General features: G+C 41.4%; 1 protein-coding gene across 3 annotated transcripts; it reads left to right on the forward strand.

Annotated features, from left to right (window-relative positions):
* Window positions 1-24,776: 24,776 nt before the first annotated feature.
* Window positions 24,777-53,615, forward strand: GNB1L (G protein subunit beta 1 like). Of its 3 annotated transcripts, none has more exons than XM_066603481.1 (7): window positions 24,777-24,797; window positions 27,201-27,325; window positions 29,597-29,722; window positions 31,280-31,436; window positions 39,315-39,413; window positions 51,676-51,891; window positions 53,161-53,615. In XM_066603481.1, the coding sequence occupies exons 2-7, from the start codon at window positions 27,210-27,212 to the stop codon at window positions 53,425-53,427; spliced, it is 981 nt and encodes a 326-aa protein (XP_066459578.1). In that variant the 5' UTR covers window positions 24,777-24,797; window positions 27,201-27,209; the 3' UTR covers window positions 53,428-53,615. The 3 variants fall into 3 exon arrangements, with proteins under 3 accessions (XP_066459578.1, XP_066459579.1, XP_066459580.1); XM_066603482.1 differs by having other exon boundaries at window positions 24,784-24,801; XM_066603483.1 differs by lacking the exon at window positions 24,777-24,797 and adding an exon at window positions 24,894-24,913.
* Window positions 53,616-72,089: the final 18,474 nt, after the last annotated feature.

Below are 72,089 nucleotides of genomic sequence, written 5' to 3' on the forward strand. Positions count from 1 at the left end.
AAATGTTTTTGGTGGGATAACCAATTTAACAGCTTAGATGAGCTCCTGTAATGCAATGGTAAAATTAGTATATCCTAAATCAGAGGTACAGTGCTAGATGTGAACACTGCACTGAAATTACAATACTAATATCTATATAATTGAATATATTTCATTATAGTCTGACAGCTATCAACTCATTTAGGCTGGGTTCACACAGGGCGGATTTGCCGCGGTTTTGCCGCATCAGATCCGCCCGCAGCTGCTAATCTCGGGATTAGCCAGCCATGTGGACAAGGTTTCTCAGAAATCTCGTCCACACGGGACGGCCAATCCGCTGCGGTAAGTTCGGTTGAAACCGCGGTAAGTCCGGTTGAAACCGCGGCTGCGGCCGCAGCAGCCGCGGTTTCCAAAGATTGAGCATGTCTGTTTACTTTCATTTTTTTGTTTATTTATGTCACGGCCGCGCTCTCCTCTATGGCAGAGCCGGCTGCAACGGAAAAGCAAGCGGCCAGGCCGCTTCAAAGCCGCCGCGGCTTAAACCGCAGCAGTTCTCCTGGCGGAAATCTCGCGGTTTTTGCTGCGGCCAAACCGCGAGATTTCCGACGGGAATACGCCCTGTGTGAACCCTGCCCTAAAGTGATAGATCATACACGAATAATAATCCTTTATTGGACTGACAACTGTCAACCTATAATTTAGACATATAATCTCCTTTTCCCATTTAGGAATTATTTATTGTATTGTCAAGCAATGTTCAGAAAATCTGCTCAGCTAGGAAGTCAAACAGATCTAGACCATAATAGAGTCTGTAACACAATCCGAGAGTAGTCTGCATTTAGTGGTATCTGATAGCAATACAGCAACAGGCAGAGATCAGCAAACAGAGGCAACCCCCCCCCCCCCCCCCCCCAAAAAAAACCCAAAAAAACGAGAGCTGGAGTCGGAACCAGGGATCAGAGCAACATCAGTGAATAGAAGCGGAATTGCAAGACAAAGTGAGAACAAAGCCAGTGTTTGCAATTGGACAGGAACTGGGCAACAAACTGTAGCTAAAGGCCCTTTTATATGGACCCACTGGTGTAACAATAGGTGATGCAGGGGTTGCGGTTGCACCCGGGACCGGGAGCCTTAGGGGACCCATAAGGCCTCTCCTCTCTATATACGGTGCCCAGTACTATGAGTAAACCATTATAGTTGGGGGCCCCATTACAGATTTTGCATTGGGGTCCAGAAGTTTCAAGTTACGCCTCTGTATGGACCGATGATCAGACAAATGAATGTTCATATGAATGTTCCTTCCTTACCAATCACGGACTAAAGAAAATGTGCCAGTGATCAGCTAACAAATGAGCAAATACTTGTTTGTTGCCAGAACATAGTTTATGCAGGCAAAAAAGCGTTCGCTCACAGCATCCCATCTCCCGATGTAAACAGGGCATGTGATGCTAGCAGATACAAACAGTAAGTAGATGAACAATCGTATTGACAATCATTCATCCCCAATGATATCCTGTATGTAAGGAGCAATAATGAATGCCAATAGACATGTTACATTGGTAACTTGTGGTTTTTGAGCCAAAACCGGAGTGGATATAAATAAGAGGAGTTTCAGCATTTACTGTATATCCACTTCAGAATTTAACTCAGAAAACTACCAAAAAGCTGCATGTGTGATTCCAGTCTTAAAGGGGTTTTGTCGTTACAATAAAAAAAATCTAATACTCAACTATTCCTCCACAGGCAGTCTACTTGCCAGATCTTCTGATCGCTGAGCTTCTCCAGTTCCCTGGATCAGCTCACGGCATGCCGGCAAGCTTGTTATGAAGGCTGCGTTCCTCACATTATCTTCCAGCAGGTTAGTGAATGTCAGATCCCTGTGCTGTAGCATTCACTGGCTAGGAAGGAATGCTGATCTATTGCTGAGACAGCGTTTATGAGCAGTCTCTACAGTAGATCAGCACTCCCCATGGTGAACCGTGAACTGTGACGTAACGTACATTGGCTGGCAGGAAGAAGAATGCATGTGAATGTACGTAACCTCACAGGAAGAAGAGGAATGAGACAGCTGGAGGTGAAGTGACCCCCTTCTGAACTGCAGGAGACTGGAGAAGATCAGTGAGGTGAAGATCTGGTAAGCAGAGGAATAGGTAAGTATAGATTTATTTTTTTTAATGACAGAACCCCTTTAATGATATCTTTCAGAGGATGGTTGTTGGTCATTTCTGTATGTTCTGAGAACCAATTATTTTGTCAATACTGGCAACTAGAAGCCATGCTTTTGGAGAGAGTTGCCTAGATGAATGTGCTCCTACTCTGAATAATGGATGAAAATTATGAAATGTGCACTTATATATTCATTTTGTTTTCCTATAGCTAAAATACTGATTGCATGAATCAATTTCACCCTAATCACTTAAGGAATTACCCTCATATTATATTCATGGGATTTCCTGAGTTGCCCAGCAAGTTGAAAAAAATTGTGGCTATAGATAGGTTATATAATTTCTAGAACATCAACAACCACTTACCCAATTACTAAATAAACAGTATTTAATATACATATCTGTCACTTTTCTGTCCCATAATGTTTTGCTCTGAAACAATCTTTATGTAGTTAAGTAAGAAAACAAACATGCTTTTTTCAGTTTGAAACCTTTTTTTCTACATCAAAACCCACGGGATGCTGTGGAAGGGATGAAGCTTGGGCCAGAAAAGAGAAGAAATAAAAAGAAAACTTGTAATTGACAAGTGTATAAACATGGCCTTATAAATGGAAATCCAGATTCTGCTCTTACTCAGAATGACTGCAGGCAAGTCACAGGCTTGACTGGACAAATGTCAGAAAGATATATATCACAGAATTATCCAAGACTAAATGAATAATGGGGTCATTAGAAATGCATAAATTAGCTTAACAGTAATAAACCAAGAGAAGCATCATGGTTCAACTATGTGCTCGGCTCGGCATCACCGCATTTGTAAATACCATTGTTTATAGTAATTGCTTGGTTATATTAAATTGCTGACAAAAAATGTCATCTTTGGCTATAAAAAGCCCTTAGCACTTCTTTACTTTTACTGCTTATATTTTATAGGCATATATACAATATACGTGCAGTGAAACTCCACACTGTCGCCTTGCCCTGATTACATGACATTTTATGGCAGTTTTTTAACCAGAAAACCACATCTGCTTACGTTAGTGGTTGAATCATCAGTGGTTTGAGAGCTCACTCTCACGACTTCCAAACAAACAATTCTACCAGGGCAAGCTGTAGCTAGCCAGACACTTCCCCTGTATTAGCCTCTGCAAGTGAGACATAGGATCCAATCACAGCAATTAGAAGGGTTGGCTGTCTATGCAATATATGTCCTAATAGGGTATATGGAAGGAGGTTGTCCTGGTGGCACAACCCCTTCAAGCAGCGACTACCTTATCTCAAAAACATTATTTTACTGATAAAAGGAGACATTATGCCACTCACCAGAATTATTACGATTTTACTATTGACAAATAATGATTATTACAGCTATAAATTAAACACTTGTATTATAAGCAGTTTTTGCCATTAAAGACATCTGGTCAGCAAGGTCTATCTCTGAATGATTCTGCATAGTCATACATTATATGGACAGCGTGTTAATTTGAACAGGCATGGTACATGGACAGGGGAATTGAGTACTTGCTTACAGATTGCCCCACAGTTGTTTTTCCAGTGGGTAACAGAATCCAGGAACATTCTACACCAAGGGGATTCTTCAAAACTGACAACTCCTTTTATCTGTACATTACCATGTCACATGATGTCAATATAAATATACCTGTTCTGAAGGGCTCCTGAGTATGCAACCCAACTAAGCAAGCAACCTGGAGACCAAGGAGATCAGACACAAAGTTGTGTAGAAATATAGATAAGGGACATCCTACAGAATGCCATTAAACCCATTATAACAGAAGAGAAAGAATATGACAACTGTGAGTATGACATGAGAAGGCTGCCCACCAAAACTCACAGACCAGGCAAAAGGGGGCATTAGTTTGAGATAAAATAGTAATCAATATAAAGTCTGAAAGAGCTCCAGAGATCCACAGTGGAGATGGAAGTATCTGTCCACAGGACCACTACAATCCATACACTCAACAGAGTGGGGCTTAAAGAAAAACATAAGAAAACGCGCTTGGAGTTCGCCAAACAGCATGTGGCAGACTTCCCAAACACATGGAAGAAGGCACTCTGGCAGATGAGACAAAATAGAACTTTTTGTCCATCATGGGAAACTCTGTGTGTGGCTTAAACCCAACATTTCCCATCACCCAAAGAACAATATTCACACAGCGATGGCAACATCATGCTGTAGGGATGCTTTTATTGCGCACTGACTAGAAACTGGTTAAGATTGAAGGAAAGATGGATGGCAGTATATACAGGGCCATTCCTGAGGAAAACCCGATTCAGTTTGCCAGAGATTTGAGACAGAAACTGAGTTTTACTTTCCAGCATGACAATGACTCTAAACATACTGCTAAAGCTACATTGGCATAGTTGAAAGGGAAACAGTTATACAGTAATACAGAATGTCTTGGAATGGCCTAGTCAAAGCGAGAATCTGTGGCATGACTTGAAGATTGCTCTACACCAACACAACCAAACTAATCTGAATGAGTGTTTTGCCTGGAAGAATAGGCAAAAATCCCAGTTCCTAAATGTGTTAAACTAATAGAGGCAACCCCCCCTTCCCCCCCTGAGAGCCTTTAACCAGCAATAGGTGGTTCCACATAGTAATGACTTTCTGGACATGAATACATAAATATATTACAGTTCTCTAATTTTTTAGTTTAATTATTATTTGTGTCACAGTAAAAAATATTTCCACTTCAAAGTAGTAAGGATGTTGTGTAAAACAAATAGTATAAACCCATCAAAAATCTTAATTCCAGGTTGTAGTGCAACAAAACAGGGAAAACACCAAGCCGGGTCAATACTTTTGCAAGGCACGGTATATAAACATGGTTTAATATGAAACTCTCCAGTAGCTTTAAATAGTCACCAACTTTTCAAACAACTTGTGCTTATGTGATAGCCAATGTGATAGCTCCCAAAAGTGCAATTCAACTGATGACAATTCTGACAAGCACTAAGTATGGCTATTAACCCCTCAACATAGCCCGGAAAAAAAGAGGCTTCATTATCCTTTTCTATAACTTGGGCGCACCCACGCAGCGGCCTACTGTGGCTTTGTAGCCGCAAAGTTGCGTAGCTCCACACAATCACATTGACAACAGCAGATACAAACATGCAGAGCATTAAGGCCCCTATTGCAATGCCTGGCAAACAAAGACAAATGTTACCATTGGTCTTTTTCATTACGTCTATGTTTCTTATATAACAAGTAACACATTTAACTCCTCTGCTGAATACGACTCTCTCCTCCTTCAACTTGGCCTCCACTCCAGTGAGCTTTTCCCGTCGACCAGCTCTACGGACGACCCTTGATCACTCTTGCCACTTTGGAAGTCCACAACCAAGAGGAAGGCAGGGCCCACAACATGATTCACAGTCGGCAGGTCACCTTATGAGGGGTCCTTTCCCCATGGCCTTACCCATGTAGAGCCTTTACTCGTGGACTGTATGTCATTCGGTAAATTTGAAGAGTAATGAACCTTTCGTGGTCATGCACGCCTCACAGGGGTCCCACCAGTTATAACCTTGGTTAGATTTTAACTATTGAATTGTTCTTACTCTTAGCTTGAAGTTGATTTAATCGCACTCCGAATGTGATGTGTGCTTCCGGAGTTTCTGCTCCCTACCATGATGGACTGGCGGTTGATAGTTATATCCATCGTCCCTCTATTCCTTGTCACACTTGTGACACAACATAGGGGAATCTATTCCACAACACTTATAGTTAATTTGTTAGTGTTTTTGTATTTCTCTCTGTCTGTCTCCTTTCCTTTTATCTCTATGACATCCCCTCCCTTACAGGGCTTTATACAATCTCCCCCATAGAAGGGTAACCTAGATGAATTCTTTCAGGGTCGCTCCAGCCTCCTGCTCATGACAATGTACATTAACAGGCAGTTCTTCAAATCACTTAAATATGTCTACTAAGCCAATTTCCTTTGTTTCACACAAAGTCAAGAGGCTTAACTCTCCCATCAAGAGACACAAAGCCTTTGACTATTACCAAAGAATTCAGGCAGACAGTGTTTTCCTCCAGGAGACGCATTTTGCCCCTGACTTCACTCCAACCTTCTTCGACTGCAACTACCCAACACACTATAAGGCCTCTGCATGGGAGAAGAAGAGAGGTGTGGGGATATGGATATCTAGGCGTACATCCTTCGCTCTACAGAAGATCCACCGGGACCCCGAGGATAGGTTCCTAATAATTTTCGCTACACTTAATGTTTTGCAAGTCACACATGTTAAATATTATGCTCCCAACACAAAACTCCTCCCATTCTTGCATAACCTTCTATCCACTTAGCTCCCCCACATCAAAGGCCCAATTATCGTGGGTGGAGATTCTAATTTGGCTCCAGATATTTCCCTCAAAAAATCTAATTAAGACAGGTTAAAACTCACCCCCCCCCCCAACAACTTCTGCCCATCGATTCGCTAAGCTTCTGCATACCTTCGACCTCGTGGACACATGGCGTAACTCTCACCCATGGATAGAGACTATACATATTACCCAGTTGTGCTCATAATATATACACAAGAATAGACCACATTTTCACCCAAACTAGATTTATTCCAAAAATTGCCCATGCAAAAATTTTGACATGCCCTTGGTTAGACCACTTCTCATACTTAATCTCCTTCACAGAACTTGCCAGCTACAAAACCACCGGGCAGTGGTGACTGAATGAATCTCTCCTTAATAACGAATCTGGACAAAAGTAGATCCGAGATACTATTGAGGACTTCTTCACGGACAACCACCCTGCAGACACCTCATATGCTACCAACTGGGAAGCCCACAAGGCAGTGGTCAAAGGGATATTCATTCAACTAGCTTTCAAAATGAAGGCACAACTGGCAGGGGAGCTACAGCAAAAAGAGCCTACTATCCTTCCTTTCTAGGACATAACAAAATTAACCCCTCTCTTGATCGCTTGTCTGAGATCTCTAAAGCATGCACAGAACTAAATTTATGACTGACTACTATAGCAGAAAAATAATTGAGATGGTCCAGATCTAAATTTTTTCCCAAGGGGATCGACAGGGCAGACTATTGGCCCAGCGTCTTGCGCCCAGGTCCTTCCTCTCAGCACTCCCTAAATTATGTCTTCATAATGGTAACTTGAGCCAAAACCCAGTAGAGATTGGAAGAGCATTTGGTCATTTCTACAACAGCCAATATACTAAAGAACGCTTCCCAGACTAAATGTGTAAGAAAATACTCAATAAGGCCCTTCCTAGGTTAGCACCAGCACACAGAGACATTTTCAAAGGGGAAGTGACGGTGGAGGAGGCATGGATAGCAATAAAATCACTTAAACCTTCTTGAGGTCCTGGTCCAGATGGTTTCTCCAATATTTAGTATAAGAGATTTCACGCATCCCTAGGCAGCCCCCTTGTAGGGTTTTTCAACTCCCTCCTACAAACGCCATGTCTATTCCCCACAGCCAATAAAGCCTTCATTTAGGTAATTCTCAAACCAAATAAGGACCACACAACTTGCGAAAATTATTGGCCTATTTCTCTAATTAACAATGACCTAAAGATTCTCTCTAAAATCATGACCATTAGACTCAATTCATTCATAGGCTATTATATTCATCCATACCAGATCGTATTTATTCCTGGTCATCAAGCCACTGATCAAACAAGAAGGGCAATCGACAGAATTTCAGTTGTGCGATCCGGACGGGATGAGGAGGGGAATAGGCAAGGACTTCTCCTCAGCCTAGATTTATGCAAAGCTTTTGACTCAGTTTTATGGCAATATTAATTTTTTTATTCTTAGGGCTGCCCCCCATCGCTTCTCCTATTTGCGTTAGCAATTGAACTTTTAGCAACTATGGTGAGAGCAAATGAGTATCCACATTGGGGGATAGGAACATAAATGTGCCCTTTACACAGATGATGTTTTGTTGTCCATCTCCTCCCCTTTTACTTCTCTTCCCAACATATATCATATTCTGGACAAATTTGGAGCAATCTCAGGCCTCAGAGTCAATGACACTAAATCGTTGGCCTGAAACCTAAACTTACCTCCCCCTATGCTTAAACTCTTTAAACTTAATTTTAAGTGGGTTAGTAAGAGTCTTCCAGCCTTGGGAATAGAGCTCACAAACTCTTTTGAGACCATATAGCAACCTAACTTTCCCCTACCTGTTTAAAAACCTGCAGCAAGATCTGAATACTTGGGCATCCTATTATCTCTCTTGGCTAGGCAGAATCCACTCCATCAAAATGTCATAGCTTCTAAAAATTCTATATCCCTTTCATGCCTTGCCCATTCCAATCCCAGCAGTAGATTTAAGGCATTCAACAATCCAAACTGTTGACTTTTACCTGGTCTAACAAGTCCAGATGCATTCAACAATCCACACTATATGTACATTGTAGCGTAGAGAACCTTGAAGTTTCTAACATCCTAAAGTACTACCACACATCCCAGTTAGCACAATTAACCTTTATATTGTCCTGCCATGATAAGCCCCAATGGGTATCAATCGAGGTACAGGCAATTACCACCCAATCACTCGAAAGGGTCTTTTGGCACGGAACAGAACACAAAAGAGCAATTACGAGTCCTAACCTGTCTTTCTCCCTGGCGTTATGGGACAGACTATCCAAGAGATATAGCGTGATATCTAGACACTTCCCTGGTTCTAGTATATTCTGTAATCCTGCCTTCCCCCTGGTATGAACAAAACTGACTTTGGTGGATAGCCAGGGAACTCACCAGAATAATTGATTTTGTTTATAGACTAGGCTTTAGACACTTTGAAAATTTCCAAGCTGTCCACTCAATTCCAGCTCAGAGATTTTTTACCCTTCAACAAATCAAGCATTACGTATTAGCTCTCTCCAAAAACAGGTGAAATTTGCCTGATTGGATGATTTCGAAAGCCTTTGCAACACAAATACCAGTGACCCTGGAATAATTTCTAAACTATACTCTAATTTTACAACACCCATGGATAAACATCCCTACATGAGGAAGTGGGAAAGGAAGTTGGGCGAAGAATCGATTTCGGATTGGCATAAAATTGCCTTACCAACTGCAAAACTTTCCAGTAACGTATCAATCACTGAGGCTGGCTACAAACTCCAAATGCGATGGTACATGATTCCTAGGAGAATCTCCAATATGTTCCCAGGGATGTCAGGCCTATGTTTAAGAGGATGTGGAAGCAAGGGCACCTTTCTACACACTTGGTGAAACTGCCCAGGACTTCACCGTTTTTGGACTCAGTTATACACCCTAATATTTACCGTCACAAACATATCGCTAAACAAATCGCCCTAAGAAGCCCTATTAGGCAAACAGATTCCTAACAACCCCAGACACATACACACATGGGTATCTTATTGCTTTCTATCTGTACATATAGCAATCACTCGCTCCTGGAGAAAAACGTCAGTTAGTATCCACTTTGTGAAAACCATATATTTTTTGGATCATGGTCAATGCGAAGTTGGCAACCATGCTTATGGACCATGAAATGTTATATGAAAAAACATGGACGTCTTGGTATCAATATTCTCTTACCATGTGCCTGTGGAATACAACAGTTGTATCACAGACAACCAATGGCCCCTAGCCCACCTTCACCCCCCAAAAAAACTTATGAAGGAACATACCCTCTGACTTGGAAAATAGAAGGGCCCTTCCTAAAATTCCAACCTAGAGAGAAGTATACAATAAGTGATAAATAAAGCCTTACTCCCACCCCCCCCTACTCCTATTTTTGTTTCTGGTCCTCTCCTTTTATCACTATTTTATTAGGGGGTTAATGTTATTGAAGAGATAGGAATTTGAACTGTATTTTAAAAATTGGTTACATAACTTTGTCATCTTGAATGATTCTGTAACCCCGATTTAAAACATGACTAATGTTGAAATTTTAAATCACATTACTGTCTCAAAATTAATAATAAAAATCTTTGTTAATCAAAAGATACACACTTACATGTCTCCTAACCATCCTGGATTCACCAGGAAAGACCTGACAGCACAGCTCCCCTTCAGGCTCCCACCCCTGAAGCTTGAATCAATTAGTAGCATCAATAATGATCAGCTTGCTTTGTTACAGACAGAACTGCCACACAATATGCTTTGTTCACAGCTTCATCACCTGATTCTTTCCCCTCTCCAGCTCTGAGGACGGTGTGTTCAGATCTAGAGAGGAGTCAAATGATAATGCTGTGACCAGAGCACACTTTGCAGCAGTCCTGTCATTAAGGAAGAAAGAAATGTATTAATTCTCATGACAGAGGCTCCTCTTCTTTCCCCTCCTGCCTCTCTTTTCTTCCCTCTTTACCCGATACATAATTTACTGACTGTATAATACATCCTACATACTTGCATAGGGTGGTCAAGTGTGGTTAGTTATGGTATTCCTGTAATATTCCTTGGAGTCTAGACTGGCCTAGTGGTTAATATCTAATATATCAGGTGATAAAGAGATTAATATTGATATAAATTACACATAGTAACATAGTATGTTAGGCTGAATGAAGACAATGTCCATCTAGTTCAGCTTGTTTCAGCCTCCTTGTTGATCCAGAGGAAAGCAAAAAACACCAGAGGCAGGAGCCAATTAGCCCTTTCGGGAAAAAAATTCCTTCCTGACTCCATGATGGTCTAGGTTAATATCTAATATCACTTATAGGGTGGTTTTGTGTTTAACAGTTACTATACATTTAACTCAATGTCTTCTACTACATTTCTCAAAAAGGGGTTTCTACATACTAGGAAACCATAATGTGACAGGTTGACCACCCCCACAGGAAAACATACGGGATTTCCTAGTACCCAAAACCAGGGGCGAAAGCGGCAGAGGGGCAGAAAGGCACATCCTTCATCTGGCTAAACGTTCCTGTCCCCTATGTTGGTAAGATGACACAACAATTCAGAAGATGTATCCTCGCCCATATTGGGAACATTAGGCATGGTAATGAAACACCGCTCGCATCACATATGCGGCAACATCAGGGAGGCAATTTGGCTCAGCTGCGCTTTGAAGGCATAGAGGTGGCGTGCTCAAATGGTAGAAGTGGGGACAGACAATAAACTCCTATAAAAAGAAGCTCCCTTGATTTATCACATGAATTCAGTGTCTCCGGAGGGTCTAAATGAGAGACTGCTCCTTGTAGTATATCCATTTCTTTTTACATTTTTCCCTGTTCTGACCATTCTTCACTCATGTCCCTTGTTTATTATTCAGTAATTCCGCCTGGCTGTGCTTTTGAATACACTTGTGGTGTAGGTGATGGTGTCCCCAGTGGAATGTTATTTCCAAATATCTATCCATCAATGAATTGCAATCTTCATTCTCATTTTCCATTCTGATCTTTTATTTGTTGCATTATTATCTAGAAGTAACAGCAGGCATCTTACCATTATTGTTGTGGGCATTTTGCCCTGTGCACTATGTCACTTTGGCTTCTGAGAGGCACTATCATATTTCCATGGAGTTTCCGTGGTGAGCACTAAGCATCTCGGTGAGCATAAATGTTTGGCTCAGATGCTACATTTACTCTGTCAGTCTACCATCAAGGCTGACAGCTATATCATGTTATTTTTTTCTCTCTCGTTAGTCTACCATCAGGGCTGACATTTGCACCATTTGCTATTACATTAGGGTTGCTATTTCTACTGCTGCTTTCATAGTTCTGCAGGATCATTAGTACTATTTTTTTATCAATAATTCAGGTAGGACATTTTGGTCCTTTGTAGCCCTGTGACTTCATCGTACTAGGGCTAGTACTCTGATTTATAGTTACAATTGCTGGTGAGTTTAGCCATTGACCTAGCTGTATACATTTCTGTACAGGCTGTGGCTTTCTACCACAGTCATAGTCGATTTTCAGTTGATTTCCTTTTAAATCCATTGGGTTTCTAATGAATTGAGGTCCTCCCGATGAAACGCGTTGAACCGAACCTGAACCTATCATTTTTTCTGATTTACTTTTCAAGCTCTGCCTTTTCAGTCAAGCTTTGAACCAAACCAAATTGAACCTAATCTATCTTTTATCATATTTATTATCAAATTCTGAGTTCTGATCTTTGAACCTAACCTGAAGTTTTCTTTAACCCCTTAAGGACATGGCCTATATTAGGCAAAAGGATCTAACGATTTTTGGTGGATTTTAATCTCCATTTTTCAAAAGCCATGTCTTTTTTATTTTTCCGTTGACGCGACCGTATAAGGGCTTGTTTTTTGTGTGGCGAACTGTAGTTTTTATTGGTGCCATTTTTTTGGATACATAAGACTATATTGTAAAACTTTTTTAATTTTTTTTATGATCTCAGGGAGATAAAACACATCAATTCTGCCATAGATTTTTGTAGTTATTTTTTTACAGCGTTAATCATGCAGCATTAAATGACTCAATACATTTTTTCCCATTGGTCGGTACAATTACAATGATACCAAAACTCTTAGATTTTCTTTAGGTTTTTCCACTTTTCTGCAATAAAACCCCTTTTTTTAAAAACTTTTTTTTTTAATCGCTGCATTCAAAGTCCAGTGGCGGGAATGGGTTAATAATTGCATTTCTAATTGAGCTCTAAATCCTCAACTGTGCTCTATATGTATAATCGTACAATTTTTTCAAATAGTCAGTTCTAGACATGTGACTCTGAACGGTTTTTAGTGTGCACAGTCGACCTTCCTGTACCATTTTTAGCTCACCAAATAATCTTGGAGATGGCATCCTTTAGTGGATATCGGTTTTCTGAGTGTAGATGTTCTTCTTGGATCCGCTACGCTTTTTTAGGGATCAGTCACATGGGCGCATCCAGACGTCGATGCGCTGGTGTTCCTGCACAAAGAAGACGGCCGCACTCCATTGCCAGTCATGTGTTCTTTCTTCCGGCGGTGCGGAGAGTCGTCCACACCTGCAGTGCGGCCGTCTTATCCTGCAGGAACACGGGTGCATTGGCGCCCGGATGCGCCCGTGTGACTGAGCCCTTAGGCATCACACTCTCTGTGTTTGTACGCCCAAGGAGACTGGCTGATCTGACCTTACATCCCATCCTGTATATCTGTATATGGGTTGCTCCTCTAACAGTTTATTCTGCCCGTTGCTGCTTAGGCCGTATCAGTGTTAAGACAGTCAAGGATGTGGAGCAAGTACAAGGTACTTTAATGAGTAATAACTGTAATAAACCCAACTGCTGGTGAAGTATTTGTCCTGTCTCGAGCTAATTATTGTAGCCAGACATTAAAACTGTTGTCTACCAGTTACGTTATTGAATATTACAGTTTGTACCCTTGTATGTTTGTGTGTTGTCAGTTTCGTAGCCCAAAATTTGAATTTCTATATCAATTTTTAGAAGTTATACTTTCCATTAATTTTCAGACTTCACTGCCCCAGTGACTTTTATTGTAATCACTTATATGGTCCTCAGAGCACCAGTTTCAAGCTGCTATCTATTTCTTTATGGTCACTGTATGGCAAGAATATTGGTCTTTATGTAACCACTATTATTAGGATGCGCCTCTATGATGTTGTATGTTAGGGTCAGTTGACTTGCGGCCAGGCCATGAAACTCATCTGTATTATGAGCACAAAATGTGCATGTAATACACTTGTCTGAAACTGGCCTGAGAAGGAACATAGCTCTTGGTTTTGGTGCTGTATGTGTTACGGGCTTGGTTCTTGTGCCATATTTATATTATGATCTTGGTTCTGGTGCTGTATTTATATAATGATTTTGGCTAGGATACTGTATTCATATTATGAAGTTGGTTCTGGCTCTGTATTTATGTTATGAGCATGGTTCTGGTGCTGTATTGATGTTAGATAACTAGATAAACTGGTGTAAAATGTTTTATGAATGTCCCACATGGTGCGGCTGCCTGTATGCTTCCAAACTACTCCCTCTTGTGGAAAGTGCTGGCCTAACAATTTGACCATAATTGCCATTGACTACAGTGGGTGGGTATGGTTTGGCTGCACTGCTTATAGGTCAGTGCTGAATGCTCACACCCCAGGCTAAAACTTGCCAGCCAGCCACTTACCTTAAGCCACCTCTAAGTATGTCAATGAATTGTGTGCATGAGTTGTAATGATGTAATATAGTTCGTCTCTCCATTTATATAGAAAAAGAATGCTCTTTAGATCAGTAAATGTCACATGAGCACATGGGTGCAAAATTACCCCCTGCATATGATAACCAGCAGGCAATTTGAACACCAGTTTGACTTAGGTTGAAGGTCCCCTACATTTCTCGGTGTGTTCTGTTGAACTGACTAGATAACTTATAGCTTTCATTTTGCATACAATAAAGTAGACAAATAATACATATTATCCACATAGCAACTTTCTATTGCATTGTTCTGGCATGACATTCGGGTGTACTGTAGATCCTCAAGGAAGTCTATGGTGCTGTACTACAGTATGTACATTTCAGAGGTTGAATGGATTATACAGCTATGTACAGAATCACTTGGGGTAATTAGTTGCTATTCCTTTTATCACTAAATGGAAATAGAATAAAGTGGCATACAGTTAATTGTGCATTACATGGCCTTTATTAATGAAACATAGGGCTGACAAGCATGTAATAAGGTTCTAACTAGATGCCAATTTTGTAGAGCCGTCATCTGTTTGACTGTTATGGGCAACGCCTTCAATTTTTTCTTTCCCCACCCTTAGTGACATATCTCGAGTGGCATAATCTTTTTGCCAATTGGTAAGATCTGCATCTTGGAGTCTCCTTGTCCTGAATAATGTGCTATGAATTGGTTAATAATTACCTCTGAAGCCAGTAAGAAACTACATAGTCCCCTCCAAAATACCTGAATGAAGTTTTCACAGTAAAGAATGTTTTGCAAAGTGAGAAACAGTCCGTTAACTGGAAGTCGGGAGGTAGAAATGACAGACAAAAGCACTGATTAATAAAAAGGATTGCAGCCTGACACATATGGGCTAAGAATGATGAATGTTTATGTTAATGCATGGCTTTTACATATTAGAATGATTAATGCTTATGTTAATTTATGACTTTTACATATTGATTAATTGCATTTGTTTTACTGGCTGAAGCAGTACAAGTGGCAATGAGATCCATATGTTTTGCTGGCAAACTCTCTTGAAAAATCATTATAATTGCTTTTCATTTTGATTCTGACTAGATCAGTGGCCGCGATGTTCTCAGTATACCCAGACTGGAAAAAGGAAAGAATAACAAGCTTCCCAAGTATTTGTATGGAAACTGCTATTGTTCTGGGGCCTTGTGAAACAAAAGTCTTTCATGTATTGGCGCTCCTTCCTATCTGCGGCCATTGACTTGTTACTCTTTCTCCATCTCATTAACCATACTAACATTACTATGCCAGACAAAGCAAACAAATGGCTTCTTTCCTCTGGGGTTTCTACAAGTTTCATAGGTTCTTTAGTTTCATACACATGCAGTTTTAGATGTTAGCAGAAATGTCTAATTATAGGGAAAGGAAGGAAAGGAATTGTTCCTGTGGTCACCATTGCACCTCGCTGGAGTCTTCTACCTTTCAAGATATTGTAACTTGGGAGTAACATGTTGTTGGTCCTGTGGTTGTCACTGTTATGGCGGTCCATTCGCCATGATTGTTATGGCAGTCCCACAGCTGTTGCTGTCATGGCTGTAGTTTGGCTCTCAATAGAACTGAAAGATGATTGTGAATTTGGGCAGACTGTAAAAAAGGGAAGCCATCCTGTGTAATCTATCTGCTGCCTGTCAGAACTCACCTATGGATAGATGTAGCTAGTGTCATATACTGTAAGTTTAGAACAGGGACAGATTTGATTAGGCAGGTGTAGTGGCCCAGAGGGTCCTACAGAACAGTTACACTAACAATTGGTCCTGTCACACCTGTCTATGCACTTCTCTTAAGCATGGAAGGTGCTGTGCATCAGAGAAACCCTGTTTCTTCCCTTTCCTAAGCTGAGAGAGTAGTGCAGGCAATAGCTGGTTGCTTGTTGGCTATATGTCACGCCTCCACTCATTGGTGGGAGAGTCCAGAGCAGGAAAACACTACATGATTCCCTATGCAGAAGGGGTGGAGTTTTGGAGAAAGTGCAGGAAGGAGAGAAGAAGTGGAGGAGGAGTTAGTCAGTCGGTTGCAGTCAGAAGAGAGGCAGCAGGACGTGATTGGAGAAAGGAGGTGTCAGCAGTTCAGCAAAACAGCAGTCCAGCAAGGGTAGCGAGGTCCATTTCCACTGCCTTGTTTTTCCAACAGTCAAGAGGAAAGAGTTGGAGGTCATCGTTCTCACCTAACAGTGAGTCAAAATACCCGGTGAACTCAAAGCCAGAATTAGTCCAGTGGCCATTACAACTCTCATTACATTCTTGCATACTACACTTGTAACAATTGGGGAGACTAATACTGAGTTACCTCTAGAAATAGAGAGAGAGTGTTGAAGAAAAGTGGAAATTCAATTGTCAATCTACTGTTTTCATCATATCACTTCACTGCATTGTTGTGAACCCTGCTGTATCTGCAAATCGTTGCCTATGTATGTGTCATTGCAACTGAGCTTCAGTAAAACTGAATGCTCGCAGTTTACTAATACAAGCTACTGGAGTCATCTCAAGTTATTCTGCCGTCATTAGACTTGTGAGTTCAGGTTGGAGTACTGGCGTCACCAGTGACAAAACAGTTACTCATTTCGGACGTATCCATATACGTTATTTGTGTCATTGTGCGTCAGCTGAGCAGAGCCCCGTTATCACCACTGTTGGGAGGGATTACAGAGCCACCCATAATAACCAACTTTAAATCCCCATGGTCTCCCCCACTTTGGCGTGCTCAGCTTGGCTGCTGTACAGGGACTAACAGATTTAATTAGAATTGGGAAAAATTTGGTTAGACAGACTTCGGTCTCATTGACATCTCTATCGGAGATTCCATTCAGAGTCTCCATCACAGATTCTGTTACCAGAAAAAATTGTGTAGTATGCAGTGCTATTTTTTTTCCAGGAAATGATGAACCCCATTACAGTCGAGGGGGTTTGTAAGGTGGTGTGGTTTGTGTCTGGCATATAAGGGATCTGGCACTGACAAAACTTTCATTCCTCTGATTCTGCAAGATCCTAGTGTTTTCTGAGTACAGAACCAGTTTCGTTTAGATGTAAAAATAGTTGTCAATTTTTTTTGTGGTTTTGAATGCTGGAGGCCCTCAGTGGATTCTGACTGTGAGCCCGGCCGGTGACCCTGCGTTCTGCAAGTAGCTGTATTGCGGATGACTGCGGAGGCTCGCAGGCGGTAATGCGCAGTTAGGGAGCTTTTGTTTTTATTTGTTTATATATCCTGCACCGTCGCTTAGCGATGACGTGGGTACCTACAGCCCATATGCAATGTACATTGCAGTTGGGCTGGGCATTGATGGCCTCAAATTTTCACCGGGGCAAATAAAGTCCAAAATGTTTTGCGCAACTCTTCACTGTTGGGACTCTAAAACGTAACCTTTAATTAACCAATTAAAATTTAAAATAGTGCTGACACAGACTGACACACAAAGTATATAAAAAAGAAGATTATCTCTGAAGCTATATCTCAGAGAGTTTTTGAGTATGTAGATGCCACTATCTTTCTTTCGTGATATAGTGAAATATCAAAACAGATATCTCTCAGAGGCAACAAATGACTGTTTTTAAATGATGATACACCCCTCTCGTCGGGGTATCAGTTATCGGGGGAAACTGATGGTCCCCAAGACAAAAGCTGTTTATACTATGGTATTGTCACCAAGAAAACTCAGTCTATATTTGGTCCTTTGGTCCGACGCGTTTCGCTCAACTCTTGAGCTCCTCAGGGACCTCTTATAAGTTTTAGGATATGCCTCTCGGGGTGTAATCCTAAGTGTTTGATGGCGAGATGGTAAGTATAGAGTTAGTCACAGGTGAGTATGCATTTCGCGGATCAGATGTCTGCGAAAATGCATAATACCTATTAGTATAGCAGCCAAACCTGGACTATTCAATGTTTGCCATGCAAAGTAGTCTCATATAGTTAGTGAGACAGTGTTACATGGAGTTTACACACCCATCCCTTTCATCTACCTTAATAGCTTGCTGGTCCCTCTATATAATTACTACTTTCTATCTTCCAGTGGTAAAGTTCATAGATATATTGCCTGATGAATTTAGGCCTCACACTGGAGAGTTTCTATGTGCTATCTACCTCCACTGATTAGATTCTATTAGTGCATATTCCTAATGGAGTTTTAATTGCAGGATAGATATCCTAAAAGATCGCACTAAGTAGCAAGTAGATCCAAAATAATAAAAGGAGAGAGCAACAGCAGGCCAACCACCCTGATGGTAGGTGATTGGTATCAATGAGCAAAGTGAAAGGAGCTCTCTTAAATAGGAGCTAAAGTGCCCGCCTAAGAAGGGGGGTGTGTATACAAACTCCAATCAGTATGCAGGGCTTGACTGCTGTAGGAAGTGTTACCATGGCAACCTACAATGCTATCCTACGCTGATGATTAACTCACGACAGTCATGATTGTTTTAAAGTGGATCAATCATTCCCTTAGTCATAGAGAATGTACTGTTTAGTCATACCTCATCCGAATGCATCATAATAGATGCCTTGTACTCGTAAATCCGTTGTTCAGTAGAGCCTATAGGGGCCGCCGCCCCCAAAGGAGGACGTCATTGGTGACGCGTTCAGTTCCGCCCATACGTGGTGGCGTCAATAGGATACAGCACTGTTGCGTCTGCCAATATCTGCGCAGGCGTACTGATGTATTAGTTTGGAACGCAGCGTCAGCCCGTTTACGCCGTCGCTGCGTCCTCACGTTGGTCGACGTCATCAGCGTACCCGAGCATACGCTGCGGAGCCGATTCACTCTGTAGAGGGACCTCTCCACACGCAGGCGCACTGGTGTGTACTTTGGAACGCAGCGTCAGCACGTTCCCATCGTCACTGCGTCATCTCGTTATACTCGTTATCGGCACATCTTGGGCATGCGTGATAGATCACAGATCCAATCCAGCAGGGACGCATGCGTCTGGGCATGTAACCCGGGCTCAATAGAGGCATAGTATTACCCCATGTATCAGTGGCGTATTAAGCCCACATAGTATACATTGGTGGCAACGCACTATCAGTATTTAATACTCTATTACTAAAAGTTTCCTGTACATGTTAATACATCAGAATTCTCCTCACATATGTAGTAAGTGAATATTAGTAGGATGGAGAATACTTGATAAGGTTTATGCATAAGAAAGAGATGATGATCCACATAGTTGGAACAGTGGTGTATCAGATCAAAGTGTAAGGATAATTTGGATGATGATGATGATGGTACCCAATTTATATTGGAAGAAGAACAGTCCTTTATGAGTGGTCTCTTCAAATAAAGCAGTTGAATGACAAGTTTTCATTGAGTCCAGTCGGATGAGTTGAATTAAATCTGTAGATCCACCTAGCTTCTTTTTGGAGGAGTCTTCTATCAATATTGACCAAAGGTGCGGATAGTTTCAATTCCTTGGAATTTTAGTTGAGTCTCATCCCCCTGATGTTTATCCCACATGTGGTTTGCGACCGGAGTTTTCTCTTTTCTTCTTATCGTGCCAATGTGTCCCAAAATATGTCCGCGAAATTGTTGTACCATCTTACCGACGTAATTTAGTGAGCAACTGCAGGTTGCTAAGTATACGACATTTGTACTTCTGCAATTGATGAACTCACGATTTGTGTATATTTTAGATGTTGATACACATCTAAAAGAGGAGCTCTTCGATATAAAAGGGCAAGCCATGCAGTTGGAGCACGGGTACGTACCAGTGAAGTTATGTCGCCCTAACCACATTGTGTCTGGGATTACTGGTTGAAGGTGACTTTTTACTAGTCTGTCACGTAAATTACGTCCACGTCTGAATGTAAAAGTAGGATATTCTGATAGATATCGCTTAACATCAGTAAGAAGATCCCAATATTGTCCAACAATTTTTCGAATTTCACTGGCACCTGAATCGTATGTACCAATAATTCTCGTTTTTTCTGTTTCTGTTCCTCAATGGAGGCCATTCACGCAGATTCCACGGAAAAATAGAGTATGCTGTGATTTTTCTTCTGCTTGAAGAATACACAATTTGTATCTGTGAGTGTGAAAGAAAAATCGAATGCACCTGGCTCTCAATACCCGCTATGGCAGAGTTTGAATGGTTTGATGAAAAAAAAAACCCTGGTTAATGCACAACTATGCTCCATAGTGGCGAGCGTAGTTGCGCATATGCCTGTTTTTTTGTCCTATAGGTGAGGTAGATTCTCCTTAGTATATATGCATAGCGGGGAGGTAGATTCTCCTCAGTATATACACATAGGTGAGGTAGAATCTCCTCAGTATATATACAGAGATGAGATAGATAAACAAGTTGCGACCCCTTTACTTTCCCTGTTTACATACTAAACTTCCAAGATTTGCATTTTGATTGCAAATTATCATGGCTAGACAATGAATTTCTCAAAAAGGCCCGCTTAGTACGCCTCCACAACCTGAATGAAGTGTGGTTGCAAATAATGATTTCCATAGGCTTTATGGGTTTTGAGAAAAGAACTTTCTTATGTATCGCAGATTTTCATGCTTCGAATTGAATAATCAAATTGTGCCCCCTTTACTTTTCCTATTTAGGACCAAAAGAATGTTCTTACCAAATTTCATGCTTGTACGACACCAGGAAGTTAGAGAATTAGTGGCGAGTCAGTCAATAAGTGAGTAGTTGATATGCCCGACTTCGCCCGAGTTAATTTAGTACAGCTGTTTACCTGTTGTTCACATTGAAAATTTTATGGAGTCATGGTTACTTCAGAGGAACCAAGGAATAAAATATGTATACACATAGAGGAGCATTAAATTCTCTTCAGACTGCATTTACCGATGTCCCTCTGCAGAATGTGCTACCCCTCCTACTCTCCTCACTTTGTACCCTTAAACGTAACGCCCCTGTTTATTCAAATTTAACCCCAGACTGCAGGTTGCAACTCTTTGTTAGCCTTAAAGGCATGCTCCATCTTTGTAGTCCATGGCACTTCCTTATGTACTTTACAGCCTTTCATTATATACACAAAGAGATCAGTTATATTCTCCTCAGTATATACACACACAGAGGTGAGGTAGATTCTCCTCAGTATATACACACATAGAGGTGAGGTAGATTCTCCTCAGTATATACACACAGAGGTCAGTTAGATTCTCCCCAGTATATACGCACAGAGGTCAGTTAGATTCTCTTCAGTATATACACACAGAGGTGAGGCAGATTCTCCTCAGTATATACACACAGAGGTCAGTTAGATTCTCTTCAGTATTTACACACAGAGGTCAGTTAGATTCTCTTCAGTATTTACACACAGAGGTGAGGCAAATTCTCCTCAGTATATGCACATAGAGATGAGGTAGATAATCCTCGGTATATACACATAGAGGTGAGGTAGATTCTCCTCAGTATATACACACACAGAGGTCAGTTAGATTATCTTCAGTATTTACACACAGAGGTGAGGCAGATTCTCCTCAGTATATGCACGTAGAGATGAGGTAGATAATCCTCGGTATATACACATAGAGGTGAGGTAGATTCTCCTCAGTATATACACACACAGAGGTCAGTTAGATTCTCCTCAGTATACACACACAGAGGTGAGGTAGATTCTCCTCAGTATATACACACAGAGGTGAGGTAGATTCTCCTCAGTATATACACACAGAGGTGAGGTAGATTCTCCTCAGTATATGCACATAGAGATGAGGTAGATAATCCTCGGTATATACACATAGAGGTGAGGTAGATTCTCCTCAGTATATACACATAGAGATGAGGTAGATAATCCTCGGTATATACACATAGAGGTGAGGTAGATTCTCCTCAGTATATACACACACAGAGGTCAGTTAGATTCTCTTCAGTATTTACACACAGAGGTGAGGCAGATTCTCCTCAGTATATGCACATAGAGATGAGGTAGATAATCCTTGGTATATACACATAGAGATGAGGTAGATTCTCCTCAGTACATACAAACACAGAGGTCAGTTAGATTCTCCTCAGTATATACACACATAGGTGAGGTAGATTCTCCTCAGTATATACACACAGAGGTGAGGTAGATTCTCCTCAGTATATACACACACAGAGGTCAGTTAGATTCTCTTCAGTATATACACACAGAGGTGAGGCAGATTCTCCTCAGTATATGCACATAGAGATGAGGTAGATAATCCTCGGTATATACACATAGAGGTGAGGTAGATTCTCCTCAGTATATACACATAGAGGTGAGGTAGATAATCCTCGGTATATACACATAGAGGTCAGTTAGATTCTCCTCAGTATATACACACACAGAGGTCAGTTAGATTCTCTTCAGTATATACACACAGAGGTGAGGTAGATTCTCTTCAGTATATACACACAGAGGTGAGGTAGATTCTCCTCAGTATATACACACAGAGGTGAGGTAGATTCTCCTCAGTATATGCACATAGAGATTAGGTAGATAATCCTCGGTATATACACAGAGGTGAGGTAGATTCTCCTCAGTATATACACATAGAGGTGAGGTAGATTCTCCTCAGTATATACACACACAGAGGTCAGTTAGATTCTCTTCAGTATTTACACACAGAGGTGAGGCAGATTCTCCTCAGTATATGCACATAGAGATGAGATAGATAATCCTCGGTATATACACATAGACGTGAGGTAGATTCTCCTCAGTATATACACATAGAGGTGAGGTAGATTCTCCTTAGTATATACACACACAGAGGTCAGTTAGATTCTCCTCAGTATATACACACAGAGGTGAGGTAGATTCTCCTCAGTATATACACACATAGGTGAGTTAGATTCTCCTCAGTATATACACACAGAGGTGAGGTAGATTCTCCTCAGTATATACACACAGAGGTGAGGTAGATTCTCCTCAGTATATGCACATAGAGATTAGGTAGATAATCCTCGGTATATACACATAGACGTGAGGTAGATTCTCCTCAGTATATACACATAGAGGTGAGGTAGATTCTCCTTAGTATATACACACACAGAGGTCAGTTAGATTCTCCTCAGTATATACACACAGAGGTGAGGTAGATTCTCCTCAGTATATACACACAGAGGTGAGGTAGATTCTCCTCAGTATATACACACAGAGGTGAGGTAGATTCTCCTCAGTATATACACACAGAGGTGAGGTAGATTCTCCTCAGTATATACACATAGAGGTGAGGTAGATTATCCTCAGTATATACATATAGAGATGATGTAGATATTCCTCAGTATATACTCAGAGATGATGTAGATAATCCTCAGTATATACACATAGAGGTGAGGTAGATTATCCTCAGTATATACACAGAGATGTGGTAGATTATCTTCAGTATATACACATAGAGATGAGGTAGATTCTCCTCAGTATATACACATAGAGGTGAGGTAGATAATGAAGTTGCGACCCCTTTACTTTCCCCGTTTACATACCAAACTTCCAAGATTCGCGTTTTGATTGCGACTAATCGCGTTTAGACAATGAATTTCTTAAAAAGGCCTGCTTAGTACGCCTCCAAGACCTGAAGGAAGTGTGTGTGCAAAAAATCATTTCCTATGCTTTATGGTTTCTGAAAAAAGAACTCTCTCAAGGATCGTGGATTTTCACACTTCAGATTGAATAATCGAGTTGTGAGTGACCCCTTTATTACTTTTCCTATTTAGGACCAAAAGAATGCTCGTGCCAAATTTCATGATTGTACGACAGCGGGAAGTTAGAGAATTAGTCGCGAGTCAGTTAGTCAGTCAGTCAGTCAGGGCTTTCGCTTTTACATCTATAGATAGATAAGATACTAATATGATCTCATCAGCTATTATTATTAATAATCATCTTTATTTGTATAGCGCCAACTTATCCCGCAGCATTTACTGTAAAATGATGACGGTGGTAACGACCTCCTCAAGCACCAACAGCCTAAAAATATCGTAGACACATTTATTTTTTTCACGGATGCTATAAAAACGTCCAGCACGTTCCGGACAGTTGCCAACCATGACTGTAGGGGTGCCGGATCACTCAGGAGAACTGATACCATGTCTGAAATCAAAAACATTACACACAGAAGTTTTTCTTTTTTTGGCTTATCGGTTTTCGTTAGTTCTTGTATGTGGCCCAAGGCTACTGTTCAGTCTGGCCCAGGGACCCCAAAAGCTTGGACTTCCCTGATGTACACCAGTCTGTGAAGGGAATAGGAGGTATGAGGGGTCCTTCATCACTGCAAGGGTCTCACATCACATATAACTGCTGTGTACACAGTTGCACATATGTGCATGCACACACACTGCTACAAGATGACATGGCTAGTACATGCATGCACAAAGCTCTTCCATACACAGCTCTGCATGCTCGTTACATGGTACACACAGTCCCACTCCCTCAGGCTGTATTTGGGCTGCACACCATATACGAGCTCCATACTGCAGAGCTTAGTAATGAGTATCACCGGCAACACAGCGCCAAGGACTAAATTTATGCCCTCTGCTCACGTGAGCTGCAGACGAACCCCGCCCACACACTGTTCCCTCTGTCATGTGACCGATCACGTGGTGATGACATCACGGCAGGTCCTTTTTTTCCTGTAGTAGGTACACGCTGTGCTGTTATTGTGGGGTCTGCCGTACAGGACGGGGGGCTGTATATGATGTCCGCACCCCACCACAGTAGTTGGGGGCCACCGCTGCTGTATATAATGTATATGTAGCTTTGTTTCCCCCCGTTCTGCTTATAAGCCACATCCAGGCTGTCCCGTTTCTGCGCCGGTTTGGGCGGTCTGAGCGGTATTTTTCAGCGGTACCATTTAACCACCATATAATGTGCTGACATATTTCAGGGGGGGTTATTTTTACAGCATTCATCCCAAATGACCTGTAGCGTCATTCTGTTACTATGGTGACGGCGATAACAAGTTTATATTGGTTTTTTTATTCTCCCTTTAACAAATAAAATTTTTGCAACTAGAATTCGGTTTTGTCGCCACATTCTGACACCCAGAACCGTTTTCCCCCTCCCTTTAAAACTATGTTAAATGCTCCCCCCAACGCTAGTTATTGAGTTTCACGTGTTTTAGGCCAGACTCACACCAATGTATGTGCGTTGCGTGTGACGCCTGAAGAATTTGTGCGTGCAATTCACAGTGAGAACAACCCATTGATTTCTGTGGGCTCGTGCACATAAGCGTATTTTGCGCAAACAAATACGCCGCATGCTCTATTTTCCTGCAGATATTGAACTAATCGCCCATTTCAGGGAATAGGAGCAAACCTTCACATGCAAATAAGCAATGTCCGCTGTGTACATATGTGGCGTTAATGCGCTTACCCCCGTGTGACACCGGCCTTAGCCACACGGATTGTGAGTGGATGCAGGAAATCAAGCCCAGGGCCGTGTAATCCCATAGGGAAGCGTGCTGGTAGTTGGTGGGTCCTGTTGACAAGCTCAGTGAATATGGGGGTATGTTCACACATGGCAGACAGTCTGCGGGATATTACTACACATCAATGTGGATGAGATCTCGGGAAGTGTCACCCATGCTCTTTGGAAGATTCTGCACTGTGCATTGATGTGTGCGGGGGGTTTACATTTCAGGCATCACCATTTATGAATAAGATTTTCAGTACGAATTTCATTCTTTGCAATGGAAAGGGTAAAAGCTGCGCAAATCCACAGCATTTCTGCGCCAAAATCCATGGCAGAAATTCCACCACTTAGTGCAGATTTTGCAGCGGCGGAAAATCCACAGTGGAGCCACCATGTGTGGCTTTACCTGAACGCAGCCCTGTTATAGCGTGCCACAGGGCAGTTGGTGACGGCTCTAACTTGTTCCATTTAGCTGGGGTTATTATCTGTATGCTTCCTACAATAAAGAGCTCAGCCATAAAGTGAGACCCCATGAAGTGAGACCCCCCACAGACCCCTTTTCCAATGGAGTGTTAATACTACAACCTACAAAGAGGGTTTAGACAATTGTTAATTCCAAGTTTGTGCCACCGGTGGTGAAGCCGCTTACCTGTTCCAACATGACTGTGCCCAAAGCAAGAGCCATATAGACATGGCTTATTGTGAAGGAAGTGGAAGCCGACAGTGAGTCCGACCTTCTCAACCAACAGAAGTGCCTGACCTCACAAATTCCCGCAGACATACTACAAAATATTGCGGAAAGCCTTCACAGAAACGTGGAGGCCACAAAAGAAGACCACGTTTTAGAATGGGATGACCAAGAAGCTTATATAGGTGTGCGGTTAGGTGTGCACACAGTAGTATTGGCCCTATAGAACGCATATACATGGGAGCTGGGGAAATAATGGATGACGTGATTACTGACATCTATGAAGTGGAAGGGCCTGTAAGCAGCGCCATCTTTTTACACGCCTCTTGAAGTGCACATCAGGCAAACCAAAAAAAGTGCCAACATACGTGGTAGAAGGACGATGGTTCTATTTCCTGACTGGTATCACAGTAGAAGTTGCCTAGTTCAGAGTGTTGCCATTTCATTTACATGTTCTTGTTCAGTAGTATAGGAACAGTCTGGCAGTCATCTATGATGGGTTTTTCGGAGGGGGTAGATGAGTAAAAGACCAGATGAGTAGAGGCAGAAACTTGTCAGAAGGTCCATCTGGATTACCTGAGTCCCTTCACCCATCCACATATATTCAGAGTGCCCACCGCAGCATGGAGAAGCTTTACGGCAGCCATGACCATCCATATCTGTTCTGTTCTGAAGTGTGATAATGGGGTATTTCCCATATTTGAGTGTCTTCAGACAAGGATCAGTTCACATTGTATTTGGTCCGTGTTTTATGGACAGTGGTATGAAGCTCATTTAAACCTATGTATCTGTTTAAAAAGGCAACGTGCTAGATCAAACAGTGATGAAATACCGATGGCGTACAGATGTAATGTCATTGTAACAAGTCTGTACTACAGACGTGTGACAATACACTCCTGTGAAACTGGCCTTATAGTGACTTTAGATTTTTCTTCTTAGATTCTGAAGATGACTCTTCCATCCCCAGATCCGAAATTTGACCTTAGAGGTATTGGTGCACAAGTCAACTGCCTACACTTCAGTTGTAATGTTCCAAAACCATGTCAACCACTTCTTTTTTCTGGGTGAGTAATAACAAATAAAAAAGTAATTTTAAATCTGACTGATACCCAATCATATATAATAGGGGATCGCACTGATTCACAGTTCTATGCCGTTGACACATTAGCAGTTTATTGGAGTTGGGCTGCTAGGGCTATGCTTCCTAACGCCCACAGTCTCTTTGAATGAGGTTGTGAGGCAGCATGCATCCATTCATGTCTCCAAGAATGAGCCCCCGTCCTTGCATGACCCCCATGATTAGTCCTTGCGATTTAATGTTGTATCTGCTCCTCCATAGTCTGTATGCTGCATGTTAATTTTCTTTAGGCAACTAAAGAAACTGTTGTAAAATCTTTCAGATTAGACTCATCCACATTCAACTTTTTAAAAACGGTTTATGCATTTACCTGCCGTAAACTATAGAAACAGTTTCTCATCTTGGCTACGAAAAGTCAAAATGGGTATAGCCTTTTAATCCCTTGAGTGGCACACCCAGATTTTTTCCAGGAGGAGCTCCACTGCCCATAGTGATATAGCCCATGTATCACTATGGGTGCTGCAGAGCACAATGCCGAGCACAATGCCACAAGCTGTGGCATTGTGCTCTGCCTGCACAGTCCCACAGAGAACAGTGCAGGACTTTGAAAAACAGAAGCAGGAAGGTATTGCCGACCTGCACTGCTTTGTTTACAGGCTGCCATAGAGACCATCGGCTTGTCAGGAGCCAGCCGATGGTCTCTGTGGCAGGGAGAGCTTGTGTTTGGCTGTGAGAGGACAGCTAGGCACCAGCTCTTACAGCAGAGATCAGAAAACCTCCGACATCTGCTGTGTTAACCCTTTAAATGCTGCAGTCTGTCATACGACTTTTTGATCGCTTTTTATTGCATTTTTTTCTGGGAGACAGGGTGACTGAAAAGGTGCAATTGTGGCGTTCTTTATTTTTTTTTCGGACTACGTTCACTATGTGGGGTAAATAATGCACCACTTTGATAGATTGGACTTTTACGGACGCGGTGATACCAAATATGTATTTTTCTTTTATGATTTAGATTTTTTTATTACAGATATGGCAAAAGGGGGGTGATTTAAACTTTTATTCCTTTTTTTTTTTTTTTTTTTTTTAAAGTGTGAAAAAGTCGTGAAAAAGAAAAAACCTTACAATTTGGTATTGGCATAATCGTACTGGCCTGTAGAATGACTTTAATATATTATTTATACTGCTCAGATAATGCTGTGAAAAATAAAAATAAAAAACATGCCAGAATTACAGATTTTGTTAATCTTGCCACTAGAAAAAATGAAATAAAAAGCGATCAAAATTTTACATGTTCCAAAAAATTAGATAAATGAAGACTGGAGTTCATCCCGCAAAAAACAAGGCCTTCTAGAGCTCTGGTAATGGAAAAATAACATTAATACAGCTCTTGGAATGTGGCGACACAAAAGCAAACCTTGAAGAAAAAAAAATGTTTTAAATGTACAAAAATAGCAAAACACAAAAACTGTATAAACCTGGTATCGCCGGAATGGTGTGACTCAGAGAATAATGTTATCACACTATTTATTCTGCACGCTGAACGCCATAAAAATGAAATCCAAAAAACTAATGGCAGGATTTCTTTTCTTTTCCCCCAATCTCCCTACAAATGTTTTTTAAAAAGTTATGCAATACATTATATATACCCAAAAATGATGCCATAAAAAAGTACAACTTGTCCTGCAAAAAACAAGCCCTCATATGGCCGTGTTAATGGAAAAATGAAAAAGTTATGGCTCTTGGAACGCGACTGAGAAATTAGTTGAAATTAAATGATTTGACCATTTAAAAAACCTGCCCTGCTGGGCACGACAGGGTGGTAAGAAACCCGCCACTCAAGGGGTTAAATTACTACATGTCCTTTTAAATTCTGTTCTGTATTGGTTACATATCCTTATCCTCAAATGGCTTCTCGGCTGTTTACATAGTCTACACACGGCTATGGGAGGGGATCGTGAATGGTGAAGAAGTTTTAAAATACTACTTTTAGTGAATGTGTGTCTTTTTTTTCTCCTGCCTGCAGCTTCCTGCACTAATTGTAAAGTAGCCCTGTACAACAGGAATAGAGCAGCCTAGAGGAATAAAAAAATACCCCTAATAAAAGACGTATTTGTAAAACATCATGTGAATAGCCCCATAATTATTTATGTACTGCTTTTATTATACACACTCCTGGCTATATAGAAGCAAGCATTACATTTTTTAATATAATAATATATCTTTAATTTCATTGTTTTTCTCCCATCCTAATATGTAGGTCTTCCATTGGAGAGATTCATGTGTGGAATCTAAGTACAAGAAGAGCAGAGAGTGTGTTGAATGGACATGGGGGCAATTCTGTCTTCTGGATCCATACACTTCCTGATAGAGAGAGACTAATGAGGTAAGAAGCTAGATGAGAAATAGCATTTATTACTTTAAATGTTCCCTCCCTTTAGGATCCACCGCTTGTTTAAGCTAATTAAAACCCCATCGTGAACACAGGAGAACCCTGGTGCTTATTTAAATTACATTGGTATCCAGTAACAAGTTGTATGAAGTAAAGTAACATCTAGCAGAAACTTCATGTATATCAAGAAAGTTTTCCCATCACTTAGAACATTTTAGCTGATGTAGGAAAAAAGGGCATGGCTTTCATGTTGCTTTCCTGACATTGTTCAGTAGCTTGTGCAATATCCCTCAATAGATATCTATCTTCCTGGTAAGTATGGTTCACCCTGCACTGTGATTACATCCTGGCATAGCAGGCAGCATTACTCTAGTATTAGTAAACGTGTGGGACTGTCTTATTTACTTGGTGCGTCGTTTCACACTATTGATGGCTGTAGAACTTTTCAACTTAATCGTTAGACAAAATTCACAGTAGCAGACGTTAGAGATAAAGCAAACACCACAGAAGGGATGGTCTCAGTCCTCTACAAACAACTAAAGTCTCAATTCACAGAAGAATCTCCATCCCAAATGAGGAGTATATGGAAAGATGACATGGGTCCCATAGCACCAGAGCAATGGAAGGATGTTTTACTAATGTTTCCTGAGCCATCTCTGAGTAGCACACAGCGTATATCACATTTGTATCTGGGAGGGTACATGCACACGGGCTTTAAAAATGTTGTGGCCGAGATTTTCAGGCACAACTCAGGTCAAACAGTACTTGGGTATCCTGTCTATGTGCTGAACACCACAACCCAGGTGACAGCATAGCCGTATTCATTCCAATACAAAAAACCGGAAACAATTCAGTGTTTTTGAAAACCCATTGAGATTTTCAGGCACAACTCAGGTCAAACAGTACTTGGGTATCCTGTCTATGTGCTGAACACCACAACCCAGGTGACAGCATAGCCGTATTCATTCCAATACAAAAAACCGGAAACAATTCAGTGTTTTTGAAAACCCATTGAGATTTTCAGGCACAACTCAGGTCAAACAGTACTTGGGTATCCTGTCTATGTGCTGAACACCACAACCCAGGTGTCAGCATAGCCGTATTCATTCCAATACAAAAAACCGGAAACAATTCAGTGTTTTTGAAAACCCATTGAGATTTTCAGGCACAACTCAGGTCAAACAGTACTTGGGTATCCTGTCTATGTGCTGAACACCACAACCCAGGTGTCAGCATAGCCGTATTCATTCCAATACAAAAAACCGGAAACAATTCAGTGTTTTTGAAAACCCATTGGGATTTTTCACTATGTCACAGATGCAAAATACAACATGCTGACCTGTTAGAAATACAATGGCAGTGCCCAAAACTAGAGCGATACAGGTGAGAAGGGATATGTTTAAACACTTTCTGACTTTCGCTCTATGCATATGGCAGAAGTTTCAGGGATTTGTATGGAGCAAACTCGGGCTGAGCCTGCTCCATATGCAGCTGTGTTATACAACAATGTCATGTAAGAATTAATATGGACCTCCATTCTTCTCTTCACAGTCAGGGTAGAGACCTACAGATATGTACATGGAATTTAGCAGAAGGAAGGAAAGAAGTGACGGAGTCTATACCTGTCGGTAGTGTTGGTTTCTGTAATTGTTCTCTATTGAACACTGAACGCTCTCTACTAGCAATGCCAGGAATAGAAAGCTCCCAGGTAAGAAATAGCCATCTTTCTTGTCTACTTATGTTATAGTAAAGGAGCCTGAATATATGCTTCATATGGGCAAATGTACATGGTAAAAGTGATGTGAACCCCTTTAATTACCTTTATAGGGTTACCAGCTGTCCAGAAATTAGACAGTACGTAAGACTAGGGTATTTTTTTCAGTGTTTGTGAAAAAAATATGTCTGATGTTTTTTTTTTTGAATTTTTTTTTTAGGCTGGTAGTATTTAAGTAGGTCATTGTGATTATCATCATTTCCCATCTGTTGCATTGGGGGACACAGCTGAAAACTAGCTATACCCCTCCTGCAGGCACTAAGCTAAACATTTTTAGCTTGGTGTCCATAGGAGGCAGACCTCTTCCTTTAGCTGGCCTTTAGTTGTTGTTCCATCTGGATTTTTAGGAATACAGGACTGGCATTAGACTCTCCCTGTAACCCCACTGAAGAGGAACAGAAGTGCTACAGCTAAGTGCTATATCAGTCCTAAGTGAGCATGCAAGCTGAGTGAGTTTGCATGGTTGTCTTATAACTGTACTGTGCCATAAGTGTGACTTGGGATTAGGGACTTTAGAAAAGTCATTTGCATTTAATTACTGTTTATCTATTTTAAATTTTGCATATACTACTTTCATCTAATTTATCTGTACGATCCCCAATTAGAATGTGCTCCATGACTGACAACGCCGTCCAGTGCACATCTTGTGCCATGTGTGCAGTCAGGTTAAGTAGGCAGTTAGAAGGAGGGGTAGAGGGAAGCGATCCAGGGAGGCTAGTCCTGAACTATCGGCCTAAGGGACACTGCTCTGTCCTGGTTCTACTCCTACCTCTCTTACCGTTCTTTCGGCGTCTCTTTCGCTGTTCCCCTTTGGCTATCATCATTGCCTATCCGCTCCTCTTGGCAGATAATATGCAGGTGTCTATAGAAGTCTATATGCCCGTGTCTGTCTTCAGCTGCCAATCAGAGCTGACAGGCAACGATGGCTGCCAAAGTCGCACAGTGCTTGGGTGAGTCTCTAAATTTCAGATATCAAAGAGGGACTCAACACCCAGACTCCCACTGATTAAAACTTTTCACATGTAAAAAGTTTTTTTTTTTTAAAGTTCAGTTTCCCTTTAAGAAACGATACCCTATACCTGTTTCATTATGAGAAATACAAGTATTTGCTAATAGGGACATGTCATGAGTGCTACAGCATCGATCGATCACACATGAATATATATCATTGAAATTTTAGGTTTTTTTTTATGAATACGAGTGATTAAAATAAATTCTACATTGGTGTACCCAGGTATATTTGTGGTCGTCATTGATTTTCATTAATTTGCTCCAATAAAGTGTAAGAGTGATAACTAAGTGCAAACGAGGCCTTCCAAATGTTTTATAGCCTTTGATACACAAGTTTATTTCTTCCTGTCTTAGGGCTTGAATTGAGTGGTAACAAGTACTTTCTGGCACCATCACTGTCTAACATATCCTCGCTCTGACACATTAAGGATGAGATAGGCATCTGATCTCAGGAAGTCTTTATGCTTGGCTTTTGCCCAATAAATGATTAATTTTATCTGTTAGCCTTTCCCTTGAGTTATGTGATATGGGTAGAGGCTTATCTGTTTACGACAGTAATTATGAGTTACGCACCATTCTATCTTTACATCGCCAAATGCATTTATAAAGATTAATAATTTGCAAACGGGCGTGCCTTTCATTCTTCACTTCTCCAACTACACAGGAACATTACAAGCCTCTGGCAAAGCTAGTGATCATTTCTCTTAATTAGTAATGATACAAATTCAAGTTTGAAATGACTTTTCAATAGTTAGACATCTGGCTGCTACCTGATCAATACTGAACACACAGTGGCCCTTCCTAATGGAATAGTTGTAAGCCATGGACTAAAAAGTGTTCGTCCAAGACTGTTTCATGCTCCGGATAATGGCATTAAAAATATACATTTTGATTGTGTTTACATTTTAAAACTCAATTTAGAAAGTGTCAATGCCCCCAAATGGTTAAAGGGAACCTGTCACGTGGAACGTCTGATCTGTGGACAGCAGGAGGAGCTGGGCAGATAAATAGTTTTGTGGGAAAAGATTCCATATAACTTTTTAAAATTTCTTCTCTTTCTGGGAGTGGAGGTCCAGTGGGCACTCTTATCAGGGAGTGACAACCTTTCTTGTGTGGCAATCACTATGTAGGATGATAAATGCCGCTGTGTATCCATCGGTGTTCCGCTGTACAGGAAAGTGATGTGTACCGGCCTGACAGAGGCCAAAAGTGGGCACAGTTGACCTCCCCGGGGTGATTGAAGACTTATGAATACGTTTTGGTGTATATGACAGGAGCATAATGTAGGGCTGGAACACTGTGTGCACAAACACAGAGCCTTACATTATCCAGCATACGTGATACTGTTACCTATAGAGTCCATTTCTTCTACTCTTGCAGTAACCATGTGGGACTTAAGGCCCATTTAGACACAACGATTATCACTCAAAAGCCGTCTTTTGAGCGATAGACATTGTGTGTAACTACACTGACATCATGCAGTTTTTGCTATCCCGTCACTCAGCGTTGTCTTTCAGCATGCTGAAAGATGATGATGAGCCTTATCAGGGATTTACAGTGGGATACAGCTGATGCCATTGTTTCAGCTGTATCCCGCTCTCTGATAACGGGTTGAGTATAAAGAACAGAGGGGTCCAGCTTTGTTCTCCATACCTGGCATGGAGCGCTCGGCTGTATAACAGGCAGGCGCTCCGTGCAGAAAACATGTAGATGCAGAAGACAAGCGGGGACACCCTGCTTGTCATCTGCATCCTCCGCTCCGAGCGCCCGCTGTATAACAGCTGGGCACTCGGAGAGGGGGAACAGCTGCATGCAGAAGACAAGCAGGGACACCCCGCTTGTCTTCTGCAGCCTCCGCTGGCAGTGCAAGGTGATCGCTCATCTTGCGCTGTAAATGACACAACAATGATCGCTCAAAAGTCGCTTGAGCGACATCTTTTGAGCGATTAGTGTTGTGTCCAAATGGGCCTTTAGATGTTCTTTTAAATGGGATTTCCTACCACTTACACTTGGGGCATACTCATGGGAAGTTCAGGTCTAATCGCAGGTACATACCAGAGATAACTGCTAAAGCCAAGAGGATAACCTGGTCTCTCCTGAATGAAGCCAAGCATGACCAATGGGAGCCCCATTCATTTTGGCAACTGATGGGGGTCCCAGTAGTCAGAACATATACTGTTTTTACATTTCTGGCATATACTATAATTATTCTATAAGTGTAAGTGATAGGAAAACACTAAACATTTCATAGATTGTTTCTGCATAGAAAATTTCAAGTGGATCTGTCATTGAAATAAGCTGCAAACTATATGGTCAGCATATTACAGGGACAGGTCCATTCTTCTTTTAGCTAAAATGGCACAAAAAGTACAATTTTACATAGGGAAGAACATTATCTTTCTGTGCAAACAGTTTATTATTTTTGTATCATTTCCTTTGTGAACTCACAATTTTCGCAATGTTCGACCCCATGCACACTAGCGTATTTGGGGCTGTGTGCTGTCTGCGTTAACCCACGGACAGCACACGGTCCCATTATAGGGCTATGACAACATGCACATTGACATTTTTCATGTAGACTATTTTGTTCTGCATGAAAAATCTTCTTGCCTGGATATTTAATGGATGAGAAATAGGATGCATGTCAGTGTGCGGTGTCTGTGTAAATTGGACTGCACACGGACTGGTACTTGTGTGCTGTCTGATGTGAGCTGCGTCTGAGCCTCTCAGAACGGCAAAACTCTAGAACTTTGGAGATAAAGGAAGAAAAACAAAACCGGCTCAAAATCTCAACACTCTAAAGAAAGCAAAGTAATTTTTGCAAACTTTATCATACTGAATCTAGATAAGTTTTATTTTTCCTAGTTTCATTACTGCTTCCTTCCCTAAGATAGTTCTACTTAATTAGAAGAACTTACTTCCAAAACTAGTGCTACACCTGTCCATAGGTTGTGTATCTTGGTGCAGATTAGCCCTATTTGATTAAATGCTGCAATACCAGAAACAACTCATGGAAAGTTGCGGTTCTAATTGTTGATGAAATAAACCAGGTTTTTCTGTTCCCTGAGAACCTGTAATTTTTTTTTTAATTACTGTAGTTGGATTTACATGTGACCGTACTTGTATATTCACCTTTGAACACTGTTGAGTCACTTGTCCCAGCTTTAACATAAGGAATCGAATCCCGTTGGGTAAAAAGTCTTAAATCGCAAGTAATTTTTGGTTTTGGTTGGCATGTTGTCATACGCAAACACTTGCGTTGCGGTTCTAAGACTGCAGTGCATTTAAAAAGTTCATATTTTTTGTAGGCCATGTCTAGAAGCAGTCCCTAAAGATTTTCCTAGAATTGTTTTCTTGCCACATAAATGCCACACTAGAGCAACTTATAGTACATGTTCTGTGCAATTCCGTTCACTAGTACATTCTGAAGTTTTCTTTCTGTTGGAATAATACTACCATTGAAAAATACAACTCCCCCCACAAAAAGAAAGCCCTCATGTAACTATGTTGCCCCAAAAAAATGAAAATGAAATAAACTAAAAAAATGGTAGAGGCTAAACTACTTGGGGAACGCAGTAAAAAAAAAAAACGCAGAGGACAACACCAAAATGCCCCATTCCCCATGAATATTTATATATAAGCTGTCAAAGTTGTATGTATAGGATCTACAGTATAGGTAAGTGTTCCCAGAGTATATTTTTTAATATGCTGTCGGATTCCACCAGGGAATTCTGGTACTGCTGCTGCTGAAAACGGCATTGTGATAAAACCCTGATCGGAAAGGAATCAAACCATTCACTTCCATTAATGACACTGACACAACTTTGTGTCCGTTTTACAATGGTTCCGTTCTTCTCCATTATCCTTGAAGTGTAGAATAAACACAACCCCGTCAAACTAATAGCAAAGTGGTGTCAGTTTCACTAATGCAAGTGAATGGTTCCATTGATTCTCGTTTCAGGGGTTCCTTCGCAATGCGGTTTTCAACAGCAGTGATGGAACCCCCTGACGGGATCCAACAGCATAGTGAAGGACGCCGTGGGAACACTCCCTAAGGGTACCTTCACATTTGGGTAATCACTGTTGGCTTGACGCAGCAGAAAACGTGTGGCAAATCCGCAGTGCCCAAATCCACACCTAAATAGTGCAGATTTGGCCTGCTTTTTTAATTGCAAAGATCCTATGGGATTTTAGCCATTTTATATCAAGGGTTGAAATCCACAGAATAAAATAGATATATTACAAATTTAGAATCCGCAGTGTTTTTTAAAACATTGAGCATTTGGTAGGAAAATGTATGGGTCCATTTAACCCCTTGAGTGGCAGGTTTCCTACCACCCTGTCGTGCCCACCAGGGCAGGTTTTTTTAAAATGGTCTAATCATTGAATTTCAACTAGTTTTGCAGTTGCGTCTCAAGAGCCATAACTTTTTCATTTTTCCATTGACATGGCCATATGAGGGCTTGTTTTTTGCGGGACAAGTTGTGATTTTTTAAACAGGGGGGAGGAAAAAAAGAAATGGGGAAAAAAGAAAAAAGGGGCCATGTCATTAAGGGGTTAAATAATGTATTAACTTCCTTCTCTGGGTCATTACGACGCACATGGATACCACATGTGTGATTGTATTTTTGATTTTTTACAAAGTAAAGGGAGACAAGTTTTTTTTTTATTTTTTTAATAATTTTGTAACTTTTTTTTTTTTAAATTTTTTAAAAATTTTTTATTTTTTTTTGTCCCTTTAGGGGACTTCCACAGGGACCCATCAGGACCCCTGATCACATTCCAGGGGTCCGATGGTGACAGCCCTTTACATGCTGCAGTGACAGCCCTTTACATGCTGCAGTCACATAGACTGCAGCATGTAAAGGGTTAACACAGCAGAGATCGGAGGTTTTCTCTGATCTCTGCTGTAAGAGCTAGTACCTAGCTGTCCTCTGACAGCTAACAACCAGCTCTCCCTGCCACAGAGACCATCGGCTTGCTTCTGACAAGCCGATGGTCTCTATGGCAACCTGTAAACAAAGCAGGACATTGCCGATATGCCGGCAATATCTTCTGCTGGTTTTTCAAAGCCCTTGCTTTGTTCTCTGTGGGACTGTGCAGGCAGAGCACACTGTTACAGCTTGTGGCATTGTGCTCTGCAGCTCCCATAGTGATACATAGCCCGGAAATCTTCCGGGCTATGTCACTATGAGCAATGGAGTTCGTCACGGAACTTTTCCGGGCGTGCCACTCAAGGGGTTAAAGAGGATTTTTAAAATCTCCTACACAGACCTTGTACAATAAATGCTGTGGGATTTCTGCAGCGGCTGAAGTGTATATGCTATGCACATGTCGATATAGCAAGAAGTAAAATAATACCATATATACAATGTGCAGTGCTATATAAAGCAGAATATACAGATGTGTGTAAAGATATACCTCACAGCCTATAGATTACAGCCGGTGCTGACACATATACAGTTTGCGCAGCCCGCACCTATCTATATTAAGATAGCATAGCTGGAAGCTTAAAGGAGATGTCCCGCGCCGAAACGGGTTTTTTTTTTTTTAAACCCCCCCCCCCCCGTTCGGCGCGAGACAACCCCGATGCAGGGGTTAAAAAAACCACCCGCACAGCGCTTACCTGAATCCCGGCGGTCCGGCGTCTTCATACTCACCTGCTGAAGATGGCCGCCGGGATCCTCTGTCTTCATGGACCGCAGGGCTTCTGTGCGGTCCATTGCCGATTCCAGCCTCCTGATTGGCTGGAATCGGCACGTGACGGGGCGGAGCTACACGGAGCCCCATAGAGAAGAGGAGAAGACCCGGACTGCGCAAGCGCGGCTAATTTGGCCATCGGAGGGCGAAAATTAGTCGGCACCATGGAGACGAGGACGCCAGCAACGGAGCAGGTAAGTATAAAACTTTTTATAACTTCTGTATGGCTCATAATTAATGCACAATGTACATTACAAAGTGCATTATTATGGCCATACAGAAGTGTATAGACCCACTTGCTGCCTCGGGACATCTCCTTTAATTCAAAGGTGAGTGACGCGAACTAGGCTGCTACTGGAGCCTCCTGGGCTATCCACCCTTGTGAGTCTCACATACCATGGCGCCCTTCTGCATAGGTGAAACCTCCACGTGACACTGGGAGAAGGGAGGAATTGGCTGTTTGTAGCCCTATGACTCCGGTTTGTCATTGTACTGCTGACTGACGTCACTCGGGTAGGCAGGGATGTGTCCCTTCCCTGACATATCAAGATGACCTCTCTCCGCCCAGTTTCCTTTTTCGGCCCTGGGCTACATAGGAGGACAAACTGTATAGTGCAGGAGGCTAACTGTATAGTGACCATACACAGTGGCGGGCGGCCCTAATCTTCTGCTAAGGTTCCGGCCCGCCCTTGGTAACCGAACAGCCTCCTTTAAAGTTTAGTTACACTTTTAACCAGGAGTTGCGAGTACCCAGAGAAAAAGTAGAATGGAAAGATTTGCACCTCTTTTGTATTTTGGACCCACTCCTGGTTTTGGCTTCCAAGTACCGCTCAGAATACTGCCGTGTGAAAGTGGACTAATACCATAGGTACTGTTTACAGCATATGTTTCTTCACTCTTGTTTCTATGTGCAATATAATGGAGTAATTATATTATGTAAGAGGAAGTTTCATAAATTATATGATTACCACATTATGATTAGGTAGTTTGGTAATTATATATCTTTGTCTATAAAACGTATAAACTATGAAGGGAGGACATGCTGTTTCTTTTGCTGATATGAATTTTCCTTACAATGTTAATTTCTATTCCATTTTACAGGTTTACGTTATGGACATGGAATCAAAAAAGATTATAAGCTCCATGACTCCTACAGCAGATTGCCGATGGGGAATGGCGATGTGCATGAAACTTTGGCAGGTTGGCTTTCTAGTCATTGTCAGTAATTGATCTGTTCAAATCTGCTATAATATGCCAAGTAATGTCTCAGCTACAAGTAGCTACTTAAAGGGAACCTGTCACCGGCGGAGAGCACCATAAAATAAGTTATATTACTCATAGGGCTGGTTCCCAGGAGTGCAAGGAGATTTTTATTCATATACTTACCTGCCTTCCGGTGCGCACGCTGTCAGCCCTGAAGTTCCCCAGGTGAACCGTTTAGGTTCACATAAATTTTATTGAATACAGGTCTGACAGTGTTTTATTTCAACGTCAATCATTGAAAAATCAAATAGAAACTTTAAAGACAACTGTATGAATAGAAGGGGGGAAGGGAGAAGAGGGGAGGGTTCTGGTGGAAGGGCATGTAGGTCCTGTGGGTCTTAAAGGGGTTGTCCCGCGAAACAAAGTTGGGGTATACACTTCTGTATGGCCATATTAATGCACTTTGTAATGTACATTGTGCATTAATTATGAGCCATACAGAAGTTATTCACTTACCTGTTCCGTTGCTAGCGTCCTCGTCTCCATGGTGCCGTCTAATTTTCAGCGTCTAATCGCCCGATTGGACACGCTTGCGCAGTCCGGTCTTCTCCCTTCTGAATGGGGCCGCTCGTGCCAGAGAGCTGCTCCTCGTAGCTCCGCCCCGTCACGTGTGCCGATTCCAGCCAATCAGGAGGCTGGAATCGGCAATGGACCGCACAGAAGACCTGCGGTCCACCGAGGGTGAAGATCCCGGCGGCCATCTTCGCAAGGTAAGTAAGAAGTCACCGGAGCGCGGGGATTCGGGTAATTACTATCCGTTTGTTTTTTTTAAACCCCTGCATCGGGTTTGTCTCGCGCCGAACGGGGGGCTATTGAAAAAAAAAAAAAACGTTTCGGCGCGGGACAACCCCAAACAATTAATGTGTGGGGTTCAGAACTTACATTGGCTCCCACCTTCTCTTCCCCTCTGCCTCGTTTACGCTTGAGGTTTGCGACAGAGGAACTTGTCGCGGACCGATTCTAGGATGTGAGGGGTGATTCTCCCTTCAGACAAACAAATCTTAACCAACATAAGACAAAAAAAGGGGGGAGATGGGAGAGGGGGGAGGAGTGGGGGTAGGGGGGGTGGAGAAACAAGAAGATCTGATGCTCATGTCCACTGGGTGCCGGTATGGATGACGATTCATTGCAGAGTCTTCTCCTTCTGTTATTTGTCCTGTTTCCTGGTTCAGAGTGAACCTTGGTCTACCCATCATTTAAGGTTGTCTGAATCTCTAAATGCTACCCAGGGCTGCCATGTCCTATGGGTTGCTTCCCACTCTTTGGGGTCGACAGCTCCCAGTTCGTCATATCTCATGAGGGTGTGGAGTTCCTCCACCCACATACCCCTAGTGGGGCAGTTGGAGAGCGCCAGAACCTCGGAATGAGTCTTCTCACTGCTATTATGAAATATCTTAGTAGACCTGATTTAGCGTCTCTCACCGAGCCCGGGAACAGTGAGAGTATGGCAAGTTTTGGCGTCATCGTCACCCTTGTGTGGTTGACGTGATTGTAGAGGGATGACTAATAGGATGACTTTGTAAATATTTTGTGAATGTGGATTGCATATTTGCTGTAGGCTTTCTGCAGCAGATATGCGGCAAACTTGCGGTGGCCACATCTAGCGGTGCGGATTTTGTAGCTGCTTTGCCACAAATTTCAAATTTTACATTAGAAAGATTGAAATCTGCAGCCAAATCCATAGCAGAAATAGACAGTCAGAATCTGCAGCATATTTCAGATATACAGATCCTGGACAAAATTTTTCAGTTCATGTGGACAAGGTCTCACCCACATGGCTTGTATAGTATATGCTGTAAAATCTGCTGCAGAAATTTCACAGCATTTCTGGCGTGGGTGAAGGCACCCTGACTGAATCACAGCCGGGACTACAGTCCAAGTCTGCAGTCTCAGTTCTGCCAGTAATAATAGTTTGCAAGCTTCTTGACAGATACATCCCTGACAGCATGACAGTGTTGTGGAACACCATCCATCATTTTTAGTTTTCAGTTAGATTACTGTACAGCCTGCTGTAAAGATTACACTTCCCAGAATCCAAGTCACTAGCAAAAGCTCAGTGCAAACATTTGACCAGCAACGAATACTGGAAGATTTCAGTTCAGAAGCCTACAAAATTGTGAATGCACTTCTGGGGTATAATACATGGGGTAACGCAGGGTCAACACTGTACAAAGATCTTCAACTTTTTAGGATCTGTACTGTAAACTAATGATGGGTGCAAGCTTGTGCATGAACAATTATTTGAACCACTGACCCCCATGAGATGGCTGGCCGTGCCGTCACGGATCAGCTGGTAACAGACTTTGTGGACTGAACGCATCCTTTGTTTCAGCACATCTTAGCTTGACTTCTCTTGTCAAGGGTTTTGCCTTAGTTTGCTTGGAAAGTCCACATATTAAAGTGCTGATTATCACCTCTATATAATAACTAACACATATTTCTAATTGGTTTTCAACCTCCAGTAAATCACCTGTGTAGCTGAATGTCTCGTGGTGTTGTAATTTATTATACCACCCGTGGATACAGTATGTAAAAGACTAGTTTATAGTTTACAATATTTGATATATCCTCTTTTGTAAGAGAAAGCATCTTTACACACTTTTTTCCAGCGTTTTAAAATCCATGTAACAAGAAAGCCACATGTCTCAAGTGTTATCAGTGGTGCTTTTACAAGTCTTTTTGGTGTTTTTTTTTATTTTTAACAATTTGTGCATACATTTTTGTGGTCCTGTAAAGGATCCTATAGGAGAAATGCCATAGAAACATCATACCTAAAGCATACTGCATTTTGGGGAAAAAATGGTTCTAAAAACCAAAACACTATATCACTTTGCAAGAAAAAGCAAACAAGTTTCAGAATACCTATTCTAGAGCTGTATGACACTGGAGAAAGCCAGAAAAACATTGCTGAAGACCTGGGTATACAGCAATCCATGCTTAAACTAATCTATGAATGGAGAAAATTCAGGACTTTTGCTACTTTTCACAGGAGGGGGCATCTAATGAAGAGCCCTCCAGGAGCACCATGGGCTATCCTGCAAGAGGTGAGAATGAAGCCAAAGGTCACAGTGATAGGATCCACAGAAGATACTGAAAACCTTCACATTTTTTTCTAACAGTAGACATGTGAAGAAGAATGGCGTTCATGGACGGAACCACATCCACGAAGAAAGACGCTGTTCTCCAGAAAGAAGAAACATTGTGGTACATCTCAGCTTTACCTGAGACCACCTGGATGTTCCACAAAGCTTCTGGGAAAAATTTGTATGGGTAGATAAAGCAAAAGTGAAAATTCTTAGAACAAAGGCTCAATGCGGTGTTTAAAGGAAAAAGAACACTGCACACGAAAATACCAAAACCTCATCCCAGCAGTGAAACGTGGAGGAAGCATCATGGTTTGGGGCTGCTTTGTTAATATTAATTACATGACAGTTCTTGCTTAGGTAGTGATGTATTTTACATGTCATATGTAAATTCGATACAATATCAAGCTATTGTAATGTGTAAATAATGACAACTTTCGGAATTTCTGGTTCTGAACTGGAACTTTATTGCAACTTCATCATAGCCAAGCAGGACTCTTTTCACCAAGTTGTTTCTGCTTATATTGTATAAGGGAGATGGGGGTGGGTGCGGAGTTTGTTTTTGTAACTTGTTTTCTTTTTGAAAATGTTGAAAAAAACACATTTCAATAAGAGTTTTCCAGGCAAATACTATTGATGACCTATCCTGAGGATATGTTATCAATAGAGATGAGCGAACGTACTCGGTAAGGGCGATTTCGCAATCGAGCACCGCGATTTTCGAGTACTTCACTACTCGGGTGAAAAGTACTCGGGTGCGCTGTGGGGCAGGGGGTTGCAGAGGGCAGTGGGGGGTAGCAGCGGGGAACAGGGGGGAGCCCTCTCCTCTCCCTCTCCCCCCCACTCCCCGCTGCAACCCCCCACGCACCCACAGCGCACCCGAGTACTTTTCACCCGAGTAGTGAAGTACTCGAAAATCGCGGTGCTCGATTGCGAAATCGCCCTTACCGAGTACGTTCGCTCATCTCTAGTTATCAATAGTTGATTGATTGGGGTCCGCCACATTGACCCGACTGATTAGCTGATGGGCACCCACTGTCAATGTCGCACACAGGGTATGCAACAGAGGCAGATTGCTTTGACCTCTGTGTAGTGGCCAACACTGATAATTGCTTGCACCACTGTCATTGATTTTAATGGTAGCTGTGACTCCAATTACCAATGCCGGCCAATACATAGGAGTCGGAGCTATTTGCTTCCGCTCCATATCCTGTGTATTGCGGTGCTGACAGCGCACTCCTGAACAGCTGATTGGCCGGGGGCCTGAGCGGCAGACCCCAGCTGATCAACTACTGATGACCTATCCTGAGTATAGATTATCAGTAGTAGTAGTTGTAAAAAAAAAAACTCTTTAATTTCAATACACCACCCAAATCGTCAATTTTTTTGGAAATGAACAAAAACAGCAGTTGTGTGATGAATATGGAAATATCTAGGGAAATAAGTACACTAATTACTGCTAAGGGTGGATTCTATGATGAGCTGAAAAAGCAAGGAAATCAAGATTCAATTAGTTTAGAATCATTGTGTATGCGTACAAAGCCTGTTTGTCTTATTTGTGGTGCATTGAAATAAATGAGCTGTAGTGTATATTACAACTATTATCTGCTTTACTTGAGTGGAAGGAAATTCTGTCTTCATATATACTTCTCAGTGTACTGTACTGTGATAATACCTGGTTTAATAGTCAGAGCCAATTATTCCCTGTCATATATCCAATTTGCATTCAACTGTTTCAGACTTGTTCCCTCTTGTCTTGCAAGATATTGAAAAATGACTTCCACAGCTTACAACTATTAAAGGTTGAAGCGAGGGGAACGAAAGAATAAAAAAAAATATCTGTTGTCAGTAACCAGATCAAAACAATATCTTCCTATTATAAGAGGAAAAAGAAGATTGCATGTAGCCAGGCAAATATACAGTATAATAAACTGAGGCTGTCCTTACACATTTGAAAAACTGCCAATTTTAGCAGACCCAGCCAGTGATCTAATGTGTATGAGCCTCACAACGCTCCAGATAACAACAGATGTAAGGGGAATGATTGGGCATGATGGAATTTCAACATGCCCGATCCTTTGTTCCCGCAAGATCTAAGTAGAGTGACAGTTAGTCACTGTGTATAACTACAAAAAGCATTCATTGATCCTGATTTGCTTGCATTTAGTTGGTATAATCCACATTTATTGGACCAGAAGCACATTAGCAAATGGAATCCCTCACATGAACCCCAAAAAGATTGGTTGAATTATATTTCTAAATCTCTGCCATAGTGCTCAGTGCATCTGCTCTGTAAAATTTGCTGAACACCAAACCAGTTTTTACATATATTTTTTCCCAGTCATGTCTTAACCTTACGATTTATGAAAAAAAACTATGGAACAGCACTCTTGTTCTCACCCCATAATGTCCACTAGAAATTACAGGAAGATTGTTAAAAGTATTAATTGGGAGAGAGGCTGTATTTTTTGGTGGAGATGCTTTTGGCAGCCATTTTGAACTCTACCATATTGAATTCAGCTTTGTTTTTTCAAATGGGAAGGTGATTCTGTGATATTACTATTGGCTAGAATTTACTCAAACACACTTGAAGTTTCAGTTTTGCTCTATCTTTACTGGTTTAGGAGTTAAGTGAGGGCAAAATTGGTTAATTTCGTCTGACATCCAGGGCCATTTTCATTGACAGATCACTTAACAGTGAGAAGTACCTCCAGATTGTTACAGGATGCCATATTCCTATCTGTACTCAATGAGAACAGCGAGTTCCCACGTTAGGGTGCCTACCCACTTGCGATTTTTTTTCCTGTGATGTTTTGTGTTTTTTCTCAAGAGCAATTAGTATAGAATGTGTTCTTGTCCATCTGGTTTTTTTTTTCCGTTTCGTGGGGTTTTTTCACATAGGAACTGTCAGTTGCATATGTCTCCTTATTTTTCTCTTAATGCACCCATGATTGTCAATGGAGGGCTGCAAAAAACGCAGCGAAAAATGCGCAAAAACCGCGCGGAAAACGCAAGTGGGTAGGCGCCCTTACTTTCAACAGGATGGCACACTAACTCACTTAGCTAAGCGCAAATAGTTGGATTTGCAATTCTTCAGCTACTGGATTAAATGTGTAGGTGTGGAAGAATGACCGCTAAGGTTGCCAGACTCAATGCCTTTGAACTTTAATCTCTGGAACCATTTAAATTCTTTTGTTTATGCGGAAAAATATGCATTATAGTTTATTTGAAACAGCGAATCCTACAGTACTGTGAAGAAATATCACCTGCACTTCTCCAATGTGTTCACAAAGACTCGATTTAAATGTTTGATCATTTGCTTCCGGCAGAATAGAGGACACATTGAATAAGTCATGTGAAGCACTTTGTGAAACTTTGCCCTCTCAACTCCTAGACAAGTAAAATAGGACAAAACTGACACTTCCAGTGTGTTTCTGAGTGATTTCTAGCCAAGATTGATATAACACATGATCCCCTTTCCATTTGAAAAAACTGAGCTGAATTCAATGTAGCAGAGTTCAAAATGGCCGCTAAAACAGCTCCTGCACTTAACATGCAGTCTCTCTCCTAGTTATTACTTTTACACATTGGAAGTCAATTTTCCTATTACTACACCAGTTAAATGGGTGTGTCCAGACTTTTGCCTCACCATGTATACCTCACAAGGTATCTTTCAGTAGAATTGTGTATTATTATAGACTTTCAATATCAAAGCATGAACCCCATACCATGCCAATCTCCAGTAACAAAAATATGACTGGATCATTTGCATATCTGCCTGAGATGTAACTGCATGCCGAGTTTTTCAGCAAAACGACAACTCCTGGGTACTTGATTTTTTGACAGAGTGTAATACAATGTAGCCACGTCTCCACTCCCCCCCCCCCCCAGCTTTCCCCTGACCTGAGGACAAGTGTAACTACTAAGAGTTGTGTATTTCTGCCTCCATGCAATGGACTCTGGTATGACTGGGCTTTCGTGTTGCGGTCTACTGTATAGTTTCAGGACAGAAGTCTGTATATACTATAAATGATTACCTGATAATATAAAGCATCAGGACATTACACATTATATGACAGCATGTAGTCATCTTGTATCAAGCTGCTTTTTTTGGTTGTGTATCTGATTTATTGTTTAATGGGCTACGTAATTGTTCAACTAAGGAAACCTTGTGAATAATCACAGATCTAGAATTACAAACTAGATAGTACACGATGTTTTGTAAATGTGCTGTTGAAAGCTTTATAACCTCCAGGTATTTTACATAGGTAAGTGCTATAATTAAGTACTACACGTTCGAAACGCATAAGAGTACTTTCACTCACATGTTGTGACCATTTTAATGCATCTTTAATAAAGAATCCCGGATTTCAACTTCACAGGTGCTAAGATCGGTTTAGTTCTACATGGACGTCACTTGCTGAGTCGGCAAGTTCCTAACAGCCCCTTGTATTAAGAGACGCTTACAACTACAATGACATATATTTGTATGTCAGAGATAATTTTCAGATCGTTAGGAGATTGCCTTAATGTTGTCTCAATAATATTCTTTAAATAGCAGATAATATTGCTCATCGTGCAGTTTAAACAGCCGCCGTTCCATAGCGAACGGCATCTGTGTATCTCAATGGAGAAGGGCAGGGGAGTGAGAGGAGAGAAATCTCCTGCACTGCCCTGCCCCCCTGCTGGCCGATCCGTGTACCAGCGAGCTGTGCTATCTCCCGTGCAGGAGCATAGGAGCGCCGAGACACAGGGACGAGTGTCGGGCATCGTTTGCCCGACACTCATCCAGTGTAAACGGGCCTTAACTCTCTTTCTCTCTCCTCTCCTTTTCTCATTCTCCTCTCTCTTTCTCCCTTTCTCTCTTCTCTCTTTTCCCCCTTCTCTCTTCTCTCTTTTCCCCCTTCTCTCTTCTCTTTCTCCCCTTCTCTCTTCTCTTTCTCCCCTTCTCTCTTCTCTCTTTCTCCCCTTCTCTCTTCTCTCTTTCTCCCCTTCTCTCTTCTCTCTTTCTCCCCTTCTCTCTTCTCTCTTTCTCCCCTTCTCTCTTCTCTCTTTCTCCCCTTCTCTCTTCTCTCTTTCTCCCCTTCTCTCTTCTCTCTTTCTCCCCTTCTCTCTTCTCTCTTTCTCCCCTTCTCTCTTCTCTCTTTCTCCCCTTCTCCCTTCTCTCTTTCTCCCCTTCTCTTTCTCCCCTTTTCTCTTCTCTTTCTCCCCTTCTCTCCTCTCTCTCTCTTTCCCGTGGCACCCTTAGGAGCTTCTCAGAGAACACCAGAGTGCTACAGCGCCCTGATTGGAATTGTTGCTGTAAATGGATTAGCTGGAGTGACAAAGGAGGCTCATGATGCCAATTTTGCACAGGGGTCCAGCTGACAAAGGGGGGGGGGGGAATAAAGGTAGAGGAACCAGTCATACAGCCTGTACCTGATGCAACACAGAAGTATAGAATGATGCAACAAGAGTAACTAATTGAGGACAGTCCTAGACCACTCTATTTCTTCTGAAAGCCATTGTGGCAAAAAGCTGAACACTGCAAGTCCAGAGTAAGCTGTAGTGTTCCAGGCAAATTACTTGCAAGTGTAGCTTTATACAGCACTCATTCAAGTCTGCGAGAGCCACTGTGCGTTAGCCTCTTTCTGCTCTGGCACAATAAGATAGCTTGTAAGAGGGGTAAGCATGTCAGAAATGTATACTTACAGTCTGTTATAGTATCTATGTACCCTGTATTCCAATGTACTTGTATGTAATTGTAGTTTATTACAGTTATCTGTCTGAATATATATATATTATGAAATATACTGTATTACTGGATGATAAAAGTGACGAACTGTACTGAGCATGCCCAAACAGCCCAGTAGAGGACACAGAAGAAAGATCTAGAAAGAAGGGGGTGGAGCTTGATGCAATCAGGAGGGAAGGGCTTTGAGCAGCTACTCTGATAATGCCAGTTGATGTGGTATGCAAACCACAGTATTACTATGGTAGCCCCCTGCTGGCCTAAGTAAGATATAGGTCAAACCAGAATAGTATTCCCCAAAGAGAGGGACTGTGAGACTCCGGGGAACCACTGCTGATGTGGTTGTGGATGTACCGGTCCTGTTAAAGGAGTGTCTAACGGATAAAAGAGACTGGCTGTCCTGAGACCTAGCGAGAGACTGGAAGTACAGTTCAGCAGAGTGAGTGGACTGACAGGGTTAGGAGACACAGTTACAAGCTAAGAGGTTTCTTGTAAGTCAAGCAATCGCGTTATCCCTCCTTATCCCACCAAGTGTGATCTGTGATCTTTACTGCTACAGTTGTTGATGAGAAAAATAGTTGGACTGTTTTATTACAACTATATTGTCTGCAAATATCTTAAAGGAGAACCTCCTCCTTACAATGTCAGAAGCAAGGACAATCTATTTAAACAGCGGCCCACTTATAAACCATGGGAATAACATGTCAATTTAACATGTTCGGGTCTAATCACAGGTGGGAATGTACCTTACTGAGCTGTATTAACTCCTTAACAACTAGTGCTGGATACATCCTTTTGCATATGGTAGTATAGTGGCAGCAGGGTTATTGTAAATTGTAGCCTTTTCTGAAGACGTGAGTTTTATGGCCAGTTTTAATGGTGGGATAGAGTCTGATCATTTGGAGTATTGAGTTCCAGAGTATGAGGAATGCATTGGAGAAATCTTGGAGACAAATGTGCGCAGAGAAGACAAGAGGAGAGTAAAGAAGGTGGTCTTGTGATGATTGGAGCTTAACGTGTGGGGAGGTATTGGATGGTTGGGTCAGAGATGTATGGAGGGGACAGGTTATGGACAGCCTTGTATGTCATTGTTACCACTGGAAGACAAAAGTACTGGGAAAACTAAGCATTCTAAAGCATTAGTCTTGTGATAAAGAGATCAGTGCTTCAAGTTCCCTATTTGCACTAATATTTTTAAAAAGTATTTTATAGGTTTTCCACATCTTCCCCAATCTAAAAAAAGTATTCAAATTATTTACTACAAAACTGAGCCATTCAAAAATATGTCCAATCCCTCAAAAACCGTGCCCATGTACAGCTAATATGACGGAAAAATAATGTGACAAAGCAATTTGGGCATTCCCCGGTTTCCCTAAGCATTCTTCAGCCAACCATAATAAGCTGAAACCAGACAGCTAAATCTCTGTGCAGTCTGTTGAAAGATACATATGAAGTCACTGAGTATTTCAATTTTTGTGGGCAGTTCTGCCAGAGTTCTGGATTACTCTTGTAGCTAATGAGTATGATTCCTGCCTTAACCTTATATTACTAACTAATTAACTCCCTAATATAAAGTATCTCCATGATTTCACTTAACTACTTAATTTTTTTATGGCATAGTAGGCTTTTTTTTGGCTTTTTTTAATCTTTTCCCCATAAGCTGGTGTGAAGGCTCTAAGAGAACATTGCCATGGAGTCATTGAATCGCTTTTTTTTTTTGCCATACTTTCTGCGCTTGCATGGTGATTGTGTCAGAAAATGCAATTTGACCATACCATGTGAATGTGGCACCAGAAGAAAATATACCCGAAAGCTTTAAGAAGCTCCTTTTTCCTCGATCAATTCCTATTTTTAGGTTAAAAAAATGCAAAATGTGAGTTGGCTCTTAAATAGAGTTGAGCAGAGAGAGAGAGAGAGACAGACGCCTATTTTAGTCAATGGGGTTCGTTACTCGAGTAGAGCTCTCGAATTTTACGAAAAGCTCGACTCGAATAGCGCGGACCCAAGCATTTGGGTGCTCACTCATCTCTAGTCTTAAATTTACAGTACAGCAGACCATTACATTCACTCTGTCTTCATTGACAGATTGTTTTTGTATGGACGGCTTTAGGTGAACAGAATGGTGGGTTGTTCCATATCATAGTTGGATTACTCTTCTAACCTCTGATTTGTTTTCTATTTTTGCCTGGCCATCGATGACATTGATGTATTGTGGTAAAGCACTAAAAACTGTTCTGCGGGTGCACAAGGGGCAAGACCACGGATAATGCATGTGCAAGGAGCAATCTAGAAATATTCATTGTTTTTTTATTTTATTTCATTGTTTTTTTCCTCCATTGAAGATGAAGGGTAATAATCACAGCAAATCGCTGTATTCTGACCCACTGTATCATGGCACATGTTTATTGGTTGGCGTTTGGACTCTGTGGTATATGGACTTCGATACACACAGATAAGTCCTTTGAAAATATATAATAAACATTCTAAAAGAATGACACAATCATATTTGTGAATGTATAACAAGAACAAATGAGTCAAGACATTGTGCAGAGAACATGAATCTTACTACATAACAAACTACGGCTGTAAACCTGACATTCCCCTGGGATATTTATCCTGGCTTGTCCAGTTTCTGTCTGACTGGTTATTATGGTTCACTCTAGTGAGATGATGTATCCCTTTCTCTGAAAAGTGACACTTTATCCACTGAAGTTCCATCTCCTCGGAGTTATTTCAGAGGCTAAAATAAATGAGGTGTCTGGTCATTGTGTCATGCCCTTTAACCTCTGCTATCATTAATCAAATTATATCTGATTGGTTACAGTAATGGTCAGACTCCATGCTAATCCTTCAAGAAGGGTTTTTTGTTTTTAGAAAAAAAAAATGTATTATAAATTGGGCTTTCCTTGTACACTGATATAGATTTTGTGATAGAAGTAGGTATATAGGGGAAATTTATCAAGCGGTTTTGCCAGTATTCTGATGAAAAAAAATATAGATTAAAAGGCACATTTGCAAATTTACTCATTTTTGCAATACTCTTGCCACTTTATAGAAGTGGGTGGGGCCCAATAATAGGCGTCAGTTCCTCCTATAGCCCACTAATTGTTGTGCCACTGTTGACACATTTTTACAAAGTGCTTCAATGAAGGCAGGCAGACCCTTCCACAGCCTGACAAATATACTATGATTTATGCTGGAAATGTGTGCAAATTATATTGCAAATGTATGCCAGATTGATGCATGTAGATGAGTACATTTAAAAGCCATAAGCATTTAAACAAAAGCAGTTGATTGCCACATTTACATGATTTGTAACATAATAACTTTATATGCCATCTTTCTAATTATTCAATTTTTTTGTTTGTTTTTGTTTTGCTTAAAGCCTAATTCTGGAAGTAGTCCTTTGCTCTTCGTTGGCTACGAGGATGGTTCAATAGCCCTATGGAATGTCTTAGAGCACAGACTGATGAGTAGTCATATATTCCATAAGGAGCCTGTTATGAGTCTTGACTTTGACTGTGAGAATGCCAGAGGGGTCTCTGGATCCTCTGAGAATATATTGAATGTTTGGAGACTTGATGAACAGCAGTACCTCAAGGTAAGAAGTTCCATATTGTTTACTTTTCACAATTAAACTAATTATACTGCTGATTGAACATTTCACTGAACATCAATTAGTCAATTAATCACTAACTGGATTTAGTTCAAAGGTCCAAACAGAATTGTTTTCATATGTGGTCTTATTTAAATGTCTTATTAAGGGTCCCTGAGCATGAGATGACTGTCGGACACTTAAGTATCTGACAGTCGCCTCAGCAATTATCGCTCTTGCGCTTTCACACGTGAGTTATAGCCATTCAGTGAATGGAGGCGGAGCGAGTTGGAGATCATTCCAGTCACCCGCCTCCATTCACAGTAAACAGGCAGTCTTTTATAGATGAATGTGAATGACTACCTGCACAAACTGAATGATGGAACTGTAAGCAAACAAATTATCATTCGGCGTTCAGTTACTGGCAATGTTTACACTAAACAATTATAGTTCAGATTCGCACAATCCAGCGAGAATCTGAATAATGATCATAATCATTTTTTTTATTTTTCCTATTGGCATATATACATAAACCAGATTTTACCGGAGCATAAACAAAAAATAGTAACAAAATCTGTTACTAAGTTTTTCCAATTACATGTAATAGTATTTTTCAGCCAGTATTACAGCCTGATACATAAATAATTGTGGATAACACTGTCTTATTTGTAACGTTTCTCTGCTTTGTAACGTATGTACTTTATTTTTTTATGGCATTTAGGCCTCTATAAAGCTCTAAGGAAATTCGTGACATTTGATCAGTTCCATGAGCTTTATCTCATAGATTTTACCTAAATGGTCTTTAGTGAACATTAATAAAATAAATATATGTTCCTCCCACATAAATGATAGGGATTGTGAGCAATTTCAGTTTTCTTTTCCCACTCATCCATTAATAATGCAAAACAGATGTGGGAATGTTACATTCCAGGTACTTGAGCTAATGGCATCACGTAGGAATTAACACAGTTCCCCACAATTTTTGTTTTCCAATAAGCAATCCTTTTAATAGTATCCACAACAGTATAAGCTTGGGCTTCAGTCCAGATGCAGTTCCAATAGGAAAAGTGTTTGGGTTCCAGCTAGCATTAGAGACACTGAACTATATTAATGGGAAGAGACTGCATCAGGAAAGCCTCGACTAGCACTTCCAGCAGCAGCCAGTGGTGGTATGTCAGGCGCAGATGAAATAGTGCACCGGAATCTCCAGAACTTCTCTCTTGACCAGTCTCCTCGGTAACAAATAACAGCCTATTTTAAATTCTTTTTCCTAAGACTTACAAAGAACATGAAATTGTCAATCCAGGAATTGCTGATGTCAAAATACGTCAAGACAGGAAGATATTGGCAACAGCTGGCTGGGACTATCGAGTTCGGATTTTTGGATGGAAAAAAGTGAAACCATTAGCAGTTCTCCAATACCATTCTGCAACAGTGCACAGTGTGTCCTTTTCAGACCACACCATTCCGGAAGAAAGACTTTTAGCTGCTGGCTCAAAGGATCAGAGAATTAGCTTATGGTCAATATATCCCCAAACCTAGAAAGTAGCAGCATCTACATTCTATCAATGTACAATTTGTTAAAAGTAGCAAAGGCACTTTAGTAAACTGAATAGCAGCTAAAACAATATTGAATTTCTGTCGTCTGACATAGCAGTGTTCATCTGTATTATAATGTCTGGATGTTTATGTGTAAAGCGGTATCTTTTAATAAATATTTTATACTCTTTCTAACAAACAATTGGTAAGTTTCTTATATTATCCATGGTTTTAGTGGATGTTATGAGCAGATTGTGTTTGAGTATTTGTACTGTTGCATGGAAAAGGGGTTAAAGGTCCATTCAAGAAAGCAAACACACAAAAATTGTAGTCCCCGTGCTCCCACCCTATGCTCATGGTCCCTTAGATGTGCTTAGAACGTTTAGCTTGGAGAAGCTCATAGTAATAAGAATATTCTGGGTAGCAAAGTATTTATACTGTTGGAAAGCTTTTATCATCAGATACTTATAGCCGGTTCCATATGGGACTATTTTTGGGACCTGCAGTTATGTGTTGGTTGGTGATATTGAGGAAAAATTTAGTCTACCAATGAATTTAATATGATAACCCAAAGTTGTGAAAGAGGCAATCTTTGGTGCCAGTGTGTAGTTTTTCTTTTCAAACTCTTTTATTTAGAATCATAGAAAATAAGTTCTAACTAAGGTTCCAGCTTAACCCTTTAGTAACCCCCATATAGACTTTTTACAGCCTGCTTTGCCGGGCTTTCATCCCCAGGGCCGTAAAAACACTCTTCCTCTAGGGATTAAAGCCCTGCAGGCTGTGGACGTGACAGCTTCATGCTGTTGGCTACCAGAGGTAGCCAACAACTTGGAGCTGTCCTGGAGGGGGGCCACAGGGATGCGATCAGCGTTATCCAATGGATAACACCGATCGCATAAAAGTAAGCAGAAAGTAAAGAGTTAAAGTTTCAGCTACCCTCATGGATCGGATCCATGAGGGCAGCTGAGTGTACTCACCCCTGTCCTCTGCGATGTCCCGCGGTGATCTGGTTCATAAAGGACCTGACGCCACCTTCTGCTCCTGCGCTCCAGTTGTATGACTGCACACGCAGAAGGTAGGGTGGCCCGGGAGATTTGAAATCTCCTGGCTCCCAGCTACTGAAGGTAGCCAGGAAGCAGGAGATGTCACTGGGGACCGCGGTGAGCGGTCCCTGGGCCCATGATCGCTATTATCCAAAGTGAAAAAAATAAAGTTTCAGCTCCCCTCATGGATCGGATTGGATCCATGAGGGCAACCGAAAATACTCACCTCCATCCTTCATGATGTTCTGCGGCGATCTGGACCTACCGCGGGCTTCTACGCATGCGCCGATGTGGTGCACTTGTGCAGAAGGCCGGAGAGCCCAGTAAATTTAAATGTTTCCCTGCATCCGGGTGTCAAAGATAAAGTTTCATTTCCCCTTACGGATCGTATCCGTGAGGGCAGATGAAATGACATACCGGAGTCCTCTGCATTTGAACCACTGACGCGCTCCTCCCCCACGGACCTTCCCCAGCTTCTATTCATGTGCCCACCGGCAAAATGACGAACATATGCGCAGGAGTCGGGGATGGTCTGGGAAATTAAAAATCTTCTTACTCCCAGCGACCAAAGGTTGCCGAGAGCCTGGAGCAGTGACCGGTGGTCTTGTTGAGCGGTTCCTTGTCACGTGATAAAACGGTAGCCATCTACATTAGGCCGGTCTCACAGGAGCGGATAGGAATTGCGGATGCCGCAAGCGTTTCATCCGTGGTAATACGCGGTTCAATCAAATGCACTGGATTACACAATTCCGCTCACATTATCAGGTCGGAATTACGTAATCCGCTCACAGAAAACAGAACAAACTGTGTTCTATTTTACCGCGGATATCCGCAACATAGAGCCCATTGTGCTCAATGATCGCGGATATACCCGCAGCCCATACGCAACTACAGTATGTATGGGCTACTGGTACCCTCGTCATCGTTAAGCGATCATGTGGGAAATACAAACGAAAAAAGGTTTACTGTGTATGTACGCAGTTATGCGCAGTACATTACACGTCCGTATGTAGGGCCAAGGCTGGGATCTGCTGCAGGCCTCCGCAAGCGGATTCCACATACTGCCGTGTGAGCTCGGCATTATTTAGATCGCTACCTGTAATACAGTTTACATTATTACTTTTATCTAAGATTTAGGGAATGACAAGAAAGAGGGGCAGGGATTATTTTTAGGGAGTCAATTTTTTTTTCTGCACAAGTGGACAATGGGCCCTGGAATGCATTCAACTGTGCCCTGAAATCCAACAGGTGTTCCCTCCATTATAGGCCTAGCCATGCGTCCTATAAGCAGATTAGGGCCACAATGTGTATGTTTCTTAACATGGGACAAACAGAGGGATCAATTTGGGGGTAAAAGTCTTCTTTCATATGTGTGCTGTACCAAAAAAATCTGTTTTTAAATTAACACAATTGCCAAAAAAATGAATTTTTTTCCTTCTGCTTTGCTTAGATTTATTTAAAAACTGTAGGGTCAAAATACGCAGTACATTACTATATTAATTCGTTAAAGGGTCCTTGTTTTCAAAATGGCGTCACTTGTAGGGGTTCTCCATCGTTTTGGCCGCTCACAGGCTCTACAAGTTTGCTATGGGGTCTAAAACACTAGGCAAAATGTCTGTTCTGAAAGCCACTGTCTGCTCCTTTTGGTTTGGGCCCTGTTGTGCATAAAGACATAAAATTAGGGCCACAATGGGTATGTCTCTGAACACAGAACAAACAGGGGTATCCATTTTGGGGCACAAATCTTCATATGTGTGATGTGCAAAAAAAAAAACTGTTTTAAAATGCCACAATTCGCAAGAAAATGAAACTTTTACTTTTTGTCTTTTGCTTTGCTTAGATTCATTCAAAAACTGTTGGGTCAAAATACACAGTACACCCCTAGATGAATTCGTTTAGGGGTCTAGTTTTCAAAATGGGGTCATTTGTGGGGATCTCTGTCGTTTTGGCCACTCAAGAAATCTACAAATGTGCAATGGGGCCTAAAACACCTACAAGCAAAATGTCTGTTCTGAAAGCCACCGGCTGCGCCTTTCTGTTTGGGCCCATTGTGCACACGGACACAGGATTAGTGCTGCAATAGGTATGTTTTTGAACACAGGACAAACAGCGGTATCCATTTTGGGGTGTAAATCCTCATTTTCAAGTGCACTATAGAGAAAAAATTGCCTTTAAAATGACATACTTGCAAAAATATTTTTAGCATTAATTTTTTCTCCTCTAAATTGCATTAACCCCTGAAAAAAAAACTGTGGGGTCAAACTACTCCTGATACCCCTCAGTGAATACATTAAGGGGTGTAGTTTTTAAAATGGAGTCATTTGTTGAGGTATCTATCATTCTGACACCTATGAGCCTTTGCAATCTTGGCTTGGTGCAGGAAAACAAATGGTCTTCAAAATGTTGATAATCAATGTTAAATTTGTACATCTAAATGGTTAAAAAAAAACTAAAGTTTTTCAAATGTGCATCCAGAATAAAGTAAACAGATGTAAATATATATTTTATCAAAAATGTGTACACTATGTTTGCATATGTTTGAGATATTGCAATTGAAAATTAAAAAAAAAACACTCTTTTCAAAATGTTCCCAATTTTGGCGCTTTTAATAAATATATACAAATTTTATTGGTCTGTTTTTAAGTACAACATGTGGCAAAAAAACAATGTCAGACTTCCTTGAATATGCAAAACCTTAACGGAGTTATTCTATGTTAAAGTGACACGTCAGATTTCCAAAATTTGGCTTAGTCATTAAGGCACAAACAGGCTTGGTCACTAAGGGGTTAAATAAGTGTCAAATAATTGGAAAACAATATTACTGAAAAGCACCATTTTCTCAATTAATGTAATAGTTCCCCTGAAGAGACCAGAGAGTGCTATGATGGACCTGCTTTCATACAGATCTGAACATCTCCCGTTGGATCTCATTGAGACATATAATGGTTTTCCTTTGGGGTCCAGATGTTTTACATGTAAAAAATACAGCAATCCTGATGGAACAGAAAAAAGTATTTATATGAATAAAGCCTTTCTTGTAATTGGATTCTTGAACTTCATGACAGCATCACACTTTTTCCAATAATTCTTTTATTGCAAATTAATTTTATGTATAATCAGAGTATTTTTCACCACAAACATTTTCTCTCTCTGATTAGGCTACCCAGTATTATAGACAAAATCTAAAGTGGACCATACACATTAGATGAATGTTGGCCAAGCCTGAACCAAGTGCACATGTGCATGGATGGGGTGGTTGGGAGGAATGGTTGTTGGCAAAATGCAGATTCAATTTACAGCTTTCTAAGGTGCAAGACCACCATAAGCAGTTGAATATTAGCACTCATAATGGAATAAATTAAATGTACTTAAAGCATAACTGTCAATGAGATGACATTTCAGAATTAGCTGTCCTGTGCTGTAATGACGCCGGCACACAAGACAGCAGAATTAGGTTTCACCTACAGGAGTGGTTTTTCTCCTGTATTAACAGAATCTCCTACCGGTAGTACTCAGAAAACCCCAGGACTTACAGTAGGGCCAAAATATGTGACAACTGGACAAGAGAATAACCAATGTGAAGCACATATCAATACTAGTAGGTAACTAAAATGCCAAAATAGGAACTCACCATTAGGTGAGGGAACAGAATAGTTATGGTAATCTGATGATGGCACCAGATAATGGGGCAAATGATAAACTGACAGTAACTGTCTCCATGGTTCTTTTTTTTTATAGATTCGGTGGACAAATCCGTTAAAAAAAATTGACAATTTCTATCAGTTTGTTTCCATTTTGTTCTGCTTACATCCTTTTGTAAGGGATTCTCTTGTATTTTTTTTGTCTTTCTTACCTTATGTGCATGTACATTTAAAAGCGAATCCGTTAAAGGGACAACAAAAACAGAACCAAACCTTTTTCTTTTTTTTTTAAATTCTTTATTATTTTCAATTTTCCACACAATAACAGCAAAAATAAAAGTAGATACACTCTTCGTTTGCTATCATATCACTTGAATAGCCTGGCAGCAAAATATAGTCCTTGTACTGAAAGGAACAAAACCAAAACACATCACTGCGTTTCCGTTTGCATTGTGGCGTCAGAATAAAATAGACAATATAACATCCTACTATGAAAACGTCACTGCTAATTCCTGACCCTCTGTTTTAGACCAGTAGCACACAGAATGGGAGAGGAAGCAGAGACATAGAATAAAGTCTCTGTGCTACAAAACAAAACTGTCCTTGGAGTGGCTCTAGACTTCGGAATCTCTCTGGTAGTCTGTGACTATAAAAACTTAACTATAGAACTAATGTCTATACAAAGTATTATAACATATTCTCTATAACAGACAAGACACATGGGGGGAAAGATCACTAAGAGAATAAATAAAAATAAGTAGTTCAGGGAAGGATGAGGGACCGGTATTCCTCTGAATCTTGAAACATAAACCAGTGGTACCATGTTTTCCTGAATTTCTCTTGAGAACCTTTTAGTGATACCATAAGGTCCTCCATCTCCATAATCCATTTTACTGTGTTGAGCCACATTGCCACCGTGGGCAGAGCAGCCTGTCTCCAGAGTCGCGGGATACAAGATCTCACCACACCCACCATATAGCACACCACTGATTTTTTTTATATACCGATAGTGGGATCTCGCTGTGATGTAGGTGAAAGAAGCCGGGGACATTGGTAAGGGAAAATCCGTAAACTTAGATGTAATCTGCCAGACCTCTGACCAGAAGCTCGTCAGCATTGGACAGTCCCAGAAAATATGCAGCAAAGACCCCCGTTCGCACATCTCCAGCACAAAGAGGAGACCGACGAGTATATCTTATGTATACGGGAAGGCACCCTGTACCAGCGCGATAGTATCTTAAATCCAGATTCCTGTATCTTACTCGATATAGATGAGGAATGTGTGGTGGTTAAGGTTCTTTCTCTTTCCTCTTGGGTAAATATAATCGTATGGTCCGCCTCCCGTTTTTGTACATATTCTAGCGGTGGGGCCTCTGGTTGTGAGTTAAGTATGTTATATACTCTTGATAATGTGTGCTTAGAGGGCCCCTCCTCACTGCAAATGAATAAAAATTGCGTTTTTGGGCGCGAAAAAGTACTGGGTCGAGGTAGGGACATGAGAAAATGTCTCAGTTGTATCGACTGCCAGAATGAAAGCAGGGTCGGATCTGTCATCTCCCGCAGTAAATCCGCTGTAAACCATCGGCTGTCCAGTAGAAAATGCTTTGCTCGAAATCTGCCTCCTGCAAACTAACATCGGAACACGTTATTCTCATTACCCGGAGGGAATTCGGGATTGCCCAGTACTAGGAACATAGGAGATGGCCTGGGGGAGATATCCGCCCTTGCATATCCTTGTTCATTCCATCCAGAAACAGAATCATTCAGCCGAGGGGATTCCCCTTTCCTGCTCCCCGACCAGTGCAGGAAAGCGGAATCCCTGTCCCAGATGTGAAACCACCCTTATAATGTAAAAGAAAAAATGGAAGTCTCTTTTCTGTTTGATTTCCTTTTTCATTATGCAGAAACAATAGTGCAGCAGTCTGCTCTGCTACTTCTGTTTAAATAATTGAAATCAAACAGAATGGAATGGAACTAAGCATGACTGAAGCTCAGAAAATCCCATAGAAAACAATGGGATTTATAACAACAATTTTTTTCCATTTTGCAGCTCCAGTAATGGAAAAAGGAAAACAGAAACACTGATGTGAACAAGCTGGCACTGGAGCATTTTCTAAGTGCCTATTTAAAGGGAACCCGTCAGCCAGAACATGCTGTCCAAACTGCAGCCATGTTATATAGCAGGAGGAGCTGACCAGATTGATAACATTTTGTGGGAAAAGACTCAGTATAACTTGTATTCTATTCATTTAAATCTCAGCTTTTTCTGAGCTCAGAGGCCTTGTGGGCGGTGCTATCAGTGATTGACAGTGATCTCTGCATAATTGTGCATAGAGAAACAGCTGTCAATCACTGATAGCTCCGCCCATTGGACTGTTTAGCTCAGAATGTGCAGGGATGTAAATTAATAAAATACAAGTTATAATGAGTCTTTTCTTGCAAAATTATATATCCATTGTCTCAGCGCCTCCTGCTCTATAACATAACACAATGCCTGCAGAATTGATTGCATTTTTATTGTGACAGGTTCCCATTAATTGTGCTTCTGCACTCATAAAAATGACAAGAATAGCATTTGAGCACTGATCCATTTCAGGTCAATAGGTCATTAGTCATAGCATTGCTCAGGAAACCATCTAACCGTAATTTAACATACTAATTATCAAAACTTTAATCACAATGAAAACCAATTAATGAGCCTATGAGCTAGAATAACAGGTTCTCACAGACCAGTGAAATAGAGTCACAATTGCAGGGAGATAGGTGGCTATCAAGTGATGAACAGATAGATTAGCATCAGTACGCCAGGGGACCACACCAAGTCCTCCCATGTGTTTGCAATACATTATAACAGTGCTAGGAGATAGCTTAAACAGGGCGTCTAAGTTCACCACCACGAACTTCACTTTAAACCTATCACCCTTCACAGTGTAGACAACTAAAACTAAACTTTGTTGAAAAGCTTATCAATTTGTCATCATATAGATCCAGGATCCAAATATAATATCCCCTTGTATGCTTGTCCATCTAAGAATATTTATCAGGCGTTCCCCCATCCTGAAAACAACTGTTTAATTTTGGGGGGCTTTTTGTTACATGTATGTGTGTCAGTCTTAGCCCTGTATGTTTTAATAGTTTTCAATAAACTTTAGTTTTAGTTGTCTTTAGTGTGAAGGGCGATACGATTTATACATTAACTTCCCTGATCCAGTGAATTCCCTTCAAACCTACAATCATATAATGATCATACAATGATCCTCAGAACTTCTTAATAATAGCTCAATAATGATGTAAAGGTCATCATATAGTCAGTAAACATATACCTCCTCAGTGATGTTCATTAACTGTCATTTCTTTATGTTGTCATAACATCAGTAAAGGCCCGTTTACACTGAAAGATAATCACTCAAAAATCTCTTAAATGGCAGTTTGAGTGACAGTTTTGAGCGATCATCTTGCCATAAACTTTTATGCAGCTAATTAGCTACTTAAGAGTTAAATGCAGGCGGACCGGGATACCGCTGACAGCTCCGAGAACAGCAGCTGCTTTGTATATGCAAGCAGCTGCTTTGTTCTCAGAGCTGTCAGCTGATATCCCGTTGAGCTGATAGCGCCGAGAACAGCAGGAGCCGCTTTGTTGTCTGAGCTATCGCTGGAGCTGTGTGTGGCACTGTTAAGGCTCATCGCTGACTTTTAGCTTGCTAAAAGTCAATGATGAACGAACAGTGCACGATGGCCGCCTGTTTAGACACACCGATTATTACTGAAAAGACGGCTTTTGAGCGAATTTTGAGCGATAACCGTCTAAATGGGCCTTTAGATTTCACATTTGAGCCAAAGCTTGCTCACCCCTCCAGTGTGAAACAGCCTGCTATTTATTTATATAACTTACAAGATGTGTCCATAGAAAAGCTCTAATAAAAATATAGACTGGTGCCCAACTGGTTTTGACTTACAACTTCATCAATGGTCAGTCAGCTGTGTTTGAACCATCATTATAAAGGTAATGCAGGCATCCACCCCCCTTCCAAGTGAGCCAATCAGAAACTACACTGCATATTTATTTACCAATAAAAGTTTTAATCCAACTCTCCATCCATTTACCTCTTTTCTGGTCCACTTATTCTATTGTTAGCTTGATGGGGTTAGTGTATGACCAATTGCATGTTCTGTTTTAGAAAGAATTAAATAAAGTTGTGTTTTAATTGTCCAGTTTAGGGAAAAAAATTCTTTTTTACTATTTACAGATCTGGTATAAAGACATAATATGGAGGACATCTCATTGCAACTACAAAAATTGTAATAGTAATTTTCCAATATTTGTTCAGTGCTCCCTATACATGCAATAGGGCCTATTTATTAAGCCCTGGACACCAGAATTCTGATGCATGCACGAAAACTGTAACTTTTTTGATATTTGCGCTGAACCCTTTCACTTCACATACAGAAGGGGAACCAGATGCGACAAATGTATTAAGAGGCATGTGCCTCTTAATACATTTGTTGCTCATAGCTGTGCATATTGTTTACTCAGACTGGTGTGTGAAGTGTCGGTATAAGTACTGTTAATAGGCCTCAGTATCTCTTAACTGTGAACTTTCTCAAGTACCACAGAGGAATTATTCTCATGGAGACACACTAATCTGTGACTTCAGGAACTGAAAACCTGGCTAAGAAATAATCTGTTGAAGGGGTTTCCAACTATAAATTAAAAAAAATTTGAACAGCTGCCCATGCAACAAAAGAAACAATACTCAAATCTCTTTATTCGCCTGGAAACAGTTCCCATTACAATCCTGGTCTGTACTGACGGCAAAAGTCAGGTGACTGCTGCAGCCAATCAGCGTCCCTGTTCCAAACTCCTAGCATCATAGTGACCAGGATGTAAGTGCTGATGCCGGGAGAATGAGTGGTGAAGCCACGGCCTCTGATTTGCTGCAGCGGTCACCTGACTTTCCCTGTCAGTACAGACCAAGATCATTTCGGAACCTACTGCACTATTTCCAAAGGGGAGTGGAGAGGTGATTTGTTTGTTTTTGTTATTTTATTGCATGGGAAGCTGTTTCAATTTTTGTTTAAGTCAGAGAACCCCTTTAAATTTTTCTTCACAGTTTGGTGTACCTACTTTGACCCCCCCTAACAATCACATTAAAATTGGAAAAACTCTCCCAAAAATGTCACTTTTTTAATTGTAGATTTTGAATTAGTCTCGTATAAATATACTTGGCCTAGACCTCAGTCATCTTAAAGGGGTTGTCCCGCGATAGCAAGTGGGGTTATACACTTCTGTATGGCCATATTAATGCACTTTGTAATATACATCGTGCATTAAGTATGAGCTATACAGAAGTTATTCACTTACCTGCTCCGTTGCTGGCGTCCCCGTCGCCATGGTGCCGTCTAATTTCAGCGTCTAATCGCCCGATTAGACGTGCTTGCGCAGAAGCGTCTTCTGCCTTTGGCTCGGTCCGGCACGAGCGGCGTTCTGGCTCCGCCCCCTTCTACGCATCATCGCGTAGCTCCGCCCCGTCACGTATGCCGACTCCAGCCTCCTGATTGGCTGGAATCGGCACACGTGATGGGGCGGAGCTACGCGATGACGCGTAGAAGGGGGCGGAGCCAGAACCCTGCTCGTGCCGGACCGAGCCGAAGGCAGAAGACCCTTCTGCACAAGCGCGTCTAATCGGGCGAATAGACGCTGAAATTAGACGGCACCATGGCGACGGGGATGCCAGCAACGGAGCCGATAAGTGAATAACTTCTGTATGGCTCATATTTAATGCACGATGTATATTACAAAGTGCATTAATATGGCCATACAGAAGTGCTTACCCCCACTTGCTTTCTCGGGACAACCCCTTTAAGAACCAGTAAATAGATTTCCCTTTTCTGATGCAAGCTTCTAAATGGGACTGGACCAACGTCCCTCCAAAATCCAAGATTCAATCAAAAAGATAAGCAGCATCAGAGGTGTGGTCAGATTTTCAAAAATATTAAAGCAGAAACCAAGTTTCTTTAAAAAGCTAAAAGACACTGACAATCGAGTCAAAACGTCGCTGTTACATGACCGTGGAAATAAAGGTATTTTTCTCTTTTTAAAGAAACTTGGTTTCTGCTTTAATATTTTTGAAAATCCGACCACACTGCTGATGCTGCATATCTTTTTGATTGAATCTTGGAGGGATGTTGGTCCAGTCCCATTTAGAAGCTTGCATCTTCTCACCCCACCAGAGTTGGATTATTGGTGAGTGCTGCTGTCTACCACATTGGTGATCTGTACTATATAGTCATTTTGTCTTTGATATAATAGAAATCATATCTCCATGCACTAATTTCCTGCTGAGACTATGATAGACTTGTATGTATACTCAGCAGCTAATCAGAGGAGGTAGAGCTGTAGGAGGAGGGAGTGAGCCTTAGCCTGAACAGATGATGAGACAGGCTTGTCTCAAGCTACCTTAGACTTTTATAGTCTACGAAAATATAGCATAGTAAAGTTTTGTTAATTATTAATAAAAAAATACAAATTGAGCATATAGGAATTACCGCTATACCATAGTATTCTAATGCAAATAGCAGTGTGTGATAGTAAACAATCTCATTACCCTGCACATGGCAGAACGTGGTATTAATATAGAATAGTGTAGCAAATATTTGTTTTGGCAAGTAAATGCGACTACTACATACACCCCTTCAAGTAATTCAATAAAGTCACTGGTAGTCAACTGTAACAGCTATTGAAGCATTGGCAACTTCAAACCAAATAGATAAAAACAGTGCAACGTGGCACAGCCATAATGTGCATTTCATGTGTGCTTTATCACTTTTATTGCCAAGAAAGGAAACTGAAAGGCTATTGGTAGGCGAGCCAATGAGAAAGGAGAAAGGTGAAAAACGTGATACTAGACTTGCAATTGCTAAATCCCTATTGTATCATGTTCAAAATTACTACCCATATCAAGCATGAACTCTTCAGCCCATCGCAACAAATTATGTATATGTCAGACTTTCGTAGGCATTGCAGCTAGAGATGAGCGAACGTGCTCGGCCCCGCCCCTTTTTCGCCCGAGTACCGCGATTTTCGAGTACTTCCGTACTCGGGCGAAAAAATTCGGGGGGCGCCGTGGCGGCGCGAGGGGTTGCGGCGGGGAGTGGGGGGGAGAGGGAGAGAGAGAGGGCTCCCCCCTGTTCCCCGCTGCTACCCCCCACACCGCCGCGCCTCTCCCCGCCCCCCGGCGCCCCCCGAATCTTTACACGCGAGTACTGAAGTACTCGAAAATGGCGGTACTCGGGTGCGTAAGTACTCATTACGAGTACGTTCGCTCATCTCTAATTGCAGCTAAGCAGTAGTCACAGATCACAACTCTTCCCTTGTGGAGCTGAGCTAAAAAGCAGCTGAGGAGCTAGAACTGAGCACAATTAATAACAGTTAAGTATCACCTATAGATGCAGACTTATATTTCATTTTTGAATGTATTACTTGTCAGTAACCGTTGCTGTACATAGATTACATTGACTATCTACATGTTGAAGAGACCAGAGGTCCTGTGCTCTGTAGATGTAAATATTTCTTTCACACCATTTGTACAGAAATACAAGAAAAATTATTTGAGGAATGTTGCTGTTTTTAATTCTACGTAGAAACCAAAATGTTTACGTGAAGCTTTAAAATGTGACCTAAGATGTATAGGTAATAGTTGACCCTGATCCATCTGACGTGAGGACATACCATCCAGGCGTTATCTACCAAAATTGTCTCATTTCACTAACATTTTGCTTATATCAACCTGTCTTTACTATGTTGGTGGTCTTTAAAACTTTACGGGATATTGGAAATGATATCTGTAAGGAAACCTCATGATGTGGAGAATGAGGGGGCATAACTTTGGGAAAAAAATTGTTGAAAACATTGTGACCAGCAATATATGCTTGGCTTCTAATGCAGGCGCTTAATTGGACAAAACTGCCATTTTGACTGGGGTCAGCACCTCTGCTTCCTTTACCCAGTCAGCACATTTTGATATGCTGTTTTTTCACACAGGACATTTTTCAGCTGCATTCTTTTCCAAGACCAATAACAAGGTAAAACAGGTCCTTGGAATCCATGTGTAAAAATGTAATTTGTGTGTAAAACTCCAGCTCTTTGGGCAAACTGCCAATCAAACAGCATGTAGTTCCTAGACCAGATGGCAACATCAATATTCCTTTGTGAGCCGCAAGCTCGCTGTGCTGGGCTACTGCAAAGGAGTGTAAATTTGCTCCCCAAACATTTGGCTGGCCTTGCTCTGTTTATGAATGTTATCACTTTGTAATTAAATAGACTTGCTGGATATGTTTTATTTGGATTTCTTAAACTGTGCTTTCCATTACGTGGGATATACCAATGTAATGTGTTGAAGTCTCGATTGCCTTTTCCTTTCCCGAATTTGCCTGGAACTGCAAAATTAAAATATCTGAATTATTTTGTGTTTTTGTTCATCCAAGAAATAATTGTTTTTGAATAATTGTGATAAAAAAAGCTTCTACTGTCATGAAACTTTCTTTTTTAAGTAATGCTGGTCTTAACTGAAAATGAACATTTAGAAGCTGTGGAAAAATCCTTTAAGCCAGTCATACATATGATATGGATGTCCTTCAACTTACTTCTTTCTCTCCAGACTGTTTTATAAGCTTTGATTGGCTGCGATATTTGTACCAAATATGGGTGGGACTTAAAGAGGGTGATTAGCAGCTCTGATCTAAGGTCCTGCTGCACCTTCCTGAACTGGAACAGCCCTGTCCTATGGATACACCATAGTACAAGCCGATGTGCGGTCTTCCACACATCGCACAGAATACAGACAGGGTATCCGTGCTCTATGCGATGTTTATTGCGCCCAAGAATCTCAGGCTCAACTCACTATCGGCCATGTAAATACAGGCTTAAGAAGTAGTTACATTTAGGGCTCATTCACAGGAGCACATGCCATTTTGGTCCATGAAATACGCAGTATTTTCACGAAACAAAACTGCATATTCACTGCGTATTTAGACCTTCTTGAATTTTTTCACTGCGTTTTTTATGTGTGCAAGAAGAAGGTGCCATAGATTTCCCCTACGTCCATGTGTATATGTACCATGCATATTCACTGCCTATTTACACCATCCAATTGATTTTAATGGGTAATTTCAGTTCGTAACATGGACCAAAATACGACATGTTGCAAATTTTTTTGCGCACGTAAAATACACACGTGAGAAAGGCATGTCTGCATACCGCAATGCAAATCAATGGTGTTTAAGATGTATGTATCATGTGTGTAAAAAATACGCAAATGCACCTGTGTGCATGAGCCCTTGTAAGTCACCTTATGAAGGCAACTAGAATGTTGATGTGGCACTTGGTGAAAATTGAGTCTGACACGTTTGGACAGCCCTGTGCGTGAAATAGGAGACGTCATCCACATCACCCATCAATCATAGAGAGGATTGCCGGGGATTGGATGCTGTGTGGGCAGTAGGGATGATCCAGGCTGCAGTGATTTACATACAGTGTGAGAAGGATTAAATCTGATTTTTACAAGGTCTGTGGGCACTACTGGCTGTATTACATAAAAAGCTTTTGGCATACTCTATAATTTAATTTATTCTACATGCTGTTGGTTTCGCCAGCTCCAAGCTGTGTCAGGTTCCCTTCAATTATTTCCTCATGATTGGTAATTGTTTTGTAAAGTAAAGCATGTCAATTTATCTTAAGATTGAATATTCCCTCTTGAAAACTACACACATCATTCAAATTGCAAATGGCTAAATCATTTTTCTCCTCTGAATTGGCTAATCACACGTTCACCTGGGCTGCATGCGGAATAATAACCGTCGTCTGCTCTGTTGTTTGAGAGGATCTTTTCCATGAGTTTTGATGGCATGCAGACTTGGCATCACACTAAATAGAGACATTGAATTTCTGCCTGCATTATCTCAAGAGTGCATCTGTTTCAAACTATCTTTCCCCAACTCACAGGAAAGGGAATTGAACCAAAGAGGTTTTTTGTGCAGAAATAAAAGAAATATGTGAGGAAGTGTCGAAAAATGGCAGTCTATTACAATCTCTCTACTCATGCAGCTTGTCTCTTACTAAACCTGATGAACCTCCATAAGTAATATTTAACAGAGCTTTGTTCACTTGATATGAATTGCTCCTTCAAAATATCAAAAGCTAGAAAAGAAGACGGAGCAACATAGAAAGTTAGAACTACATGAAATGAGAAGGAGGCTCACCTTCATAGGTTGTGGTACAAAGTAGGCACAATGCTATGATGGTCACCCAAGGACGTGCGTGGAGATGCAGCCGTTGTCCCACTGCTAAGGTCAATAAGTATGGAATCTGTCTCCCCATAACTGGCGGTCGCTGGGTTATCACAGGGTTTAAGTTTAATTTCTATTATAATTAATTAAAAATAGTTACAGAAATATTCATGTGACAAACCAAACAGCATAAGGTGCGTTTACACATTGCGGAAATGTTGCGGAATTTCCTCAGCAAAACCGCAGGCTAGAGTTACAGTGCAGTTAGACTAGTTCCACATGGGCAATTTCTATTTTGCCATGAGAAAATCGCTGCAAAATTGCAACTTTTCCAGGGCGATTTTGCCATGATTTTCTAGCGTGAAAGTCAGTAGGACTTTCTAATGTTAAAAACGCATCGCATCGCATGAAAATCGCAAGTTCGTGCTTTGCTATGCTAATAAAAAGGAGGCTCCATAGGGAAACATGGTAGAGAAAAAAAAAGCAAAATGCAGAAAGATAGGACGGGCTTTGATTTTTTTTTTCACTCCACATTGCATAAGTGAAGACATCGCAAATAGGAATAAAACCAATGAAAATTATTGGTTTCATAATTCAGCTTTTTTACTCACTGTCGCATCGCACGAAATCGTGCGATTTTGCCGTGGATCCCAATCAGCTGCACACCTGGAACTGTCACTCCGGGTGTTCCACGGATCCCGCGCGAAAGCAAGAGATTTAAAAAAAATCTCCACTGTGCATGTGCGGCGGGCCCACATGCCAGCGCGCCCACCCACATGTACGGAGGAGAAGACGGACGACCCGCACACATCTGAACTGGTAAGTAATGTCCTCATGCTGTGGGCAGGGTGGGATTCCGCGGCGGGCCTTCCGCCCACGGAACCAGACCCGCCCATGGACATGAGACCTAGAAATGTGATTTGGGCTTAAAATAGAGAAATAGCTTAGGCTTCAAAAATGCACTAGTCAAAAAAATTAAGTGAACACTTCAGCATCACAGTATAAGGCCTCCTTCCCACGAACGGATTTCCGCCGCGTAATTCGCGGCGAAAATCCGTTGCGTTGCACGCAGCTATTAGGTTCTATTGAACCTAATAGCTCCATGCTCACGATGCGTAATTCCACCGCGGAATTACGCACCGCGATTTCTCCCGTCCTCACCCGCAGCATGCTCTATTTTCTGCGGGTGAGGACGGGCTGTACGCACTGACGGCTTCCATTGCAGTCAATGGAAGCCGTCCGTTCACGCTATCTCCCGCTGTAACCAGCGGGAGATAGCGTGAAAAAACGCTTTCCCGCCCACCGCCGAGCGTCATATGACGCCAAATGACGCGGTCCGGCCGCGTCACGTGACACGGCTGGTGACGCGAGAGCGGTGGGCGGTGACGAGCGGTGACGAGCGGTGACGCGGCGGTGGTGGGCGGGGAAGCGATTTCACGCTATCTCCCGCAGGTAAGTATAGGGGCTCTGGGGGGCGCCGTGACGGGCTTCACAGCGGAATATTACGCTGCGGAGCCCGTCACGCTCGTGGGAAGGAGGCCTAAAAGACTCAAGTCACTTAAACTTCAGGGATATCACACTGTGCAGATAGGATGCAGAAGTGATTGTCAATCAGTTTCTCCTCCTTTGGTGCAAATAGAAGTGACAGTGGGTGCACTGGAGAGGCAAAAGCAAGACAACTCTTAGAAAAGCAGTGGTTACAGGCGATGGCCTGATGATTCCGCAAATCAAGGTTGCCTGTGGATATTGGGCCTTCAAACGTGTACGACACAGCCTTTCTATGGATTATATTGGTTATAAAGTGACTGACCCCTTCAAAATCTCATTTACTTCGCTGCTGGAATATGCCGAAGTGTTAAGTTATTAGTTTAGCTTCTCTTTAGCCAAATTTATAGACAGTTCATTGTTATAGATTATTTCTAATTAATTTACGCTGCAAGAAAAATGGCAACAAGCTGTCAAATGTTTATAAATAATCATATTGTCCAGCGAGTATTTCCTCCTAGGTAAGTAGCGATATATTCCCGATCGTGCGGATCAATTCTTATAGGTTTATGTTCTCTTTACAAGGAAAGCCATGTAAACAAAGCCTTTCTTCCGCATTACCCTGGCACAGTAGTAGTAGATTATTTAATCTTCCAGCTACTGCTAGCCGTGTCACAAAGATGTGGTATAGCAAATGACCTGTAGAGGGTGCCTACTCATAGATGACTTATAGAATATTGTAGAACAGTCTTTAGTTCTACAATTATTGTCAGACAACTGCTCCCAGCATGCCCATACAACCTGCGCAAAGCTACAGCTTGCAAAGCATCGTGTAGGTTTTCCAAACATATACTGTATATTGTTTCTGTATGTGTGTAGTATGTACAGCGGTGCTTGAGAGTTTGTGAACCCTTCAGAAGTTTCTGCCTTTTCCACATTTCTTCTTATATTTGACCTAAAACTACATCAGCTTTTCACACAAGTCCTACAAGTAGATAAATATGTGAACCTTTAGGCCGCCGTCACACAGGCGCTTTTTTCCTTGCTTAATGTTCTCATTGTTCTCAATGGAGCCTCTCAGATAGCTGCTCAATCGCAGTGCTTTCCAGCACCACGATATTTGAGCGCAGTCTGTTCTGTCAATGATGAGGTATGCTAAACTCCGCTGTCAGCCGCGGACGAAAATGAAAGTAAAGGCGCTGTAAAGACGATTGAAATTGCGGCGCTTTGCCAAGCGCCTGCATGAGGGAGGCCTTAGGGTTGGCAGATAATTTGAGGGTGAAATTAGAGTCAATCAATGGGATGACAATCAGGTGTGACCGGGCAACCAGTTTATCGAAAGAATAGGGATCTTTCAAAAAGTCTGATCTTCACAACACATTTATGGAAGTGTATCACAGCCCGAACAAAGGAGATTTCTGCGGACCTCAGAAGAAGAGTTGTTGATGGTGAAGGTGACAAAACCAGCTCTTAAGAGTTTGGACTCCACCAATCCAGTCGGACAGATTGTGTGCATAGTTTTTTAAATGTGCATTTGTGAATAATATCTGAATAGAATTGCACAACTGTTGTTTATACTAACCACATAAAATGCAAATGTTTTTTAGGGCTCATTCATTTTTTAGGACATATTCAGTTTTAGTCGGTGTGATACGCAGTGTTTTCATGGACCAAAACTGTGTGTATTTTCTGCTTATTGCGTTTTTTTTGCGCACATATTCATTGCATTTTTCATGCATACAAAAAAGCACAAGAAGACCCCACTGATTTAATGCGTAAATACATAGTGCAAGTCCCCCACCCATCCCTTTGCCCCCCCACACACACACACCTTTTATCCTGCCTATCACATACGACCTCTACCCCTGCACCTCCTTACCACCCCACCCTGTTTGTTTTTTAATAACTGATTTCCATATGGAATCCCCGTATTGCCTGTGTTCCCCCATGCCAATCCCCCCTCCCCTTGTAGCTCCTGTATCACCCCCACCCCGTTAGTTTAAAACTGATTGTGTATCATATGTAATTGTTGTATTGTTTGTGTTTCTCCCATGCTTGAAAGTGCTGCGGAATAAGTTGGCGCTATACAAATAACGATTATTATTACTATCTTACGTATATTTATGGAATTCCATTATATTTAACGGACCAAAATAGGCCATGGTGGGTTTTTTCCAAACGCGAAAATGCGTGTGTGAAAAAATGCAGATCT

The sequence above is a fragment of the Eleutherodactylus coqui genome, chromosome 5 (genome assembly GCF_035609145.1).
Source record: "Eleutherodactylus coqui strain aEleCoq1 chromosome 5, aEleCoq1.hap1, whole genome shotgun sequence".
Taxonomy (NCBI): domain Eukaryota; kingdom Metazoa; phylum Chordata; class Amphibia; order Anura; family Eleutherodactylidae; genus Eleutherodactylus; species Eleutherodactylus coqui.

Bases quoted from the DNA above. Each gene is read 5' to 3' on its own strand.
- GNB1L (XM_066603481.1), top strand. From the start codon at position 27,210: ATGACTCTTCCATCCCCAGATCCGAAATTTGACCTTAGAGGTATTGGT. The intron at 27,326-29,596 runs GTGAGTAATAAC...CCTAATATGTAG, and splicing joins CAACCACTTCTTTTTTCTGG to GTCTTCCATTGGAGAGATTC. The intron at 39,414-51,675 runs GTTGGCTTTCTA...TTTTGCTTAAAG, and splicing joins TGTGCATGAAACTTTGGCAG to CCTAATTCTGGAAGTAGTCC.